Source organism: Lissotriton vulgaris, chromosome 11, assembly GCF_964263255.1.
Source record: "Lissotriton vulgaris chromosome 11, aLisVul1.2, whole genome shotgun sequence".
Taxonomy (NCBI): Eukaryota; Metazoa; Chordata; class Amphibia; order Caudata; family Salamandridae; genus Lissotriton; species Lissotriton vulgaris.
The window spans coordinates 641145964-641218052 of NC_141699.1; positions in this window are offsets into that span (position 1 = coordinate 641145964).

Here is a 72089-nt window from a genome sequence, read left to right on the forward strand (position 1 = left end):
GGAGAGTACCTGAAAGCAGAGGAGTGACAAGGGGATCGGTAGACGAATTCCCACTGATGTCGGAGGCTTCAGGTGCAAATAAGGGGTTCTTGACTCTACAGCCACAGGGACCCGGAGATGTCAAGGACAACCAGGAGTCGGATACGAGCTGTCCCACAAAGGATGTCGAGTGCTGAGGAGTCGGTGTCCGGCTGGAGCACCAACAAGACTTGGCAGCTGCCTCCCACAAAGATGATCAAGATGATCAAAAAAGGTTACGGTTCGGACCAGCAAGGTCCAGGAGACTCATAAAACACAGGGAAGTCAGGGCAACCCTGGAGCGACCAGGGGAGCCCAGGAAAAGCAGTGTTGGCCATCAAGGGAACCAACCGGCCGGAGGCACCGGAGTCGTGAGGGGACCTCAAGCAGTTTCATAAAGCAGCAGCCCACTGAGCACTTGGTGCGAGGAGGCTGGAGTTCTTTAATGGAAATCATGCAAGAGGTTGCGGCGCTTTGAAAACCAGAGCACTTCTTATGTAAATGCCAACAAGCATATGCACTTGCAAAAGTATGCAGTGCGTATTGCAGCCCCCACTAGGGATTCTGACCTTAAACTTGGTAGGAGGGCTCGGACCTTGAGGGACTTGGAAACCCACCTCCTGTGTTGCTGGGGCCTTCGGAGTCCGTAGGAGGCGCGGAGCAGCAGACTGGTCAATTGGGATGTGGTGCCTGTGGTTGCAGGGGAGTGACTCCTTCACTCCAAGGGAGATATCTTCAGTTGTCCTTGATGCTCCACAGGTCCTTGATGGATCCTGTATGGTGCATGGGCACAGACGATGCTTCAGACTGAGAGGACTACAAAGTCGGGCCCAAACGAAGTCCAGCGAAGTCTAGAGTGTCCAGACGGTCGAAGTTCAGTGGTTTCAGGTTCAGAATCTTGTCCACGGCGAATCTAGAGTCCTACAGCCAGGAAAGGCCTTTTTTACCCACGGGAGAAGGGTAGACAGATTCAGGGAACCCTCCCAGGGGAAGGTCTGGACCGTGAGGAGGTTACTCTCATGTCCATTGTCCAGTTTCACACCAGAGCGGGAGCCAATGGCTCCCAGGACTGGTTTGGACTATCTATGCACAGGGACATCAAATATGCCCCTCATGCAGACTTTTGGGCGCTGGCAAGTACACTCACCCAGGCCTAATACACTAAATTCTATCTGGGAGGTGGTCATACCCCTCTGTGACAGAATGCCTATTGTTCTGCCTTCCCCTGCTCGAGCTCGGCTCAGCAGCAGGAGGGCAGAAATGTGTCTCTGCCCGGCTGCAACCCTTTTGGGCTGCCTGGGACTAGAAGGCTGGTACTGGGAACACCAGGGATATCACAAAGCTTGTTTCTGAGGGGTGAAATCATACCCTCCTACCGGTTACTGGTGCGTGGGTATGAATCCACAATGTTTTATACCAAACATGATAGGGTTACTTTCAGCTGTTTTAGAATTGGTCATTACGCAGTCGTATATATCCACTCTATATGTCAATAATGGCTGATGCACTAGCAACCCGGGAGAATGGACTCTGTAGGCTGCAGGGTCCTGCTCATGCAGAGGCTGCCTCTCACTTAGAACCAAGCACCCTGTCTTCAGGATTGTTAAGGCCTGCTATGGGGTGACCTATAGGTTTTAAGTGCAGCGATCCTTAGATATATGAAATCTATATCTAAAGTAACAGGTGCATACGTCATCTTACACAGGCTGCAATGGCAGGCCTGTAGTTTCATTTTTCATGACCGCTCATGGGTGGCATAATATATTATTGTTAGACTTGGCATCTTTTGGCTAGTTTCCCCTGACTTTTTCTTGCTTTCTGACCTCCCGGTTTTGACTCTGTTTTTGCTGGTGTAACGTTTCTGCCCACTTTTCGCACTGCTGATCAGTGGTAAAGTGTAGGTGCTCTGTGTAAATTGTGCTATGGATTGGTGTTTCCATGATTGGATATTTGATTTACTTGTTAGTCGCAAGTAAAGTGCACTGAGTGTGCCAGGGCCTGTGAATCAAATTTTACTCGTGGGCCTGCAGCACTGAATATGCCACCCACGTGAGCAGCCCTGAAAAGGTACCTCAACCTGCCATTGCAGAATCTGCGCGCAGTTTGTAACTGCCATGTTGACTTGGCCAGTGCACACACTTGCCAATCCCCAACCTTCCCTTTTCTTACATGTCAGGCACCCCTAAGGTAGGCCCAAGGTACCCTTGTGGGCAGGGTGCAGTGTATGTGAAAGGTAGGACATGCCCTGGAGTGTGTGGCATGTCCTTATAGTGAATTACAACCAATTTCGTTTTTCACTATTGCAAGGCTACCAGATCCCCATAGGACAGAATGGGAAGTTTGTTTATAACATCTTATACACATAACTGGCCCAGGGAATTCGGTAAGAAAATAAAATTTAGTATGCCTGAACTCAGAATCTAAAGATGCATCTTTTAGGGAAGGTGATTTTTACATTCTGCGTTTGAAAATACCACTTTTATAAAGTGGGTATTTTCTTGCTCAGTCATCCTGTGTGCCTCTGATGGAATGTGGATTGCCTGTCTGGGTTTTAGATGACAGAAGGCTAGGGTACCAGAGGGGCTCCAGATAGTCTAGGTAGGTCAGGAAAGGGCTGGATAGACCTGGGCTACGATGGGGGAAGGGGGAGGAGATTTCCTTGCACCTCAAAGGACCTGGTCTACCTCTGACAAATGCTGTCTCCACCTCCTGTCAGGAATTCACACCAGAGAAGGCCCAACTGGTTCTGGCCGGGCATAGACACCCTCTGACCGAAGGATCAAAGGATTTTTGGACATAAATACTGGGTTCCAGACCCCTGAACTTTAGAACTCATCTGGATCAAGAAGACTGCCAAGAAGAAGAGCCGGAGAAGCTTTGAAAAGGAACAACTGCTTCGCTGGGTGCTTTGCTGGGCTGACCTGCAGTAGCTGCTTCTGTCTTGGGCAGTAAAAGGCCTGGACTGGACTTTCTACAACCTAACTTGTGAGTCTCTCCAAGGGCTTGAGGTAGAGCTTGTCCCCTGTTCACAAAGTCTCAGGAACAGCAAAGACTTCAAGTTCTTTGACCCACAGCACTGGGGACTGTGCGTTTTGTGCTGCAACCCAAAGAACACCAACTCGACAACATCTATGATGCCACTGTCGACTCCTTGTCCTGAAGGCTCTGCACAAGGCACCGCCGCAGCGCCGTACCGCAACCCTGGTCTTACCGACGAAGCCTGTTGATGCCGCCACCGAGCCGCTGCTTGCACCGTGAGCTCTGGGCACCACACTCCGCACCGCCTCTCTTCACGCCGAAGCTTTGTCACCGCAGAGGGCACTGCCATAACTCCGCACCGCGACACTGGTCTCACCAACAACGCCTGTTGATGCCGCCAGTGAGCCGCTGCTCACAACGCGACCTGTGGGCACGGCACTCCGCACGGCCTCGCTTCATTCCGAAGCTTTGGCACCACAGAGGGCACTGCCGCACTGTGATCCTGGTCTCACCGACAACGCCTGTTGACGTTTCCACCAAGCCGCAGGCTCACACCGCGACCTGTGGGCACCGCACTCCGCACTGCTTTTCTTCACGTGGACGCCCAGGCCAGCATGATTCCGCTTCTTCCTGCCAAAATCGATGCCGCTGCTTGCACCCTGGTTCGAGGTCCCCACTCATCACATGATGCACCGCCCTCATCCCGCACCGCAGCCTTGGCCTACCGACGCCGATGTCATCGACTCCAGTTCATCAGCCGACGATAGTGCTCAAGCAACAACGACGCCACTTCTTGCACCCTGACCTGCTAGCACTGTGACGAGCACTGCCTTCCTTTCGCACCGCGACCCTGGTCTCACCGACAATGTCATCTGACGCAACCACCAAGCCGCTGCTTGCACCGCGACCTTGGGGCACCGTATGCCGCACCGTTGCACTTCACACTGCTGCACTCAACGCCAGCCAGTCCCAGCGCTCCTGATTCCACCAGAGAGGAGCTCGACCCATGACACGAGTTACTTCACAGGCCTCCACGATCTGCATTTCTCACAGGTACTGGTTTGAGGGTCTTCACGACACCGTAGCTGGCCCGCGACCCAGTGATCAGCCTGAACTGTTGGATTTTGTTGTTCACTACGGCGTGGTAGCCCAGACGGTATATCCCCACAAGGAACCAATTTTAATCAGCATATTTTTGGAACTGTGAACTTTTAAATATAGTATTGTGGATTTTTATTGTTTTTGGTCTTGTCTTAATTATATAAAAATATTGGATATTTTTCTAAACTGGTGTGGTGTCCTTTTGTAGTACGTCCACTGTGTGAGTGTTGGATATGCGCAAATGCTTTACACACTGCCTCTGAGATAAGCCTGGCTGCTCCTGCCAAGCTACAAAGTGGTGAGCAGGGGTTATTTTAGAAGTGTAACTCATTTATCCTGACTAGAGTGGTGGTTTTTGCCAGGCTTTGGCCCACGCCCTAGCCTAGCAAAATTCCCATTTCTAACAATTATTCAGCCTATGGGAGGCCTCTGGGATACCGATGCCCTGGGTACATGAGTACCATATACTAGGGACTGACAAGGGTACCCCAGTATCCAATCTGGAGTGTACCTAAGTACACGAAAACGACATGCCCAGATGGGCAGAGGTCTTGGTATTTACTTTTCAGTCAATGTATAACATGAATAACACACAATATACAAGACAGGGCACAAGCCTGTACCCAGTAAATCACACAAGAAATATCAGGCCACGGAACAATTAAAGGAAACAAACAAAAGGGCTTAGGCAAGAGCTTAACATTCTGTAAACTTGTTAATTGCACAGTTTTTATTATAAAACAGAACAATATTGACACCTTCACACATTTAAAGGGCAAATAAAACATTCCATTTGTGCAAGGTGCTCATAGTTGCCAACGGCGTTTTGATCCATTTAACACATTCTACGGATCTCATCAGGACATTTAATGTATGCCTAATAGTAGAGCAGCCGCATTTGCCAAGAGGGAAGCCAAGGGGTTCAAGGCTTATTGTGTAATTATAATCAAAACTGTGCGATTAACAAGTTTACAGAACGTTAAGCTCTTGCCTAAGCCCTTTTGTTTGTTCCCTTTAATTGTTCCCTGTCCTGATATTTCTTGTGTGATTGACTGGGTACAGACTTGTGCCCTGTCTTGTATATTGTGTGTTATTCATGTTATACATTGACTAAAAAGTAAATACCTAGACCTCTGACCCCGGCTGGGCATGTCGTTTTCAGATATAGCAACAACTTTGTCTATATTTATTGATTAAGCATTATTATTTGTAAGGGACCACTGTTGCCTTAATATTATTGACTCCCAAGGTCCCTTGCCGACTTCTTTGGGTTCCCTTGTTGCTTTCAAAAAGTACCTAAGTACACGGCATAACAGTTTAGGGAGAAAGCAGATAGACTGGGGTCCTGAGTAGCAGGATCCCAGTCAGACTAGTATTACGTGAAACAAAAAGTGGGGGTAACCATAAGAATCAGATCCCACTTTCCTACACAACCCCCTCCCAAAAGTGAGGAGATGAAATTAACCTTGCCTAGTTGAGTCCATCTGCATTGGCATGGTTACTCCCAGGTCCATGTTTCACTGGGTAGTCCATCCCCTTCAGGTAGATGGACCACCTCAAATGTTTGGGGTTTTCACCCTTCATCTGTTGTAGCCACAAAAGGGGCTTAGGTTCTGTCTGAACAATGAAGTAAGTGTCAAACAAGTATGGCCTCAGCTTCTTCAGGGCCCAGACCACAGCAAAGGCTTCCCTCTCTATAGTTGACTAACGTTTCTCTCTGGGGGTCAACCTTCTGCTGATAAAAGCTACTGGTTGATGATGCCGCGTTGCATTAAGTTGTAATAACACAGCCCCCAACCCCAAATCAGATGCATCTGTTAGGACATAAATTGCTTGGAGTAGTCTGGACTCTGCAGAATGGGAGCCTTGTACATGGCCTGCTTGAGACCATCAAATGCCTTCGGACAGCTAACTGTCCACTGAACCTTCTTGGGCGTTCTCTTTAATGTGAGATCATTTAAGGGAGTCACTATAGACCCATATCCTTTAACACATCTCTTGTAATACCCAGCCAGACCTAAGAAAGCTCTGACCTGAGTCTGGGTAGTTGGAGCAACCCAGTCCATGATGGATGTATGATGTTACCACGCGATCAAAATTATCGTGGTACATCACAACGCAGCTTTTACAACGCAAGTCGTTACCACGACTTGCTCTGTAGGATGCTGGACTTAGGAATAGTATAATTTTCTATTCCAACTCCAGCCTACGTATAGTAGGGAAGGTGTTGGAATAATAAATCTACTATTCCTCAGTCTAGAGCGCCCTCTAGTGCAAGTCGTGGTAACGACTCGCGCTGTAAAAGCTGCATTGTGAATGTATTGCGGTGTTTTGACCGTGTTGTAAAGGTTGTTTACCGTCTATGATGGTCTGGATTCTGCTCTGTATTGGTTGAACTTGGCCTCCACCCACAAGGTGGCCCAAGTACACAACCTTGCTTCGCCTTATCTGGCACTTAGTAGCTTTGATAGTGAGGCTTGCTCTCTGCAAAGCCTCTAAAACATTCTTAAGGTGGACCAGGTGCTCCTCCCAGGGTGAACTAAAGACATTTATATCATCATGATATGTTGCTCTATAGGCTTCCATGCCTGTAAGTACTTTGTTCACCTGCCTTTGGAATGCGGCTGGTGCATTCGTTAAACCAAATGGCATTGCAATAAATTGATTATGCCCACGAGGGGTTTGGCATCTTAGGTCAAATGTACTTAGATAGTTGACTGAGGCCAGAGTGTCAATAAGTTCATCTACCCTAGGAATACAGTGAGCATCAGTCCTAGTGACTGCATTAAGTCCTCTGTAGTCCACACAAAACCTCATCTCTCTCTTACCACCCTGGTTGTGAGGTTTAGGTACCAGGACTACAGGACTAGCTCAAGGGCTATCTGAGGGCTCAATTACTAAGTATGGGTGAATTTTGCGAATTCGCGATTCCCGAATTTGCGGATTTGCGAATTTGCGATTCGAGAATTTGTGCGAATTTGCGTATTGTTTTTGCATGTTTGCGGGGCGTTTTGCGTGTTTGCGGGGTGCTTTGCGTGTTTGTGGGTTTTTTTTTGAGCGAGACCGCTCGTTTTTGTGCCATTCTGCCCTCTACCCCACTAGTTTTTGTGCCATTCTGCCCTCTGCCCCAGTCATTGTTGTGCCCTTCTGCCCTCTGCCCCACTCGTTTTTGTGCCATTCTGCCCTCTGCCCCACTCGAATTTCCTGTGGGAAACGTTGAAACGTAATAATTTCGGCCCCAAATTTATTAAATCTATTAAGTCAATGTACCTTCAGCCCAAAGCAAAAATACTAGCGGCAGGACTTTTATCTGAAAATATTAATATTGCAAGGGGTACTAGGCAGGGTTGTCCTTGTTCACCCCTGCTTTTTGCTTTATACATTAACCCCCTTATTTTGAATTTATTAGAAAACAATATTATTAAACCGGTCATTAGCTGTCAATTCGAAACTAAAGTATTGGCCTACGCCGATGACATCGCGGTTATTACAACAGACCCGATTGAGGCTATACGTGAAATAGAAAAGCTGACTACTGAATTTGGACGCTGTTCGGGCTATTCTCTTAACAAAGGAAAAATGATTATTTTGTGTACAGATAATAGCATCTGCACGGATCAACGAAGAGCCAGAAAGGCTACGTATCTAGGAGTTGTTATGTGCGCAGATACTAAATCACTATCTAAAGTTAATTTTGATCCATTACTGGCTAAGATTAAGAATGATTTTGAAAGAGTCAATAGTCTACATCTGTCTATCATAGGCAGAGCCAACTATGTTAAAATGAATACACTGCCTAGATGCTTGTATCTCTTTCGGGCTATTCCTTTAGCTATCGATCAGGAAACGTTAGAGGTGATTAATTAACTTATTTCCAAATTTATGTGGCAGAATGGTAAGATTCGGAGATCCTTGGCGCTACTATCATTGTCCTTTGATAGAGGTGGCCTGGAAATTCCCGATATTGCTTTGTATTATTGGGCAGCATTTTTAAAACAACTCACACCTATGATTAATGGCTTTAGTCCAGAAGAAGTTGAAAATATTCCCTCAATTTATGAACTTCTTATAGGTCAGGAGGCTAATGGCTTACTTCTATGGAAAACTGAGGCAAGAAATTATAAGTCTTTAAAGGGAGGGGTTAAAAATAGCGCATGGAGGATTTGGAAGAAAGTGACTAAATATTTGCATATTTCCAAGATTAATCAATATACGCCTCTTTGGCGTTCAAATGCCATTGGGGGCAAGGAACTTAATGTTGTCCTAAAGAAATGGGAAAAGGTTGGAATAAGAACAATCAGTGACTTTTCAGTAAATAATTTTGACTCCACCTTTTTTGATTTAAAAGTCAAATTTAAGTTAACTAATGGAGACTTTTTGAGTTCCGCACAGATATTTGCTAAATTAAAGGCCAAAGAGTCCTTAATCTCCCTATCATATAAATTTTGGATGCAATTCCCAGAACAAACACCAGGATTGGAACCCTTTATAACATTCTTCTGACTCAAAAACATGATGATCTTGACAAAATTGAAAATAAATGGAACACAAAATTAAACAATCCTAATGTCGACATTGATAGAGTCTTGGAGATGAGCCAGAAGTTACTTATGACTAGCAACCTCAAAGCGCAACTCTATAAAACTGTATTTGACCTGTATTTTACTCCTGCCAAATTGTTTTCATGGGGGAAGCGGGAGAATGATTTTTGTCCTAGATGTAATCAAGGACCTGCTATGCTAACCCATATGTTTTATAATTGTCCTGATTTGATGGTAATCAAAAATATGATATCAGCTTTCTGGGAAGAGGTATTCAGTCATAAAATACCAGAATCAGAAACTGTATTCTTACTAGGACATGATTATTCTCTAAATTTAACTAAATCTGAAGAAAGATTAATTTTCATAGGTACGGCAGTACTAAGACTTATCTTATCAACCCGCTGGAAAGAAAGAGATCCTCCTAGCTTTCAGATGTGGCTAGCACGCTTCATAGCAGTTTATAGATTTGAAACAGCTATTTTTGAAACAAGAGGAGCGAAATCAAGGGCTCGTGGGGAGGCACTTTGGCGTCCAATAACTAGATGGAAGGCAGGCATTATACCTAGCGGCATTGGTTGAGTCAAAAATTAATGTTTATATTCTACTTGTCTTAAACATTTATTGCTGTACTTATGCTGACTTTGTTTAATATATTGTTTCCTCTTGTGTTTGATTAATGGTCCAATTTGTAGTACCTGCTGTATAGTTAACACTCTATTCTTTTCTGTCATGTTATGTTTTCATTTTTGTTCCTTCAGTAAAATTGCTCCTGTTTTTTCCTGGTTATAAATAAAAATAAAAAAATAAAAATTAGATGAGACAGGGCCTGTACCCTGCCTCACCGGGTGCAAAGTTTACCCTCCTGAGACTGACTTATCAAGGAAATGTACCTTTTCCATCCATGAGAGGATAACAGACTAAAGCACAGGCACGGGCATGCAGGCAGTAACGGGGAAACCCAATTCATACCTGATGATGGAAGGTTGTGCATCTAAAAGGTATTTGGAAGTGTTGCCGAAGAGGCAGAGAAGAACAGAGGAACAGAAGCGGAGAGCAAAGTACAGTGAAGGCATGGGAAGAGGAGTGGATGGTGGAGAGAAGTATAGCAGATCATAGGAAAGGAAGATGGAGGGGAGCATAGAAGAGCAGTGTACAGCGAGCAGGAGGAGGAGCAGACCGCGCAGAGTGTGGAAGAATCATCAAGAGGAGACTGGAGAACTAACAAGCTCTTTAGATCCAGCAGCGACCAGGAGAAAAAAAATCTCCTTTTATCATTTAGACCAATAAACCACTATCCTTTGCCCTACGTAAGTGTTTTTTTTCCTACTTCACCCACCACTCCGCTCTTCTTAAAGTTGCCATAACCAAGGAATTAACCGGCTGAGATTTACCAGTGCAACACTAGGCTCTTAGAGGATTCCTCCAACATTGGATATTTACATACTGATAAATCAAAAATATACAAAACATTTACAGTTCTTACCTTTACGCCTGTTGTCATGTCCGCTGTGCACAGAACTTCTCCAATGATAAGGCTTTTATTGATAAAGTTCTTTTTTCTGTCCAACGGAAAGATGACATTTGTTTAGGAGGTTGCACTAAAGAAATGTACAATACAATGCACCTGTATAGTAACAAAGTCTGCAAAAGCCATCACAACAGTTTAAGTGAAATAAACAAAAACCATCCAAAGGATTCTGGCAAAAAACAACCCACTTCATCCCACATATCTACACGACTCGGGGGCTCTGGTTCAGTGACATCTCTCCATCTGATGTAGTAACAGCCGGTAGAGGTTTGATGGGACAAAAAAAAAAAAAAAAAAAACAATTGCCGCCAGCGGGGAGACATAAAGATTAAACAAGGTTGGGCTCAGGCACGAGCCCCGTGGCATGCCCTGGCCCAAACTGATCTCCCTGGAGTAACAGTCTCCCAGACGGACTTGAAAACATCTGTTTGCCAGGAAGGACTGGATCCATCCAAGCGCAGCTCCTGATACCCCTCCTTCGTTCAGACACTGTAGCAAGATGGAGTGTGCTACAGTGTCGAATGCTGCGCTTAGGTCCAGAAGGATCAGGGCCATAGTCTGGCCCTCATCCACACCCTGTCGTAAAGCCTCTACTGCCATGAGGAGTGCTGACTCCGTCGAATAGTGAGGGCGGAAGCCAAACTGAGAATCGTGGAGCAGAGAAGCCTCCTCCACAAAATTCATCAGTTAAAGGTTCGCTATTTTCTCTGCGACCTTCGCCATATATGGCAGGAGAGAGATGGGACGGAGATTTTCAAGTTTTTCAAAACTGATGTTGGGCTTTTTCTGCAAGGGGAGTACCACCGCCCGTTTCCAGGCAATAGGTACCGTCTGGGTCTCAAAAGAGGAGTCCAGTAGATGGCGGATGTAAGGCTCCAGTACTGGCAGACTGCCCATCAGCCGTTTGGGTGTGGTGGGGTCCCTAGGAGATCCCGACTTTATGGATCAATAGATTTGGATAAGTGCCTCAGTTGGCGGAGTGATAAATGTGGTCAGCCATTGATCCCCCCTCACCTTGGTTGTCACCTTGAGTTCAGGGCTTTCGCTAGCTTGATTGGGGAAGGCAGAATATATCTTTGCTACCTTATTGGCGAAAAACTCTGCTATGCGATTGCAGTTATCCACCGAGCAAAGTTCTGCAGGGACTGACATGGGCTTCCCTGCCGAGAGTGATTTATAAATTAAGAACAATTCCTTTGTGGAATTTTCTGCCTCTTTAATCCTGACATCAAAATATGTTGTTTTAGCCTTCCTAATCAATCTATGATAGATGCGTCTGCTAGCTGCATACTCTGCTTTGGCTTGAGTGGTGAAGGCTATCCTCCACTGTCTCTCTGCGCGTTTACATACGACCTTAGCCGCTCGCACCTCCTCACTATACCATGGCGCCGTTCTCTGAACACGGCCCCCGTTTTCGCCAAGCCAAGCGGGGCAACACGGTTCAAGGCCTCCGTGATATTGTGCCACCCTTAGAGGTCCTGTACTAATACACTCTCACACTGCCTTGCAGCCTTCTTGATTTGGTGCTGAGCAAAGTGAAGAGTCGACATGGCACACATCTCTGTGTGCCATGCCTATAACCCATTGCCCTGGCATACGTCAGACACCCTTCTAGCTGGGTGCACTATACCAGTGGTGTGGGTACAGGTTCATGAGCCCTGTACCCCTACAGTGTCTAAGTCCATTCTTAGACATTGTAAGTTCAGTGCTGCCATTAAGAGTATATGGTGCTGGGAGTTTGTCATTACGAACTCCACAACACCATAATGGCTATATTGAAAACTGAGAAGTTTGGTATCAAACTTCTCAGCACATTAAACCGACACCGATGCCAGTGTGGGATTTAACAAAAAATGCCCACAGAGGGTATCTTAGAGATGCACCCTGAAAACAAACCTACCCCTAGTGTCCACCAGAGATGTTTCTAGACCCCTGGGTCGAGTGCCTGCTGCTCACTGGGGCATGAAACAATGCACATCCGGGGACAAGGTTCCAAGCCTCCTACCCCAGGATAGGAAGGGGAAGCTTCAAAGGCTTTACTCCTTTGAGAGCTTCCCTCAGCCACTTGCTGCTCTCAGCAACTGGCCCCCACTGGTTCTGACCCCCACTTTGGACGGGAGAACCAGCGGGAAAAACAAGTGAGGAAGAGAGGTGTGCCACCTCTGCCAACTACACCCCTTAGACGGAGGAGGCGAGGTGAAGCACAACTCTCAGTCCATGCCATCTTGCAGATGGAGGGACTCAGCCAACTAGTGACAGGCTCATGCCCCCCTCCCACTGGGGGGTGGCATGATAGGAGTATACCCACCTGAGGGAAGAGACCCGTGGGTCCCAGCCTTTTAGCTACCTGTAACGCCCCTAAATCTAGTATTTAGGGGCACCTCTGAACCTTGTTTCCTCAGACAAGAAGAAACTCCAAGAAGAAGAAGAAGATGGAGGACCGCAGAGCCATGCAGAAGCTAATAAGAGGCAGATGCCCACTGACTTTGTCCAAGCCCTACCGGCCTGTCTCCACCTCGAACCTGCTCCTGAGGAAGATGCCCACTGACTTTGCCCAAGCCCTTCCGGCCTGTCTCCACCTCGAACCTGCTCCTGTGAAATTGTGGAGTGTCCTGCAGCCAGCAACCTTGAAAACCCTGGAGGACCTGGCTGCCTTCAACTACAAAGACTCTGTCTCCCGTGAACACCGGATTTGTTTATCTGCAACCTCTGACCTTGGCCAGAAACCGCGAAACCGCACCCGCCACCCAAGGCCCGCGCATGAGTGGGTAAACACCAACAGGGGGTCTTCCCGGCGATCCTGACCAGAGATCCGGCAACCACTGACCTGCCTTAAGCCTCCAGCCGACGTCTGCGGTCTAAATCCAGAAGGCCCCCCCTTAAACACGACCAGGAGCTGGCAACAAGATCTGACCTCAAAAGGCACTCCTGCACCCAAGGCTCCACATCCTTGGGTGCCCAAACCGACGGTGCCTAACTAACCCCTAACTTCCCAACTTACCTCTCGAAGTGGTGGATGCACCCAGAAGACCTTTGTCCCCAAGCCTGCAGTGTCTTTGCAAACTGAAGGATCCCCATTGAAAGCAACAGGTCGCCCAACGTCAAAACAGCAACCTGCACCCGGCCACCCTAGTGCTGCTGAGGGTACACTTTTGTTGCTACTTTGTTTCCCCCTTTGCCCTGAGCTAAAGTCTAGAAGCTTTGCTCCCACACCCAAGTGGCCTGCTTGGCAGCCAATGTCAAAACAGCAACCTGCACCCGGCTGCCCACGTGTATCCTGGACCCTGGGGGACCCCTGAGTCTACCACCAGAACCTCAACTCCCACTACCAAATACTTCTCTCAAAACCGATAACACTATTTTCCTCCATAGGATAACATTGACTGTGTTCTGTGAAAAATTTCTAAGTGTGGAGTTTAAGAAACTAAAGGAAGTTATTTACCTGCTATTTTACTAAAAAGCCTATTCTAGTCTATGTACTGCATTTAATAAGTTTTGCATTTCTCTGCATCCATACTGTAAATCAAACCAAAGTGCATATACAATTATCATTCCAACTGTATTTCAATTGCATTACTACTGTAAAGTACTTATTGCTTACCTGTACCAGGCTTCCTTGGTTCTAGAAAATAAAATAACTAAAAGAATATTTTTATACAAAAACAATTGGTCTGCAGTTCAATCGTTGAGTGTATAAATTCATTTGCTGACTGAGTGTGTACAACAAATGCTTAACACTGTCCTCTGATACTGAATTACTGCTTGACCACACTACCACAAATAGAGAGTAAGGTTCTATCTAACTTTACCTCTGCCTACCTTTGGGGTTCCATTGGACTCTGTTCACACTATAGCTTACTTTGGTATAGCATATACAGAGCCAGCTTCCTACACTGAGATAACCACAACTTTCTTAGGGCCAGTTACCCCTCCCTAGCTGAAAATACCAACTGGCACTGAATGATCAGTACTGACATTGTTAGCATTGGTCACTTGGTACATCTCTCCAAATATGAGTTTGTCAGGGCCCACAAGATTCTCTGTCACCATAGTGGCACTTGCACCAGTGTCCCTGTATGACATGGCCTCCTTACCATTAATCAAAGGCTGTTGTCTGTATTTGCCCAGGTTACTGGGACTGACAAATAAGGTGGAATGATCCATCCCACCATCACAGACTGGCGCATCCTCAGCTGGGGTTCTGACTAGGCCAGAACCCATCTCAGAGCTCAATGGTAACCCTATTAACCCTTGTTCCCTGTATCACCACCTGTACCTGTGCTAGGGGACGACGTTACCTTAGGGGTAGTGGTGGTAGGAGGATTTTCTTTGGCTTTTAGACAATCAGCATCCCTTGTCCAATGTGTCTTCTGTTTACAGAGATAACACCAAGGTTTATTTGTGCCTTTACCTATGTTGGATTGTGACTCCCCCAGATGCATGTTTTTGGGGCCCTGATGAAGATTTCTGATCTTTACCTTTGTCCCCCCCCCTTTATCTGGAGTTTTAGAATCTTGTTTCTTTTGGTCACCACCAGTGTTATGGGTTTTCGGCTTCACTATGGTTCTGACCCACTTATCTGCCTTCATTCCCATTTCTTGGGGAGAAGTCAGATCAGAGTCAGCCAAGTACTGATGCAATAACTGATTTTGGCAATTATTAAGGATCTACTCACTCATAATCGAATTGTACAATCCCTTGAAATCATTCACTTTGCTGCCAAGCAACTAGCCTTCCAGAGCCTTAATGGTACTATCCACAAAGTCTACCCAATCCTGATTTTGTGTCTTCTGGGTGTCTCTGAACTTAATCCTGTACTATTCAGTGGTTAAGCCAAACCCTTCAATGAGAGCACACTTCAGGATTGAATAGTTGTCAGCATCCTCTTCTCTAACAGTGAGGAGCTTATATCTACCTTTGTCAGCAAAGGAGAGCAACAAGATAGCTGCCCACTGCTCTTGAGGGACCCTCTGAACTTTACAGACCCTCTCTAAAGCAGTTATCCATTTATGGATGTCATCCCCAACATAGTAGGGAGAGACAATCTTGCTCAGGTTCCTATTATCAAAGGAATGTTCCTAATTATAGGGACGCTGTTGCCGCCAAATTTGATTTAGCTCTCTGGACTTCTAGGGACTCTTTATCAAGGGCCAATTGCTCTTGCCTGAGTCTAAGTCCAGCTTCCTCAAGTTCATGCAATTGGTATTCCCTATCATAAGAGTGGCCACTCTTGCTAGATACAGAGGTCCCTACAAGCTGTCCTGAGTGAATTGACTCAGCAGAGGGCGATCTAGATCTCCTTGTTAAACTGCACTATTCCAGGAGAGGTGAAGAGGGTGCCATCTTGCCCATCTCCACTGACTCCATCTTGCCCATCTCCACTGACTCCTGGGAGATATGATCTATCCAGGTGGGAACCGTCTTGGTCCCGCTGGTCAGGGTTAGAGTCTAGGTCATAAAAGGTATCACCTCGTGACCTGTCTTCATTCCCTGTCCTACCCGCTCTGTCCTGTTCATCTGACCCAGGGGTCTTCCTAAGGTCATCTAACAGTAACATCACAATCAACCGTTGAGTGTTGGCACTTCTCCCTGTTTTCAGCTTTCTAGAGTCACACAGGGCTTTCAATTCTTGGAAGGAAAGCTCACGTTATCGAGAGGGCAGAGAGCCACTGGCATCTCCTTTAGTAGACATATTAAGTATGTTGAGGTGTTGCACCTACCTAGCCTAGTGGAAAATACACTCTCTGAGGTTGGAGAAGGGTGTGCTAAACCCTTGACTTACCCAACCCAATGTTCAGTAGAACTTACTTATTCTAAGCTAGTAGTATATGTACCTAGTACTTAGTGTTTTTCAGTTAATCAGTATGAAGATTTATCTGGTAAAACGATGCAGGCTTGAATCCCAACCGCTGCACACCAATGTGAGAAGTTGGCCTGGAATATTCTGTCCACTAATTAAAGTGGCCACCTTTTACCAGTCCAAACAACCCTTATGGTAATTTAAGAAGTCAGAGATAACCTTAGAAAGCTATCCAAGAGGTAGGTGTGGAGAGGAGCCTTCAGGCGTATTCTTGAATGAATGTTAAGCAGCTTGTTTTACCAGAATGTAACCATATTGTATTGGTTAAATGAAAGGAGAACCACACAGTAGTTATAAAAATATGTATTTATTTTATAACACACTTAAAATACTTCACAGTATCGCTACGCGCAGATAAACACAAAGCGCACAATACTGTAGCACAGAAACAATCGTAAGTAGCACTAATACACAGTGGGCTCCAGGGGGAGACCAAACCATATACTACAATAGTGGTATATGAACCATGACTCGAGACAAGACAGTGTCTAGGAACTGCTCAAGGTGAATAAGTAGGGACGCCACGGAGGACGGGTGCAGTCTGGAAACATAACAGTGTGTTCCGTGTAATTCTATGGGAGAGTGGCGGTTGCAGTTTTAAAGTTTAAGGACCCTTCTGAGTGGACTTCGAAGAAACCCCGTGGAACTTAGGAGGATGGAGAGACACCTCACTCATGGATACCGTAGTACCAGAGTTACCTATCCCAGGGAAGCCGGGTGTATAGGGTCGAAGGGGTGTCGCAAACCACTATCGCACTCAATGGAGGACTTCGAAGAAGAGCCACTGCAGGGAAGTGTCAGTTGGAATCCAAAGGTGGATTCTTCATGTAGAGTACCTGAAAGCAGAGGGGACAGAGTCTGGTCTTCTCAGCTCAGGAGTGGCCATGGGCTCTGTAGATGAATACCCACCAATGTCGGGTGCTTCAGGTGCGACGAGACGCCGAGGACAACTAAGAGCCGGATACGAGCTGTCCCACAAAGGATGTCGAGTACTGAGGGGTCGGTGTCCAGCTGGAGCACCAACAAGACTTGGCGTCGACAACCTACAAAGAAGATCAAGAAAGGCTACGGTTCGAAGAAGTTGGGCCCAAACAAAGTCCATCAAAGTTCAGAGTGTCCAGATAGTCAAAGTTCAGTGGTTTCTGCGTCAGAATCTTGCCCATGCTGAATCTAGGGTCCAACAGCCAGGTAAGCCCTTTTGTCCCCACAGGAGAGGGTTGGACAGATTCAGGGTACTCTCCCAGGGGAGGATTTGGACAGTGGATAGGTTACTCCCATGTCCTTTGTCCAGTTTCACACCAGGGCAGGAGTCAACGGCTCCCACAACTGGTTTGAACTGGACTATGCACAGGGACACCAAATGTGCCCATCATGCAGACTTTTGATGTCTGGCAAGCGCACCCATCCAGGCCTAATACACTAAATCCTGTCTCGGAGGTGGTCTCACCTCCCTGTGACAGGATGCCTATTGTTCTGCCTTCTACTGCTCGAGGTTGGCTCAGCAGCAGGAGGGCTGAAATGTGTCTCTGGTCAGCAGCAACCCTTTTGGGCTGCCAGAGACAAGAAGACTGGTACCGGGAACACCGGGGACCTCACAAAGCTTGTTTCTGAGGCGTTTGATACCAAACACGATAGGGTTACTTTCAGTTGTTTTAGAGGCGGTCACATAATGCCACTCTATATGTCGTAAATGGCTATGCACTGACAACCCGGAAGACTGGACTCCGTAGGCTGCAGGGGTGTCCTGCTCATGCAGGGACACCCTCTCACTTAGAACCAAGCACCATGCCTTCAAGATTGTTAAGGCCCGCTATAGGGCTGACTTATAGGTTTTAAGTAAAGTGGCCCTTAGATATAGGAAACCGAGATCTAAAGTAAGAGGTGCATGCACCATCTTACACAGGCTGCAATGGCAGGCCTGTAGTTCCATTTTGCATGACCTCTCATGGGTGGCATAATACATGCTTCAGCCCATGGGAGGCCTCTGGGGTTCCTATGCCCTGGGTACATGGGTACCATATACTAGGGACTGACAAGGGTAGCCCAGTATCCAATCTGGAGTGTACCTAAGTACATGGCATAACAGTGTGGGGAGAAAGCAGATAGACTGGGGTCCTGATAAGCAGGATCCCAGTCAAACTAGTTAAAACAGTATCACATGAAGGAAAAAGTGGGAGTAACCATAAGAAGCAGATCCTACTTTCCTTCAACATAGTGTTTATTTTTGGCAATGCATGCAAATAGTATATGTGCATGACTGTTTGCATGCAATAGCACCTACCTCAAGTCTGTGCATTCTTCCAATGCAGGTCGTTACTAGACATCCCTCTTGAGTCAGGAACAAGTCCTTGAATATTCTCTATATATTTAATATTCACCTGAAACTGTTAGTACATGTCTCGGCTGAGTTAAGTACAAGTGCTTAGTCTTTCAAAAAGGTAGTGTTGTAAAACATTTTTGGGAAGCCTCTCTTGAGTCAAACACACTTCTTTCCAGAACTAGGCTTTCTTGCCATAGGATGTTACAAGAGGTTTCAGAGGCATCTACCACTGCCCCATCAGTCTCAGTGTACCAGACAATTTTTAACAAAGCAAACACACTTTTGCTTCTGTTTTGAGCACAACAGATCATACAGAGACCGTGGCTTCAAGTGTATATTTGCATGTTCACTTTTTCTAGTATATTTTCAGGTTTTTTTTGTGGATGAAAACTATTTGCCCGTGCCAGGCATTAACAGCAATAGTTATTGTCATGGTTCTGACTGCATTTACTGTATGTTCTCAAAGAAACAGGTACTGACACCCCATGATTTTTACAGGTACCTACTGGTCACTGGTACTTGAAAGTTCTTTTACTGCATACATTCAAAAAATGTTTTAAACGCATTAGGCTTTTTTGTCTAGATGTTTGTTCAACAAGGTGTGGGCCCACATGCAATCAAAAGTAATAGGCTCAAATCATATGAGGTGAAATCAACAACATTAAGACAATGCTTAGAGATGACATGAATATATGTAAGTTGTACTCAGAGTAAAGGTGTAGGTCATTGAAGGTGGTTTAACACAGCTGTAGCACCTCAAGCTGTTACAAGATGTTTCTGTTGAGATTGTCAGCATGTTTGAAGAACCTTTCACAGAAGTGCAGTAATGCAAGCCATGCATCATGCCCCTCTTGAGCCAGAAGCAAGTGATTTAAAAATTGTTTTTAAGGTAGAACAGCACAAGTATATAAAGTGGAATGAGATATTATGGGCCATATTTTTGACCCGGTTTGTGGCACTCTTGCACTACACAACATGGTGCAAGAGCAAAGCAAACCTTAAGCTGGATTTTTTAAGCCATGCAAAGCAGCTTTTCATGGCTTTGAGAGCAGCGCAAATCACTGTGTTGTCTTACTCTGCCCTGGGTAGGCATTCCATGGGTGTTATGTGAGTGTTCCCACACAACCCCAATTGTTTTTTACGCATTCCCCGATTTACAAGCCCTTGTAAACTTGGGAATGCACAAAAATGATATGCCTCCCCACGAGAGGTGTAACAAGGAAATATAATTTCTCCTTGTTACATCCTCGTTCCATGTGTGCTGCATTCTGCAGCACACATGGAAAGAGGAAAATGCCTCTGAGAATTATTTTTGTACAGGAAGGTACACCTTCCTGCACAAAAGCAATCCTACATGCAACACAAGCACCCCAAGGTGCAAGGGGGCTTGCCTTGGTGCTAGGTAGCCCGTTGAGTGCCAGCACAGGAGTAACAGTCAGGAATGTGCCAGATGCTTTAAATACGGTGCATTCCTGTCCTTTCCCAGTGACACAGTGCAGTGCAACAAAATAGTGAACTCCACCAACTCCATGACAGCATAAATATCTTCAAAGAACGCAGCCATGCAGTTAAGAACAGGAAATCTATACTTATAAATATATATTTAGCTTCACGATAAACTGATAGGGCCCGATTCACAGAATGAATTTAAGACTCAATCCTAAACTTACTACTGTTTTGGTATTCACAGATTGGACTTACTACTTTTGGTATTCACAGAATGAACTTACTCATTTCGGTATTCACAGAAGTTAGGACTCCTAACTTTAGGACTCCTAAATGCCTTCTGTGAATACCGAAAGTCCTAAAATTAGGATTTTTCTCAATTTAGTAGTAGTAAAGTTAGGACTACTAACTTTAGGACGCCTAAATGCCTTCTGTGAATACCAAAAGTCCTAAAATTACGATTTTTCTTAATTTAGTAGTAGTAAAGTTAGGACTACTAACTTTAGGACTCCTAAATGCCTTCTGTGAATACCGAAAGTCTTAAAATTAGGATTTTTCTGCATTTAGTAGTAGTAAAGTTAGGGCTCCTAACTTTAGGACTCCTAAATGCCTTATGTGAATACTGAAAGTTCTAAAATTACGATTTTTCTTAATTTAGTAGTAGTAAAGTTAGGACTACTAACTTTAGGACTCGTAAATGCCTTCTGTGAATACCGAAGGTCTTAAAATTAGGATTTTTCTCCATTTAGTAGTAGTAAAGTTAGGGCTCCTAACTTTAGGACTCCTAAATGCCTTCTGTGAATACCGAAAGTCCTAAAATTACGATTTTTCTCAATTTAGTAGTAGTAAAGTTAGGACTACTAACTTTACTACTACTAAATTGAGAAAAATCCTAATTTTAAGACTTTCGGTATTCACAGAAGGCATTTAGGCGTCCTAAAGTTAGTAGTCCTAACTTTACTACTACTAAATTGAGAAAAATCCTAATTTTAGGACTTTCGGTATTTACAGAAGCATTTAGGAGTCCTAAAGTTAGGAGTCCTAACTTCTGTGAATACCGAAATGAGTAAGTTCATTCTGTGAATACCAAAAGTAGTAAGTGCATTCTGTGAATGCCAAAAGTAGTAAATTCATTCTGTGAATACCAAAAGTAGTAAGTGCAAGCTGTGAATACCAAAACAGTAGTAAGTTTAGGATTGAGTCTTAAGTTCATTCTGTGAATCGGGCCCATAGTACTTACTTTGGCACTGACATTTTGGCAGGTCACATTTTTTTTCATCAATCTTCCCGCATAAAGCTCCACATCAAACATTTTTAGGGAAAAAGTCTATTTATTTGTTTTGTTTAGATACTGTCTTTTACCGGGCAACAGAGCTACTTTTTGAGGCCGTTAGTTTCAGGTTGGTGCCTTCTAGTGGCAAACTTTTCTGGCATCATTCAACACTGGCCTTTATGTTTTCCCGACCTTGGAAAATCCTCTAGGTAAAAGATTTTATAAACAACTGACAATGCTGAACACCTTTCTGCATTATAAACAGCATTTAATAACCTGAATTGACATCATCCAACTATTAGTTCTCTCTTAACAGTTTGCTACAGTAACGTACACCCTGAATAGATCGCTGAAGCCACATTGGGTGGTATAAGGGCCTTACATAAACTATACATTGAGCCTAGATTCACCAAGGAGAGCGTAGGCCATTGATCTGCTCAATTTTGTACTGCACACATGCAATTTTCTTATGGTAAGTAAATGTGAGTTTGTGAAGGTGATCATTTTTATGGCGCAGACCCAACGCAAAATCCTTTTTGCCATTTACTAAGCCACACACACGCAGTTTTGATGGCTTTGCGTACTTTGATAAATACAAACTAACCCAACTAACCTTGTGTTACTTTGCATCGGGTAAGCATTAGATTGGTGGAGCATGGTCATTCCCATGCATCCACCCATGTATTTTGATGGAAACCCAGATTTACAAAGACTTATAAACCTGAGTTTATGCAAAAATGGTACACCTACCTGACCGAGATGTAACAAGGAGAAATATCTTTTTCCCTCCTTACTTCCTCTTTCCATGTGTGCTACATTCTGCAGCACACATAAAAAGAGGAATATGCCCATTACTGCACAAATAAATTCCTGACTGCAATGCAAGCACTCTTACATCCAGCGTAAGGAGAGGGAAGAAATGCTCCATATCTTTGTGAATATGAGGGCATATTTATGAACGTTTTGCGTTGCCCTTGTGCCAGGCAAGGGTGCGCAATGGCGCCGCAAATCCTTAGCCAGATTTATCAAGCCATGCAAGACCACCGTGCGTGGTCCTGAATGGCTTGATAAATCCAGAGTAACACAACTGACAACACAGGCACCCTTTCACCTTGGCACAAGGGCTCCTACATTGGTGCTTGGAAGCAAATGTGTGCCAGCACTGGGAAATTAAAGGAAAGCATCGAATACTGGTAAGTACGGCACATTCCTTCCCTATCACACAGCACAGCAAGGAGATTTGTGATATATGCCCCACACAGCATTGCTGCTGTCTACCTTACATGCAAAGCAAAGTGAAACAATAGTACATTTACCTAGCAATGCCATGCGCGGCTTTGCTTCATGTGAGTACCCATGCAGAACCTTAGTAAATGTCCTATTACTTACCGGTAATCTTCATTACTCCTGGTCCCGATGTCTTCATACCATTCCTAAACATAGTGGAGATGACTTCTTTGCGACAGGAAAAAAGAACAGGAGCATGCTGGAATACCTAACCCACTTCCTCCCACTGGGAGTACATAAGCGGTACCAGTCCAGCATGCAGTCTGAAAATACCAAGCCAACAACCGGAAGGCCGGCTGCCCGGGAGGGAGGGGCGTAAAGAATGGGATGAGGACAACGGGACCAGGAGTAATGAAGATTACCGGTAAGTAATAGGACATTACCCCTAGGTTCCTCCTGTCCTCGTCCCATTCCTAAACATAGTGGAGAATACCAAAACAAACAACCCAGCCTTCCAGACACCCACCAATGCCAGGAGCACCAGACCGAAAAAACTGACACCCAACCGAAGCAGTAGGGAGCCACAAGAAAACACAGGCAGGAGAACACAACCAGCCATGCCCCCAACCAAGCCAACAGGGCTGAGACCACAAAACAAGCGGGGGACGACCAAGAAAGGACCGAAAAGGAGCACAGGACCAACCAGGCAAGCCCGCACCCAGACCCAAACCCCAAATGAAACACCCGGAAGGGCAAAAACAAAGACCGCCCCCCCCGGAGGCAAACCCTGGAGAAGCGGAAGCGCCCTAACGGAGCAACCCAGCCAGGAAGGGCAACCAACCAGGAAGAAAAAACGCCAAGGGAGAAGCCCACAGCACCAGGCACCACTAAGCAGCCACCCCACCAGGGACAAAACAGGCAAACATGGCCCAACGCCCGAGAGTGTACAAGAGCAGGCCGCACAGGGTGACGCAGCCGAAGGCCCAGGAAGGAACACAGAAGGGGCAGGACAGAGAGCAAACCCCCATAGCAGGGAAGAAGGCGACCCACAGCCGGACCGACCCAAAAACAACCACACCAAAAGGCAAGGGGAAGGAAGACGAGACCGAAGAGGCATGCCAAAGCAAGAGAACAAGGAACAATACAACCAACCACAGGACCAACCCCAACACACCAGGGGAAGCCACCAGCAGAGCCGCAAAGACCCGAAGAGGGAGGAACCAGACAAGAAAACAGGCAACGACCCAGCGCAACAACCAGGAATAAAGGACCAAGGAATACAAGCAAGACCCCCCGACCAATAGCCGATAACAGTGGCAACAGGGAACCGGAGGCACAGAAACCGCACAGAAGTCCCAGGCCAAAAGGCAGGAAGACAAGCTGCCAACCCCAGCAGAGATACCGGACATCAGCAGCAAAGGCTGCCACACCGGAAGACGAACCTAGGGCACAAGAACCCATCAAACGGCTAGGTCCTAGGCAAACTCCCAAAAGCAGGAGACACAGGCACACAAATCCAGAAACCCACTCAATCAAGGCCACGGAGAGCAACAAAGCGCAAACCAAAGCAGACCCCACACAATACCAGGGCACAACCAAGAGAGAACAACCGAGGGCCCAACACGGAACCAGGGAAACCAAACCTCAGAACCGGGAAGGAGAAACCACCATCAACCAAGAGCCGACTCAACGGCAGGGAGGACATCAAGGAACCACCCAAGATGAACCCCAAGAAGGGCAAAATAGGTAGGACCAGCAAGAAGGCCAATAGCCTAACAATGCAGGTGTCCCTGAAACACCCAAGAAGCTATCCTTACAACCTACAGGACAGCCAGCCCGGAGGTTCCCAACATGGCACCACCAGAACCCGGAATGACAGGTAAAGTCCCAACTGACCCAACCCCAATAAAAACCCAACCAAGAAGGGGCAAGGGGAAAGGCACCAGAGCCAGTCACGCCACCAAGAGAGGAGATGCAGCAGGAAGACATGGCGGGAGACCGGCAATCCACAACTGCCAACCAACCCAAAGGCCCCAGCGCACTATCCAAGTGCAAAGGAGCGGCACAGGAAAGGATACAGGACCAACCCAGCACCCCGACCACCAGGGCCAGACCACCGGCCATCAAGAGGCTGAAAAAGAGGCCAAAAAGCCCCAGAGAATGAGCAGCCAGGAAAGGGCCCAGGCAGAGACCCAAAGGGGACCCCCGAAGCAACCAGGGGCCCTGTAGCCAAAACAAACCCGACACGCCCAAGGTGGGAAGGCACCAGCGACCCACAAGCAAATGGAAGTCCAACCACAGGGACCACAAGGGCAAAACCCAATAGAGGCATAGCCCAGCCCCATACAGCACCCCAGAACACCCCAGGCATTACCTCACCAAAGGAGAGGAGCCTGGAGAAACCAAAGGCACACAACCCACCAGGGGGTGCGGTAACAGACCCAAAAAGGGAAGAACGAAACCCACAGAGCCAGCAAAGAGCAACAGCCAGAGACACGACAGGCCGAAAACATCGCGCACAAAAGCGGGAAAAAAACGCACAAGCCCAAGGACAGGCCCACAAGGGGAAGGCCACATCCCAGAGACGAGGTAAAGCCAATAGCAAGCACAAGGCCGACAAAGAGGAGCGGGGAAGCAGCAATGTGGCCCAAACCAGGGGAGGCTGACATCAGACCCACAACCGGCAGCCCCACCAACAAACCCACCGGCCAAGACCAAGAGCAGGCACAGCGAGGAGAACACCGAGACCGGCACCCACAAAGCAGGGAAAAGGGCACAGGTGAGCCCGAACCCGCAGACAGGCCAGGGCACAGGAGCAGCGCACTCAAGAAACCAAGGAGCCACCCAGGCAGAAGCCAAGGAAACACATGAGGGGAGAAGGAAACCACAACAGGAAACCAAACCCCACCAGCCAACCAAGTGCAACACAACCCAGCACCAGGCAAGAGGCAAGCAGCAACACCAGCCAGAAAGCCCACCAGGGGCACCATCAGCACAGCCATGGAGCCAACAGCCAACCAAGGCCAATGCCACACCAGGACAGAGGGAGGGACCACCACCACCCCAGAAAACAACAGAACCCAGGAAACAGGGAGGTCAGAAACCCTAAGGGCCCCGACGCAGGATGCAAGAAGCGACCCAGCCATAGCCGAGCAGGGGGCAAGCAAACACCCCTGGACAACCCAAGGAGTGCACAGCAACCGGAAGCCCCAGGCAGGTAGCCAGCAGACACGACCAGGTGCCAGCAGGGAGGAAAGGCCACAGGCCATGAAAACTTATAGAGCCCAGAGCACCGGACAGGCACAGGGGGGCAGGAAGAAACAAGGCACCCTGAGCACGGGCCAAGCAAACACCCCGGGAAGGACGCACGGAGCGCCCAGCACTGGGCCCCACAGGCAGGCACCCAGACAGGCACGCACCAGGCCCGAACCCACAAGAACGGGCAGGAACCAATAGGGCGGACAGGCAGCGGGCAGCCAAAGGAAGAGAAAGGCCGAGCAACAGGCAAACCAAGGCGGACATCCAACCAGGCACCAACCAGACCCGACCAGGGAGAACAGAAGCAAGCGGGGCAGGGCGGCTGAAGGCCCAGAGGCCAGAGGGACCTCCAGGCCGGACCCAGCTCAAAAAAGAAAAGTCCACGAGAGCGGATGTGTGCACAAGGGTACAGGCGGAAGGCCATAGCACCCGTCCAGCCCCGGTACACTCCCAGCAGGGGAAAACAGTGAGCCAAGGCCGCAGGCCAGCACAGCAGCAGAGCATAGCACAGGGAAGAAAGAAACCGCTATGTGATACTTACCAGGGGGACAGGCCAGCACAACCACACAGAGACCGTCCCTCAAACCCCAGCCCAGATGCCAAACAGCAACAAGCACCCAGCAAGTGGAAAGCCCGGAGGCCGAAGAACCCACAACCTGTGGAGAAAGCCCCGAAAAATCCCCCTTCTCCCAGCACCGGGAAACAAGGCAGAGACACAGCGCAGAATGCCACGCAAAGCCCCAACCCAGCACGCAGAGACAGGGACCTCCAGAATCCAGCACAGGAAGGCCCCAACAGGAATCAACCCGCACACGGAGAGACCCGAGGACGCTGGGTCCCAGAGCACCAGCAACAAACCCAAGGAAACAACGAGGCAAGAAAAGTGGAACCGCTACGTGGTACTCACCACAGGGGCAGGAATAGTGCACTACAAGCACCCTTCCCCATGGACCAGCCCAGGCACCCTCCAGGACACCTGTACTGGGTGGAGGAGAGGACTGCATCAACCGGCCACCGAGGCCCGATCAAGGCCCGCCCCTGCACCGACACCCCATACAGCAGGGGCGACAGGGAGGAAAGAAGTCCAGCAGGACTCCAAATGCCAGGCAGGGAGCCCAGTAGTACCACCAAGTGCAGCCCCTGGACCCACCAAACAGCCGCATCTGCGCACCTTCCAGTCCCGGCCAAGCCAAAGGAAGACGCACGCTGTAATCCGGAAGAAATCGGGAGGAACGGCGCCCCAGCCGCAAAGGCCGGGCACCCATCAACACGACTCCCAGCAAGCCTGGCAGGCCAGGAAAACGCAGAACAGGACGTCGAGGACAGCCAGCAGACCGCCGAGACATCCAGGGAAGAAACCATCAGGTAAGTCAGCAAGCATGTCCCATCCTGTCGGAAGACTGAAAAAAAGAACAGGCTGCATGCTGGGTTGGTACCGCTTATGTACTCCCAGTGGGAGGGAGTGGCGTCGACAACCTACAAAGAAGATCAAGAAAGGCTACGGTTCGAAGAAGTTGGGCCCAAACAAAGTCCATCAAAGTTCAGAGTGTCCAGATAGTCAAAGTTCAGTGGTTTATGCGTCAGAATCTTGCCCATGCTGAATCTAGGGTCCAACAGCCAGGTAAGCCCTTTTGTCCCCACAGGAGAGGGTTGGACAGATTCAGGGTACTCTCCCAGGGGAGGATTTGGACAGTGGATAGGTTACTCCCATGTCCTTTGTCCACTTTCACACCAGGGCAGGAGTCAACGGCTCCCACAACTGGTTTGAACTGGACTATGCACAGGGACACCAAATGTGCCCATCATGCAGACTTTTGATGTCTGGCAAGCGCACCCATCCAGGCCTAATACACTAAATCCTGTCTCGGAGGTGGTCTCACCTCCCTGTGACAGGATGCCTATTGTTCTGCCTTCTACTGCTCGAGGTTGGCTCAGCAGCAGGAGGGCTGAAATGTGTCTCTGGTCAGCAGCAACCCTTTTGGGCTGCCAGAGACAAGAAGACTGGTACCGGGAACACCGGGGACCTCACAAAGCTTGTTTCTGAGGCGTTTGATACCAAACACGATAGGGTTACTTTCAGTTGTTTTAGAGGCGGTCACATAATGCCACTCTATATGTCGTAAATGGCTATGCACTGACAACCCGGAAGACTGGACTCCGTAGGCTGCAGGGGTGTCCTGCTCATGCAGGGACACCCTCTCACTTAGAACCAAGCACCATGCCTTCAAGATTGTTAAGGCCCGCTATAGGGCTGACTTATAGGTTTTAAGTAAAGTGGCCCTTAGATATAGGAAACCGAGATCTAAAGTAAGAGGTGCATGCTCCATCTTACACAGGCTGCAATGGCAGGCCTGTAGTTCCATTTTGCATGACCTCTCATGGGTGGCATAATACATGCTTCAGCCCATGGGAGGCCTCTGGGGTTCCTATGCCCTGGGTACATGGGTACCATATACTAGGGACTGACAAGGGTAGCCCAGTATCCAATCTGGAGTGTACCTAAGTACATGGCATAACAGTGTGGGGAGAAAGCAGATAGACTGGGGTCCTGATAAGCAGGATCCCAGTCAAACTAGTTAAAACAGTATCACATGAAGGAAAAAGTGGGAGTAACCATAAGAAGCAGATCCTACTTTCCTTCAACATAGTGTTTATTTTTGGCAATGCATGCAAATAGTATATGTGCATGACTGTTTGCATGCAATAGCACCTACCTCAAGTCTGTGCATTCTTCCAATGCAGGTCGTTACTAGACATCCCTCTTGAGTCAGGAACAAGTCCTTGAATATTCTCTATATATTTAATATTCACCTGAAACTGTTAGTACATGTCTCGGCTGAGTTAAGTACAAGTGCTTAGTCTTTCAAAAAGGCAGTGTTGTAAAACATTTTTGGGAAGCCTCTCTTGAGTCAAACACACTTCTTTCCAGAACTAGGCTTTCTTGCCATAGGATGTTACAAGAGGTTTCAGAGGCATCTACCACTGCCCCATCAGTCTCAGTGTACCAGACAATTTTTAACAAAGCAAACACACTTTTGCTTCTGTTTTGAGCACAACAGATCATACAGAGACCGTGGCTTCAAGTGTATATTTGCATGTTCACTTTTTCTAGTATATTTTCAGGTTTTTTTTGTGGATGAAAACTATTTGCCTGTGCCAGGCATTAACAGCAATAGTTATTGTCATGGTTCTGACTGCATTTAATGTATGTTCTCAAAGAAACAGGTACTGACACCCCATGATTTTTACAGGTACCTACTGGTCACTGGTACTTGAAAGTTCTTTTACTGCATACATTCAAAAAATGTTTTTAAACGCATTAGGCTTTTTTGTCTAGATGTTTGTTCAACAAGGTGTGGGCCCACATGCAATGAAAAGTAATAGGCTCAAATCATATGAGGTGAAATCAACAACATTAAGACAATGCTTAGAGATGACATGAATATATGTAAGTTGTACTCAGAGTAAAGGTGTAGGTCATTGAAGGTGGTTTAACACAGCTGTAGCACCTCAAGCTGTTACAAGATGTTTCTGTTGAGATTGTCAGCATGTTTGAAGAACCTTTCACAGAAGTGCAGTAATGCAAGCCATGTATCATGCCCCTCTTGAGCCAGAAGCAAGTGATTTAAAAATTGTTTTTAAGGTAGAACAGCACAAGTATATAAAGTGGAATGAGATATTATGGGCCATATTTTTGACCCGGTTTGTGGCACTCTTGCACTACACAACATGGTGCAAGAGCAAAGCAAACCGTAAGCTGGATTTTTTAAGCCATGCAAAGCAGCTTTTCAAGGCTTTGAGAGCAGCGCAAATCACTGTGTTGTCTTACTCTGCCCTGGGTAGGCGTTCCATGGGTGTTATGTGAGTGTTCCCACACAACCCCAATTGTTTTTTACGCATTCCCCGATTTACAAGCCCTTGTAAACTTGGGAATGCACAAAAATGATATGCCTCCCCACGAGAGGTGTAACGAGGAAATATAATTTCTCCTTGTTACATCCTCGTTCCATGTGTGCTGCATTCTGCAGCACACATGGAAAGAGGAAAATGCCTCTGAGAATTATTTTTGTACAGGAAGGTACACCTTCCTGCACAAAAGCAATCCTACATGCAACACAAGCACCCCAAGGTGCAAGGGGGCTTGCCTTGGTGCTAGGTAGCCCGTTGAGTGCCAGCACAGGAGTAACAGTCAGGAATGTGCCAGATGCTTTAAATACGGTGCATTCCTGTCCTTTCCCAGTGACACAGTGCAGTGCAACAAAATAGTGAACTCCACCAACTCCATGACAGCATAAATATCTTCAAAGAACGCAGCCATGCAGTTAAGAACAGGAAATCTATACTTATAAATATATATTTAGCTTCACGATAAACTGATAGGGCCCGATTCACAGAATGAATTTAAGACTCAATCCTAAACTTACTACTGTTTTGGTATTCACAGATTGGACTTACTACTTTTGGTATTCACAGAATGAACTTACTCATTTCGGTATTCACAGAAGTTAGGACTCCTAACTTTAGGACTCCTAAATGCCTTCTGTGAATACCGAAAGTCCTAAAATTAGGATTTTTCTCAATTTAGTAGTAGTAAAGTTAGGACTACTAACTTTAGGACGCCTAAATGCCTTCTGTGAATACCAAAAGTCCTAAAATTACGATTTTTCTTAATTTAGTAGTAGTAAAGTTAGGACTACTAACTTTAGGACTCCTAAATGCCTTCTGTGAATACCGAAAGTCTTAAAATTAGGATTTTTCTGCATTTAGTAGTAGTAAAGTTAGGGCTCCTAACTTTAGGACTCCTAAATGCCTTATGTGAATACTGAAAGTTCTAAAATTACGATTTTTCTTAATTTAGTAGTAGTAAAGTTAGGACTACTAACTTTAGGACTCGTAAATGCCTTCTGTGAATACCGAAGGTCTTAAAATTAGGATTTTTCTCCATTTAGTAGTAGTAAAGTTAGGGCTCCTAACTTTAGGACTCCTAAATGCCTTCTGTGAATACCGAAAGTCCTAAAATTACGATTTTTCTCAATTTAGTAGTAGTAAAGTTAGGACTACTAACTTTACTACTACTAAATTGAGAAAAATCCTAATTTTAAGACTTTCGGTATTCACAGAAGGCATTTAGGCGTCCTAAAGTTAGTAGTCCTAACTTTACTACTACTAAATTGAGAAAAATCCTAATTTTAGGACTTTCGGTATTTACAGAAGCATTTAGGAGTCCTAAAGTTAGGAGTCCTAACTTCTGTGAATACCGAAATGAGTAAGTTCATTCTGTGAATACCAAAAGTAGTAAGTGCATTCTGTGAATGCCAAAAGTAGTAAATTCATTCTGTGAATACCAAAAGTAGTAAGTGCAAGCTGTGAATACCAAAACAGTAGTAAGTTTAGGATTGAGTCTTAAGTTCATTCTGTGAATCGGGCCCATAGTACTTACTTTGGCACTGACATTTTGGCAGGTCACATTTTTTTTCATCAATCTTCCCGCATAAAGCTCCACATCAAACATTTTTAGGGAAAAAGTCTATTTATTTGTTTTGTTTAGATACTGTCTTTTACCGGGCAACAGAGCTACTTTTTGAGGCCGTTAGTTTCAGGTTGGTGCCTTCTAGTGGCAAACTTTTCTGGCATCATTCAACACTGGCCTTTATGTTTTCCCGACCTTGGAAAATCCTCTAGGTAAAAGATTTTATAAACAACTGACAATGCTGAACACCTTTCTGCATTATAAACAGCATTTAATAACCTGAATTGACATCATCCAACTATTAGTTCTCTCTTAACAGTTTGCTACAGTAACGTACACCCTGAATAGATCGCTGAAGCCACATTGGGTGGTATAAGGGCCTTACATAAACTATACATTGAGCCTAGATTCACCAAGGAGAGCGTAGGCCATTGATCTGCTCAATTTTGTACTGCACACATGCAATTTTCTTATGGTAAGTAAATGTGAGTTTGTGAAGGTGATCATTTTTATGGCGCAGACCCAACGCAAAATCCTTTTTGCCATTTACTAAGCCACACACACGCAGTTTTGATGGCTTTGCGTACTTTGATAAATACAAACTAACCCAACTAACCTTGTGTTACTTTGCATCGGGTAAGCATTAGATTGGTGGAGCATGGTCATTCCCATGCATCCACCCATGTATTTTGATGGAAACCCAGATTTACAAAGACTTATAAACCTGAGTTTATGCAAAAATGGTACACCTACCTGACCGAGATGTAACAAGGAGAAATATCTTTTTCCCTCCTTACTTCCTCTTTCCATGTGTGCTACATTCTGCAGCACACATAAAAAGAGGAATATGCCCATTACTGCACAAATAAATTCCTGACTGCAATGCAAGCACTCTTACATCCAGCGTAAGGAGAGGGAAGAAATGCTCCATATCTTTGTGAATATGAGGGCATATTTATGAACGTTTTGCGTTGCCCTTGTGCCAGGCAAGGGTGCGCAATGGCGCCGCAAATCCTTAGCCAGATTTATCAAGCCATGCAAGACCACCGTGCGTGGTCCTGAATGGCTTGATAAATCCAGAGTAACACAACTGACAACACAGGCACCCTTTCACCTTGGCACAAGGGCTCCTACATTGGTGCTTGGAAGCAAATGTGTGCCAGCACTGGGAAATTAAAGGAAAGCATCGAATACTGGTAAGTACGGCACATTCCTTCCCTATCACACAGCACAGCAAGGAGATTTGTGATATATGCCCCACACAGCATTGCTGCTGTCTACCTTACATGCAAAGCAAAGTGAAACAATAGTACATTTACCTAGCAATGCCATGCGCGGCTTTGCTTCATGTGAGTACCCATGCAGAACCTTAGTAAATGTCCTATTACTTACCGGTAATCTTCATTACTCCTGGTCCCGATGTCTTCATACCATTCCTAAACATAGTGGAGATGACTTCTTTGCGACAGGAAAAAAGAACAGGAGCATGCTGGAATACCTAACCCACTTCCTCCCACTGGGAGTACATAAGCGGTACCAGTCCAGCATGCAGTCTGAAAATACCAAGCCAACAACCGGAAGGCCGGCTGCCCGGGAGGGAGGGGCGTAAAGAATGGGATGAGGACAACGGGACCAGGAGTAATGAAGATTACCGGTAAGTAATAGGACATTACCCCTAGGTTCCTCCTGTCCTCGTCCCATTCCTAAACATAGTGGAGAATACCAAAACAAACAACCCAGCCTTCCAGACACCCACCAATGCCAGGAGCACCAGACCGAAAAAACTGACACCCAACCGAAGCAGTAGGGAGCCACAAGAAAACACAGGCAGGAGAACACAACCAGCCATGCCCCCAACCAAGCCAACAGGGCTGAGACCACAAAACAAGCGGGGGACGACCAAGAAAGGACCGAAAAGGAGCACAGGACCAACCAGGCAAGCCCGCACCCAGACCCAAACCCCAAATGAAACACCCGGAAGGGCAAAAACAAAGACCGCCCCCCCCGGAGGCAAACCCTGGAGAAGCGGAAGCGCCCTAACGGAGCAACCCAGCCAGGAAGGGCAACCAACCAGGAAGAAAAAACGCCAAGGGAGAAGCCCACAGCACCAGGCACCACTAAGCAGCCACCCCACCAGGGACAAAACAGGCAAACATGGCCCAACGCCCGAGAGTGTACAAGAGCAGGCCGCACAGGGTGACGCAGCCGAAGGCCCAGGAAGGAACACAGAAGGGGCAGGACAGAGAGCAAACCCCCATAGCAGGGAAGAAGGCGACCCACAGCCGGACCGACCCAAAAACAACCACACCAAAAGGCAAGGGGAAGGAAGACGAGACCGAAGAGGCATGCCAAAGCAAGAGAACAAGGAACAATACAACCAACCACAGGACCAACCCCAACACACCAGGGGAAGCCACCAGCAGAGCCGCAAAGACCCGAAGAGGGAGGAACCAGACAAGAAAACAGGCAACGACCCAGCGCAACAACCAGGAATAAAGGACCAAGGAATACAAGCAAGACCCCCCGACCAATAGCCGATAACAGTGGCAACAGGGAACCGGAGGCACAGAAACCGCACAGAAGTCCCAGGCCAAAAGGCAGGAAGACAAGCTGCCAACCCCAGCAGAGATACCGGACATCAGCAGCAAAGGCTGCCACACCGGAAGACGAACCTAGGGCACAAGAACCCATCAAACGGCTAGGTCCTAGGCAAACTCCCAAAAGCAGGAGACACAGGCACACAAATCCAGAAACCCACTCAATCAAGGCCACGGAGAGCAACAAAGCGCAAACCAAAGCAGACCCCACACAATACCAGGGCACAACCAAGAGAGAACAACCGAGGGCCCAACACGGAACCAGGGAAACCAAACCTCAGAACCGGGAAGGAGAAACCACCATCAACCAAGAGCCGACTCAACGGCAGGGAGGACATCAAGGAACCACCCAAGATGAACCCCAAGAAGGGCAAAATAGGTAGGACCAGCAAGAAGGCCAATAGCCTAACAATGCAGGTGTCCCTGAAACACCCAAGAAGCTATCCTTACAACCTACAGGACAGCCAGCCCGGAGGTTCCCAACATGGCACCACCAGAACCCGGAATGACAGGTAAAGTCCCAACTGACCCAACCCCAATAAAAACCCAACCAAGAAGGGGCAAGGGGAAAGGCACCAGAGCCAGTCACGCCACCAAGAGAGGAGATGCAGCAGGAAGACATGGCGGGAGACCGGCAATCCACAACTGCCAACCAACCCAAAGGCCCCAGCGCACTATCCAAGTGCAAAGGAGCGGCACAGGAAAGGATACAGGACCAACCCAGCACCCCGACCACCAGGGCCAGACCACCGGCCATCAAGAGGCTGAAAAAGAGGCCAAAAAGCCCCAGAGAATGAGCAGCCAGGAAAGGGCCCAGGCAGAGACCCAAAGGGGACCCCCGAAGCAACCAGGGGCCCTGTAGCCAAAACAAACCCGACACGCCCAAGGTGGGAAGGCACCAGCGACCCACAAGCAAATGGAAGTCCAACCACAGGGACCACAAGGGCAAAACCCAATAGAGGCATAGCCCAGCCCCATACAGCACCCCAGAACACCCCAGGCATTACCTCACCAAAGGAGAGGAGCCTGGAGAAACCAAAGGCACACAACCCACCAGGGGGTGCGGTAACAGACCCAAAAAGGGAAGAACGAAACCCACAGAGCCAGCAAAGAGCAACAGCCAGAGACACGACAGGCCGAAAACATCGCGCACAAAAGCGGGAAAAAAACGCACAAGCCCAAGGACAGGCCCACAAGGGGAAGGCCACATCCCAGAGACGAGGTAAAGCCAATAGCAAGCACAAGGCCGACAAAGAGGAGCGGGGAAGCAGCAATGTGGCCCAAACCAGGGGAGGCTGACATCAGACCCACAACCGGCAGCCCCACCAACAAACCCACCGGCCAAGACCAAGAGCAGGCACAGCGAGGAGAACACCGAGACCGGCACCCACAAAGCAGGGAAAAGGGCACAGGTGAGCCCGAACCCGCAGACAGGCCAGGGCACAGGAGCAGCGCACTCAAGAAACCAAGGAGCCACCCAGGCAGAAGCCAAGGAAACACATGAGGGGAGAAGGAAACCACAACAGGAAACCAAACCCCACCAGCCAACCAAGTGCAACACAACCCAGCACCAGGCAAGAGGCAAGCAGCAACACCAGCCAGAAAGCCCACCAGGGGCACCATCAGCACAGCCATGGAGCCAACAGCCAACCAAGGCCAATGCCACACCAGGACAGAGGGAGGGACCACCACCACCCCAGAAAACAACAGAACCCAGGAAACAGGGAGGTCAGAAACCCTAAGGGCCCCGACGCAGGATGCAAGAAGCGACCCAGCCATAGCCGAGCAGGGGGCAAGCAAACACCCCTGGACAACCCAAGGAGTGCACAGCAACCGGAAGCCCCAGGCAGGTAGCCAGCAGACACGACCAGGTGCCAGCAGGGAGGAAAGGCCACAGGCCATGAAAACTTATAGAGCCCAGAGCACCGGACAGGCACAGGGGGGCAGGAAGAAACAAGGCACCCTGAGCACGGGCCAAGCAAACACCCCGGGAAGGACGCACGGAGCGCCCAGCACTGGGCCCCACAGGCAGGCACCCAGACAGGCACGCACCAGGCCCGAACCCACAAGAACGGGCAGGAACCAATAGGGCGGACAGGCAGCGGGCAGCCAAAGGAAGAGAAAGGCCGAGCAACAGGCAAACCAAGGCGGACATCCAACCAGGCACCAACCAGACCCGACCAGGGAGAACAGAAGCAAGCGGGGCAGGGCGGCTGAAGGCCCAGAGGCCAGAGGGACCTCCAGGCCGGACCCAGCTCAAAAAAGAAAAGTCCACGAGAGCGGATGTGTGCACAAGGGTACAGGCGGAAGGCCATAGCACCCGTCCAGCCCCGGTACACTCCCAGCAGGGGAAAACAGTGAGCCAAGGCCGCAGGCCAGCACAGCAGCAGAGCATAGCACAGGGAAGAAAGAAACCGCTATGTGATACTTACCAGGGGGACAGGCCAGCACAACCACACAGAGACCGTCCCTCAAACCCCAGCCCAGATGCCAAACAGCAACAAGCACCCAGCAAGTGGAAAGCCCGGAGGCCGAAGAACCCACAACCTGTGGAGAAAGCCCCGAAAAATCCCCCTTCTCCCAGCACCGGGAAACAAGGCAGAGACACAGCGCAGAATGCCACGCAAAGCCCCAACCCAGCACGCAGAGACAGGGACCTCCAGAATCCAGCACAGGAAGGCCCCAACAGGAATCAACCCGCACACGGAGAGACCCGAGGACGCTGGGTCCCAGAGCACCAGCAACAAACCCAAGGAAACAACGAGGCAAGAAAAGTGGAACCGCTACGTGGTACTCACCACAGGGGCAGGAATAGTGCACTACAAGCACCCTTCCCCATGGACCAGCCCAGGCACCCTCCAGGACACCTGTACTGGGTGGAGGAGAGGACTGCATCAACCGGCCACCGAGGCCCGATCAAGGCCCGCCCCTGCACCGACACCCCATACAGCAGGGGCGACAGGGAGGAAAGAAGTCCAGCAGGACTCCAAATGCCAGGCAGGGAGCCCAGTAGTACCACCAAGTGCAGCCCCTGGACCCACCAAACAGCCGCATCTGCGCACCTTCCAGTCCCGGCCAAGCCAAAGGAAGACGCACGCTGTAATCCGGAAGAAATCGGGAGGAACGGCGCCCCAGCCGCAAAGGCCGGGCACCCATCAACACGACTCCCAGCAAGCCTGGCAGGCCAGGAAAACGCAGAACAGGACGTCGAGGACAGCCAGCAGACCGCCGAGACATCCAGGGAAGAAACCATCAGGTAAGTCAGCAAGCATGTCCCATCCTGTCGGAAGACTGAAAAAAAGAACAGGCTGCATGCTGGGTTGGTACCGCTTATGTACTCCCAGTGGGAGGGAGTGGCGTCGACAACCTACAAAGAAGATCAAGAAAGGCTACGGTTCGAAGAAGTTGGGCCCAAACAAAGTCCATCAAAGTTCAGAGTGTCCAGATAGTCAAAGTTCAGTGGTTTATGCGTCAGAATCTTGCCCATGCTGAATCTAGGGTCCAACAGCCAGGTAAGCCCTTTTGTCCCCACAGGAGAGGGTTGGACAGATTCAGGGTACTCTCCCAGGGGAGGATTTGGACAGTGGATAGGTTACTCCCATGTCCTTTGTCCACTTTCACACCAGGGCAGGAGTCAACGGCTCCCACAACTGGTTTGAACTGGACTATGCACAGGGACACCAAATGTGCCCATCATGCAGACTTTTGATGTCTGGCAAGCGCACCCATCCAGGCCTAATACACTAAATCCTGTCTCGGAGGTGGTCTCACCTCCCTGTGACAGGATGCCTATTGTTCTGCCTTCTACTGCTCGAGGTTGGCTCAGCAGCAGGAGGGCTGAAATGTGTCTCTGGTCAGCAGCAACCCTTTTGGGCTGCCAGAGACAAGAAGACTGGTACCGGGAACACCGGGGACCTCACAAAGCTTGTTTCTGAGGCGTTTGATACCAAACACGATAGGGTTACTTTCAGTTGTTTTAGAGGCGGTCACATAATGCCACTCTATATGTCGTAAATGGCTATGCACTGACAACCCGGAAGACTGGACTCCGTAGGCTGCAGGGGTGTCCTGCTCATGCAGGGACACCCTCTCACTTAGAACCAAGCACCATGCCTTCAAGATTGTTAAGGCCCGCTATAGGGCTGACTTATAGGTTTTAAGTAAAGTGGCCCTTAGATATAGGAAACCGAGATCTAAAGTAAGAGGTGCATGCTCCATCTTACACAGGCTGCAATGGCAGGCCTGTAGTTCCATTTTGCATGACCTCTCATGGGTGGCATAATACATGCTTCAGCCCATGGGAGGCCTCTGGGGTTCCTATGCCCTGGGTACATGGGTACCATATACTAGGGACTGACAAGGGTAGCCCAGTATCCAATCTGGAGTGTACCTAAGTACATGGCATAACAGTGTGGGGAGAAAGCAGATAGACTGGGGTCCTGATAAGCAGGATCCCAGTCAAACTAGTTAAAACAGTATCACATGAAGGAAAAAGTGGGAGTAACCATAAGAAGCAGATCCTACTTTCCTTCAACATAGTGTTTATTTTTGGCAATGCATGCAAATAGTATATGTGCATGACTGTTTGCATGCAATAGCACCTACCTCAAGTCTGTGCATTCTTCCAATGCAGGTCGTTACTAGACATCCCTCTTGAGTCAGGAACAAGTCCTTGAATATTCTCTATATATTTAATATTCACCTGAAACTGTTAGTACATGTCTCGGCTGAGTTAAGTACAAGTGCTTAGTCTTTCAAAAAGGCAGTGTTGTAAAACATTTTTGGGAAGCCTCTCTTGAGTCAAACACACTTCTTTCCAGAACTAGGCTTTCTTGCCATAGGATGTTACAAGAGGTTTCAGAGGCATCTACCACTGCCCCATCAGTCTCAGTGTACCAGACAATTTTTAACAAAGCAAACACACTTTTGCTTCTGTTTTGAGCACAACAGATCATACAGAGACCGTGGCTTCAAGTGTATATTTGCATGTTCACTTTTTCTAGTATATTTTCAGGTTTTTTTTGTGGATGAAAACTATTTGCCTGTGCCAGGCATTAACAGCAATAGTTATTGTCATGGTTCTGACTGCATTTAATGTATGTTCTCAAAGAAACAGGTACTGACACCCCATGATTTTTACAGGTACCTACTGGTCACTGGTACTTGAAAGTTCTTTTACTGCATACATTCAAAAAATGTTTTTAAACGCATTAGGCTTTTTTGTCTAGATGTTTGTTCAACAAGGTGTGGGCCCACATGCAATGAAAAGTAATAGGCTCAAATCATATGAGGTGAAATCAACAACATTAAGACAATGCTTAGAGATGACATGAATATATGTAAGTTGTACTCAGAGTAAAGGTGTAGGTCATTGAAGGTGGTTTAACACAGCTGTAGCACCTCAAGCTGTTACAAGATGTTTCTGTTGAGATTGTCAGCATGTTTGAAGAACCTTTCACAGAAGTGCAGTAATGCAAGCCATGTATCATGCCCCTCTTGAGCCAGAAGCAAGTGATTTAAAAATTGTTTTTAAGGTAGAACAGCACAAGTATATAAAGTGGAATGAGATATTATGGGCCATATTTTTGACCCGGTTTGTGGCACTCTTGCACTACACAACATGGTGCAAGAGCAAAGCAAACCGTAAGCTGGATTTTTTAAGCCATGCAAAGCAGCTTTTCAAGGCTTTGAGAGCAGCGCAAATCACTGTGTTGTCTTACTCTGCCCTGGGTAGGCGTTCCATGGGTGTTATGTGAGTGTTCCCACACAACCCCAATTGTTTTTTACGCATTCCCCGATTTACAAGCCCTTGTAAACTTGGGAATGCACAAAAATGATATGCCTCCCCACGAGAGGTGTAACGAGGAAATATAATTTCTCCTTGTTACATCCTCGTTCCATGTGTGCTGCATTCTGCAGCACACATGGAAAGAGGAAAATGCCTCTGAGAATTATTTTTGTACAGGAAGGTACACCTTCCTGCACAAAAGCAATCCTACATGCAACACAAGCACCCCAAGGTGCAAGGGGGCTTGCCTTGGTGCTAGGTAGCCCGTTGAGTGCCAGCACAGGAGTAACAGTCAGGAATGTGCCAGATGCTTTAAATACGGTGCATTCCTGTCCTTTCCCAGTGACACAGTGCAGTGCAACAAAATAGTGAACTCCACCAACTCCATGACAGCATAAATATCTTCAAAGAACGCAGCCATGCAGTTAAGAACAGGAAATCTATACTTATAAATATATATTTAGCTTCACGATAAACTGATAGGGCCCGATTCACAGAATGAATTTAAGACTCAATCCTAAACTTACTACTGTTTTGGTATTCACAGATTGGACTTACTACTTTTGGTATTCACAGAATGAATTTACTCATTTCGGTATTCACAGAAGTTAGGACTCCTAACTTTAGGACTCCTAAATGCCTTCTGTGAATACTGAGAGTCCTAAAATTAGGATTTTTCTCAATTTAGTAGTAGTAAAGTTAGGACTACTAACTTTAGGACGCCTAAATGCCTTCTGTGAAACCGAAAGTCCTAAAATTACGATTTTTCTTAATTTAGTAGTAGTAAAGTTAGGACTACTAACTTTAGGACTCCTAAATGCCTTCTGTGAATACCGAAAGTCTTAAAATTAGGATTTTTCTGCATTTAGTAGTAGTAAAGTTAGGGCTCCTAACTTTAGGACTCCTAAATGCCTTATGTGAATACTGAAAGTTCTAAAATTACGATTTTTCTTAATTTAGTAGTAGTAAAGTTAGGACTACTAACTTTAGGACTCCTAAATGCCTTCTGTGAATACCGAAGGTCTTAAAATTAGGATTTTTCTCCATTTAGTAGTAGTAAAGTTAGGGCTCCTAACTTTAGGACTCCTAAATGCCTTCTGTGAATACCGAAAGTCCTAAAATTACGATTTTTCTCAATTTAGTAGTAGTAAAGTTAGGACTACTAACTTTACTACTACTAAATTGAGAAAAATCCTAATTTTAGGACTTTCGGTATTTACAGAAGCATTTAGGAGTCCTAAAGTTAGGAGTCCTAACTTCTGTGAATACCGAAATGAGTAAGTTCATTCTGTGAATACCAAAAGTAGTAAGTGCATTCTGTGAATGCCAAAAGTAGTAAATTCATTCTGTGAATACCAAAAGTAGTAAGTGCAAGCTGTGAATACCAAAACAGTAGTAAGTTTAGGATTGAGTCTTAAGTTCATTCTGTGAATCGGGCCCATAGTACTTACTTTGGCAATGACATTTTGGCAGGTCACATTTTTTTTCATCAATCTTCCCGCATAAAGCTCCACATCAAACATTTTCAGGGAAAAAGTCTATTTATTTGTTTTGTTTAGATACTGTCTTTTACCGGGCAACAGAGCTACTTTTTGAGGCCGTTAGTTTCAGGTTGGTGCCTTCTAGTGGCAAACTTTTCTGGCATCATTCAACACTGGCCTTTATGTTTTCCCGACCTTGGAAAATCCTCTAGGTAAAAGATTTTATAAACAACTGACAATGCTGAACACCTTTCTGCATTATAAACAGCATTTAATAACCTGAATTGACATCATCCAACTATTAGTTCTCTCTTAACAGTTTGCTACAGTAACGTACACCCTGAATAGATCGCTGAAGCCACATTGGGTGGTATAAGGGCCTTACATAAACTATACATTGAGCCTAGATTCACCAAGGAGAGCGTAGGCCATTGATCTGCTCAATTTTGTACTGCACACATGCAATTTTCTTATGGTAAGTAAATGTGAGTTTGTGAAGGTGATCATTTTTATGGCGCAGACCCAACGCAAAATCCTTTTTGCCATTTACTAAGCCACACACACGCAGTTTTGATGGCTTTGCGTACTTTGATAAATACAAACTAACCCAACTAACCTTGTGTTACTTTGCATCGGGTAAGCATTAGATTGGTGGAGCATGGTCATTCCCATGCATCCACCCATGTATTTTGATGGAAACCCAGATTTACAAAGACTTATAAACCTGAGTTTATGCAAAAATGGTACACCTACCTGACCGAGATGTAACAAGGAGAAATATCTTTTTCCCTCCTTACTTCCTCTTTCCATGTGTGCTACATTCTGCAGCACACATAAAAAGAGGAATATGCCCATTACTGCACAAATAAATTCCTGACTGCAATGCAAGCACTCTTACATCCAGCGTAAGGAGAGGGAAGAAATGCTCCATATCTTTGTGAATATGAGGGCATATTTATGAACGTTTTGCGTTGCCCTTGTGCCAGGCAAGGGTGCGCAATGGCGCCGCAAATCCTTAGCCAGATTTATCAAGCCATGCAAGACCACCGTGCGTGGTCCTGAATGGCTTGATAAATCCAGAGTAACACAACTGACAACACAGGCACCCTTTCACCATGGCACAAGGGCTCCTACATTGGTGCTTGGAAGCAAATGTGTGCCAGCACTGGGAAATTAAAGGAAAGCATCGAATACTGGTAAGTACGGCACATTCCTTCCCTATCACACAGCACAGCAAGGAGATTTGTGATATATGCCCCACACAGCATTGCTGCTGTCTACCTTACATGCAAAGCAAAGTGAAACAATAGTACATTTACCTAGCAATGCCATGCGCGGCTTTGCTTCATGTGAGTACCCATGCAGAACCTTAGTAAATGTCCTATTACTTACCGGTAATCTTCATTACTCCTGGTCCCGATGTCTTCATACCATTCCTAAACATAGTGGAGATGACTTCTTTGCGACAGGAAAAAAGAACAGGAGCATGCTGGAATACCTAACCCACTTCCTCCCACTGGGAGTACATAAGCGGTACCAGTCCAGCATGCAGTCTGAAAATACCAAGCCAACAACCGGAAGGCCGGCTGCCCGGGAGGGAGGGGCGTAAAGAATGGGATGAGGACAACGGGACCAGGAGTAATGAAGATTACCGGTAAGTAATAGGACATTACCCCTAGGTTCCTCCTGTCCTCGTCCCATTCCTAAACATAGTGGAGAATACCAAAACAAACAACCCAGCCTTCCAGACACCCACCAATGCCAGGAGCACCAGACCGAAAAAAACCGACACCCAACCGAAGCAGTAGGGAGCCACAAGAAAACACAGGCAGGAGAACACAACCAGCCATGCCCCCAACCAAGCCAACAGGGCTGAGACCCCAAAACAAGCGGGGGACGACCAAGAAAGGACCGAAAAGGAGCACAGGACCAACCAGGCAAGCCCGCACCCAGACCCAAACCCCAAATGAAACACCCGGAAGGGCAAAAACAAAGACCGCCCCCCCGGGAGGCAAACCCTGGAGAAGCGGAAGCGCCCTAACGGAGCAACCCAGCCAGGAAGGGCAACCAACCAGGAAGAAAAACCGCCAAGGGAGAAGCCCACAGCACCAGGCACCACTAAGCAGCCACCCCACCAGGGACAAAACAGGCAAACATGGCCCAACGCCCGAGAGTGTACAAGAGCAGGCCGCACAGGGTGACGCAGCCGAAGGCCCAGGAAGGAACACAGAAGGGGCAGGACAGAGAGCAAACCCCCATAGCAGGGAAGAAGGTGACCCACAGACGGACCGACCCACAAACAACCACACCAAAAGGCGAGGGGAAGGAAGACGAGACCGAAGAGGCATGCCAAAGCAAGAGAACAAGGAACAATACAACCAACCACAGGACCAACCCCAACACACCAGGGGAAGCCACCAGCAGAGCCGCAAAGACCGAAGAGGGAGGAACCAGACAAGAAAACAGGCAACGACCCAGCGCAACAACCAGGAATAAAGGACCAAGGAATACAAGCAAGACCCCCCGACCAATAGCCGATAACAGTGGCAACAGGGAACCGGAGGCACAGAAACCGCACAGAAGTCCCAGGCCAAAAGGCAGGAAGACAAGCTGCCAACCCCAGCAGAGATACCGGACATCAGCAGCAAAGGCTGCCACACCGGAAGACGAACCTAGGGCACAAGAACCCATCAAACGGCTAGGTCCTAGGCAAACTCCCAAAAGCAGGAGACACAGGCACACAAATCCAGAAACCCACTCAATCAAGGCCACGGAGAGCAACAAAGCGCAAACCAAAGCAGACCCCACACAATACCAGGGCACAACCAAGAGAGAACAACCGAGGGCCCAACACGGAACCAGGGAAACCAAACCTCAGAACCGGGAAGGAGAAACCACCATCAACCAAGAGCCGACTCAACGGCAGGGAGGACATCAAGGAACCACCCAAGATGAACCCCAAGAAGGGCAAAATAGGTAGGACCAGCAAGAAGGCCAATAGCCTAACAATGCAGGTGTCCCTGAAACACCCAAGAAGCTATCCTTACAACCTACAGGACAGCCAGCCCGGAGGTTCCCAACATGGCACCACCAGAACCCGGAATGACAGGTAAAGTCCCAACTGACCCAACCCCAATAAAAACTCAACCAAGAAGGGGCAAGGGGAAAGGCACCAGAGCCAGTCACGCCACCAAGAGAGGAGATGCAGCAGGAAGACATGGCGGGAGACCGGCAATCCACAACTGCCAACCAACCCAAAGGCCCCAGCGCACTATCCAAGTGCAAAGGAGCGGCACAGGAAAGGATACAGGACCAACCCAGCACCCCGACCACCAGGGCCAGACCACCGGCCATCAAGAGGCTGAAAAAGAGGCCAAAAAGCCCCAGAGAATGAGCAGCCAGGAAAGGGCCCAGGCAGAGACCCAAAGGGGACCCCCGAAGCAACCAGGGGCCCCGTAGCCAAAACAAACCCGACACGCCCAAGGTGGGAAGGCACCAGCGACCCACAAGCAAATGGAAGTCCAATCACAGGGACCACAAGGGCAAAACCCAATAGAGGCATAGCCCAGCCCCCAACAGCACCCCAGAACACCCCAGGCATTACCTCACCAAAGGAGAGGAGCCTGGAGAAACCAAAGGCACACAACCCACCAGGGGGTGCGGTAACAGACCCAAAAAGGGAAGAACGAAACCCACAGAGCCAGCAAAGAGCAACAGCCAGAGACACGACAGGCCGAAAGCATCGCGCACAAAAGCGGGAAAAAAACGCACAAGCCCAAGGACAGGCCCACAAGGGGAAGGCCACATCCCAGAGACGAGGTAAAGCCAATAGCAAGCACAAGGCCGACAAAGAGGAGCGGGGAAGCAGCAATGTGGCCCAAACCAGGGGAGGCTGACATCAGACCCACAACCGGCAGCCCCACCAACAAACCCACCGGCCAAGACCAAGAGCAGGCACAGCGAGGAGAACACCGAGACCGGCACCCACAAAGCAGGGAAAAGGGCACAGGTGAGCCCAAACCCGCAGACAGGCCAGGGCACAGGAGCAGCGCACTCAAGAAACCAAGGAGCCACCCAGGCAGAAGCCAAGGAAACACATGAGGGGAGAAGGAAACCACAACAGGAAACCAAACCCCACCAGCCAACCAAGTGCAACACAACCCAGCACCAGGCAAGAGGCAAGCAGCAACACCAGCCAGAAAGCCCACCAGGGGCACCATCAGCACAGCCATGGAGCCAACAGCCAACCAAGGCCAATGCCACACCAGGACAGAGGGAGGGACCACCACCACCCCAGAAAACAACAGAACCCAGGAAACAGGGAGGTCAGAAACCCTAAGGGCCCCGACGCAGGATGCAAGAAGCGACCCAGCCATAGACGAGCAGGGGGCAAGCAAACACCCCTGGACAACCCAAGGAGTGCACAGCAACCGGAAGCCCCAGGCAGGTAGCCAGCAGACACGACCAGGTGCCAGCAGGGAGGAAAGGCCACAGGCCATGAAAACTTATAGAGCCCAGAGCACCGGACAGGCACAGGGGGGCAGGAAGAAACAAGGCACCCTGAGCACGGGCCAAGCAAACACCCCGGGAAGGACGCACGGAGCGCCCAGCACTGGGCCCCACAGGCAGGCACCCAGACAGGCACGCACCAGGCCCGAACCCACAAGAACGGGCAGGAACCAATAGGGCGGACAGGCAGCGGGCAGCCAAAGGAAGAGAAAGGCCGAGCAACAGGCAAACCAAGGCGGACACCCAACCAGGCACCAACCAGACCCGACCAGGGAGAACAGAAGCAAGCGGGGCAGGGCGGCTGAAGGCCCAGAGGCCAGAGGGACCTCCAGGCCGGACCCAGCGCAAAAAGAAAAGTCCACGAGAGCGGATGTGTGCACAAGGGTACAGGCGGAAGGCCATAGCACCCGTCCAGCCCCGGTACACTCCCAGCAGGGGAAAACAGTGAGCCAAGGCCGCAGGCCAGCACAGCAGCAGAGCATAGCACAGGGAAGAAAGAAACCGCTATGTGATACTTACCAGGGGGACAGGCCAGCACAACCACACAGAGACCGTCCCTCAAACCCCAGCCCAGATGCCAAACAGCAACAAGCACCCAGCAAGTGGAAAGCCCGGAGGCCGAAGAACCCACAACCTGTGGAGAAAGCCCCGAAAAATCCCCCTTCTCCCAGCACCGGGAAACAAGGCAGAGACACAGCGCAGAATGCCACGCAAAGCCCCAACCCAGCACGCAGAGACAGGGACCTCCAGAATCCAGCACAGGAAGGCCCCAACAGGAATCAACCCGCACACGGAGAGACCCGAGGACGCTGGGTCCCAGAGCACCAGCAACAAACCCAAGGAAACAACGAGGCAAGAAAAGTGGAACCGCTACGTGGTACTCACCACAGGGGCAGGAATAGTGCACTACAAGCACCCTTCCCCATGGACCAGCCCAGGCACCCTCCAGGACACCTGTACTGGGTGGAGGAGAGGACTGCATCAACCGGCCACCGAGGCCCGATCAAGGCCCGCCCCTGCACCGACACCCCATACAGCAGGGGCGACAGGGAGGAAAGAAGTCCAGCAGGACTCCAAATGCCAGGCAGGGAGCCCAGGAGTACCACCAAGTGCAGCCCCTGGACCCACCAAACAGCCGCATCTGCGCACCTTCCAGTCCCGGCCAAGCCAAAGGAAGACGCACGCTGTAATCCGGAAGAAATCGGGAGGAACGGCGCCCCAGCCGCAAAGGCCGGGCACCCATCAACACGACTCCCAGCAAGCCTGGCAGGCCAGGAGAACGCAGAACAGGACGTCGAGGACAGCCAGCAGACCGCCGAGACATCCAGGGAAGAAACCATCAGGTAAGTCAGCAAGCATGTCCCATCCTGTCGGAAGACTGAAAAAAAGAACAGGCTGCATGCTGGGTTGGTACTGCTTATGTACTCCCAGTGGGAGGGAGTGGTTTCGGTATCCCAGCATGCTCCTTTTCTTTTTTGGTCATCTCCACTATGTTTAGGAATGGGACAAGGACAGGAAGGACCTGGGGGTAAAAAAAAACTATTTCTTAGTCATCAATAAGAGCGAAAGCGTTCGTGTTACCCAAGTACTAGACAGATACATACACACAGGAAGTCCGTTGGGGAACCAAGCAAACCCATTTTACCACACAGCAGCCTCTGCAGGTTTGCACGAATTACAAACGTTGTGTATCATTTACAGATTACCCTTTAGTTTCTTGGATATAATAATTAATCAACTAAAGATTGTTTAAGCAACATACCCTTTCCCAGAGGTTCTTTTCAGTTAAATTAATTTATTCTTACAAGTAATACAATTAAAATCCTTTTAGTTTTAAGTAAATATTTTATTTGCAATCACTTTCCTTGTATTGCTTGGTAGTGTTTTGGAGGGAGAGACATTTGTTTTACAGTCATCACACGTCCATGTCTGGATTCTCTGGTTAAAAAATACGCCAAGTTTCTGCCACACAAAAAGGATATTATTATCCGACTGACAACCCCGTGCAGCATATTACCTGCCTGGGCTAAATTACGGCTGCCTTCAAAACGCCAAAGCACAATTTTCTTATTTTCTTGAGTGGAAACATTTATGGTGCCTTTAAATAAACAAAGGATCTCGTGTCTACAAGGAAGTTGTATGTTTATTTCAGTGCTGCCAACAGATCGAAAATTACCAACTGCTTGTTATTTGAGCCACCAGCTCATTGGCATTTTGAAACCGGAGTTTGGTTCTGAAAACATACCTCAAACAGTGAAGAGGTAATGGCCCTGCCAACAGTCCTAGTGCACCATTTATTGGCAGGGTTAGGCTTGTGATTCTACAAGGTACGAATAGCAACACCTAGATTCTACCACTGAACATGGAGGATATGAATATCGTATTGCAAGAATATTGTCGTCAAAATATCGAAGACCAATATATCGGAAGGTAATTGCATATAGAAAAAGTGTAGATTTATTATTCCGAACTCCAAATCTTTGTACCTTGAACAAACATATATTTTCTCACCCTACATAAATCTGTACTTCTCTTCTTATACAACAATACTCTAGCTTCGATATTCAGAGAACACATCTTAAAGATATATACACTGCCCATGATAATATTTAGTGCATTATGCAGCAAACGTGGGAACATATTTACAAGCCCCCATTGCCACAGGGATGCCACTTTTTTGACGCTCCAGCGGCTCCATTTAGAAGGAGACGCTGAGCCACTTAGCATGGGCTAACACCACCTTGTAAATATGCCCCTTTCCATCGCAGCCCTCTGCAGCAAAGGGGCGTGCAATGGGTGTTGATGTGAGTGTTCCAACACTCACTGCCCCAGATGTATAAGGATAAGTCAGCGCCAACAACTAACGCCATAGAATACCAGCCATTAGAATTTCGATGCAAGGAGAAATTATTAATTTCTCGCATTTTTTTACTCTTTCCATGTGCAGCACACATGGAAAGAGAAAAAACACATTATTGATTATTTATGTGCCGGAAGGTGTCCCTTCCTGCACATAAGCAATCGTCCCTACAGAGCAGGCACCCTTGTAACATGGAGGCAGGGTGTCTGCGCTGGAGATAGGCAGCTTTTTTTGCAGCAGTGCCTGGGGAAAACAGGGTGCACTGTACTCTTGTGAATACAGCGCATCCCTGCATTTTAAAAATGTCAGTGCGTTTGTATTGCTAAATTTGGCGCAGTTCCATGCTCCAACGATTTTTTGTAACTATGCCCCTTGCAGACATCAGAAACCCTTGTCACACAGCTGCACTCCTAAATCAAGGGATTAGCAGAGGGGAAATGCAAATTCTGAATTAAAGCTAAGAATAGAATAATAACTGATGACTGCTGATTTAGGGGGCCATTAGGATGGCGGGCGGGCTTTGCCCGCCCGCCACCCTATCGGGAAACGGGACCGCCCGCCTCGAGGGCGGGTGTCCCGAAATGTGCATTAGGATGTGCCCGCCACAGTGGCGGGCGCAATCCTCATTTTATCATTGTGGCGGGCGGTGCTCACTGCACCGCCCGCCGCAATCTGCAATGCAAATGCACACATTTGCATACACGAATCGGCAGGCACCCTGCGGTGCCTGCTGCTTGGTGTATGCAAATGCGGGGGGTACCATAGGTACCCCCCCATTGCACCGTACACCTCGGCCATCAGCAGGGGGGCCCGCAGTGGGCCCCCAAACCTAGGACCGCCTGCCTTTCCGTGGCGGCATTGCCACCACGGAAAGGCTCCACAGAATGCCAATTGTAATATGGCTGGCGGTGTCTCACAGACACCGCCACCATATTGAACATATTCCGCCCCGGCCGCAAGGTGACCGGGGCGGAAAACAGCCGGGCGGTGTTTTTTACCGCAGCGGTCTCCCCCGCCATCCTAATATGGCAGGGGGGAATTTGGCAATGGATGTCGGGCGGATTGCCTCCGCCAGGCCGGCGGTGGCTACCGCCAGCCTGGCGGAGGCAATCCGCCCGACATCATAATGGACCCCTTAGTGTTTGGTGGATGGGTACTCTGTCACAAATGTGACGGATATCATGTTTGCCTAATATTAGGATATAATGCATTTGTAAAAGGGCTTAGGGGATACCCAGGCACCCTGCAAATGGGACGCCTGCTGCACTCATCATTTGACTGTTCTTAGATTTTACTCAGAATTTACATTTCTGCCCTATGTCTGCTAAGGTCTTCATTCAGGTGTGTAGTCGTGAATCAAGGTATCTGCTATCTTCAAGGTCGCTCTGTAATGCACCAAAGACTATATTCTGATGCAACTGTAATGAGACACACTGGATATCTGTCACATTTGTGATGGAGTATACTTCTGCCAAACTCTAAATTTGCCCTTAAGTATATTATTTCGTTACATATCTTTTAGCACATATAACCAGATTTAGTAATGTTCATGCAATAGAGCATTGCATGAAAAATTGTAGTGTTGCGTAGCCGAAAGGGCTTAAAAACACACATCACTAGGTTTAGCAAGACTTCTTACTAGGGTAATCATTGGGAGCTCTTGTGCAAAAAATGTCTGTTCTGTGTGACTCTCAGTCTGCACTAAGGCACAGAGGTGAGCCAGGAGTCTCAAGCGTAAGATTTGTACTTGAGGCACAACCTTCAGTACAAATTCCTAACATAGACAGTATGATACTAGATCATCATTGCCTAAATATTGTCAAAAATTAATATTGAGTAATAAATACTATTTATAAAAAGAAAATCCCAGCAGGAGTTATAAAAAGTAATCCTATGACCAATGGAGCAACATTTCAGTTTACAATATTTATTTTACATTATTTTTGTCAGAAAATATTTAGGTAAAAATTATATTCTGATATGCAACTGCGCAGATAATACAACATGAGTCAGATGTGTAGCATATTCTTTTGTGTAATGCGCACAGTTAACATTTGGGAATACCAGGCAAAATGGCACTTGACCCCTTACCAAACCCATTTTCCCTTGGTGTTAGGATTTGGTGTAAAACCAGATTATGCTACTTTAGTAGATCTAGTTTTGCAGCTAAACCTTTTGACACAAAGAGGCTGAGTGCGATGGAGGCTTTCAGACCGACATAGTCATGTTTCAATTCCGACCGGCTGATTACAGCCAGTTGGAATTTAAACCAGCCGGTCGTTCCAGCTGGATTCCAACGGGCTCAAGGAGCCCATCGGCCAGTCAGAAGCGGCCCCCTATTCCATATAGATGGCGGTTCATGCTGTCCGGACTATGATGCGCAGTTTCCGACAGGCTAGTGTCCCCTTGTTGTCCCTGCACCTTGTGGCATGCTCCATGAGGGGCCTCAGTTATGGAGATGGGATGCACTCCTTTCTTCATCTAATTCTCAAAAATTGTCCTGATTCTCCTTGGATTGCGTGCAGACTGGTAAGGTGCCAGCCCTTACGACACCCCGACTCAATCATTAACTTTTAGGGAGGGGCGACATCTCGCCCCCACCAATCGCACAGCTCAATATCGCCTTGTTGGCATTTTAATACTCCTTAATAATCATCAATCATCTCCATGTATTCCATCAACTTTTCTTGTTTTACTATCTTTAACTTTTTTGTCCACACATGGAATTGTATTGCCATTTTCCAAATTTCGAATGATCAAGATGTGTCACTCCCGACCTCTATCCATGAACACGACTGAAGCAAATTCATCAAAAGGCAGTTTTTATTCAAACAAAAACCCAATGCATTTCGGGCTGAAAAGCGCCCATGTTTCATGATTGTACATTATAACATTACATTCTCCCAAGTTAGTGTGCAATTAATCACAATACCACTTAACATTTCATTTTGCTCATCTACCCCCTCATTCAAAACCTTCTTTTGCTAAAAAAAAATTGTATCATCTATGTAAATCATGATGTAAATGATCGCCCTTCCTTCACTAAACGGACTGATATTTACCTTATCCTTTACCATGTAAATCCCATTTTGTAAGCCCTGACGAATGATTTGCCCTACTTACCGTAAATATTTCTGCTTGTGATATTAACCTATTCATTCCTACCCCATTTTACCCAAACCTGCTGTCTCCCACACTCTGTCTCCAAACAAACACCCCTCCCTTCTTCCAGACAGTAATCTTGAGGGGCCTGCCACAGGGTGCAGGGATTAACACAATCTCTCATTTCTCTATGAGGGCTTGTGTTTTGGCTGGTTTACGGTCATAACACAAGGGAAATGTGAGTATGCGACCGTACCATGCACATTGTAATTAGTCAGGACCACCAATTAGACGTTGGTCGGTCCTAACTCTGTGACAGAGACAGTCAGAGGCAACTCCGACAGACATCATAATGAGACCCAAAGTGTTTTTGAGCTGCACAAGGGTCAAGGATCTTTAAAAAAAAAATGCTAACAGAAAGTTGATTATCATGGTTTATTTGCACACTTTGGTGCTATTTCACATGGTGCGAGTGCTCTCACAAAGTTTTAATAAATTAGAACGGAAACTCTCTTTGTTTTGGCTTCGCAAATACCTCAAGATTATGGGGGCAAAGCTTCAACTTGTCCAGAGTGCCATGGCTCACCTAATTGTGGGCCTTCTACATCAGAACTCTGTTTCTGGTTATCTATTTCATTTTCATTTGTTACTCATAGCCAATCAAATTACTTTTGAATGTGGGGCCTCTGATTTAAAGGAGTTGCTACATAATTACTTGTAACATCAAAAAGACGCAATTGCATCGGGATGTGGATGGGAAAAATATGGTTTTGTTAACCCGGGAAATAATCGCATACATAGCGTGGCCTATATTACATGCTGCAATGTATTACTTATGACCTAAATATTGCGCTAAACTGAAAAAGTGATTATCAGCATGAATAAAAGGCCCAGGGTTGGACTTTACATGGATTCTCAGACATTTAAATTTTGGAATTTCCTGTGACGTAATACAAAGGGCCGAATAGTCGGGCCTCCGATCCAAACAATGCAGCATATAATGATTTATACTTGGGAAAGGCACCACTAGGTCATGAAGTGGACGAAAAAAACAAGTTTTAATAACCCGTAATGTAAATCTATGCACGGGGCGGCCTGTAATAAATGTTGCAAGTTAGTGTGTATGGCCGAAATATTGCGGCAAATTGGTGAAACAACCATAGGCATGTACAAATGACATAAGGCTTGATTTTATACGGGTTCGATTTTAAATCTGTGTATTAAAACAAGGGCCAATATTTTGCCAATTGATTATCAACTACCGGGATAAGGGCAATGTATGGCCTCTGTTCATGCGCCTGCAAAGTAAGACTGGACAACTTAAATATTAAGTAGGAGACATTGGCATACGGGGTATATCAGGTATAAATATCCGAGGATACCAAATACATTGCTCTTTATTACTTTATTACAGGCACAGTAGCGGACTATAATGAAGCTATCAAGCAACTGCGGACATTTTTGGGATGTGATTATTGGACACCGATAACGGTAAGAAATGACCCTATAGAGAATAAATGGGGCTGCGTCAGACTAATGAAGTCAGTAGTAGGCCCCATGTGGATGCACACAAGGCCTATTATAATCTAATTAGCGCTATATCTTAATTGAGCAAAAACTACTTTATGGGGGTTCTACACTTCTCCCAAAGTATGGATAATTTCTTACTGGAATTAGGGCTCTTAACCTGTGGAGCAACACAAATTGTTAAAGCCAAGTGGTTGGTCCAAAATTGACTTTTGTCCATTTTTGTTTTGGCTGGTAAATTTATGTATGAAAATGCATTGTGAGAATAGAAGAATGTGTTATCTAGGGAGTCTGCTGTATAATTTGAGATCAAATTGATACCTGGTTGGGGATTTTGAAAATGGAGAGTCTGACAGAATGCATCTATGTGGGATTAAAAATCAGAAAAAACAATATGTTTGGGTTGGCTAAAAGTTACCATCTTGTAATCAATGTATAATGGTGCAATTGCGCAAACGGAAAGAGTTTTGTAATAAAAACATGACAAGGGTAGGTGCGGATGCTTCAATCTTAGATTGGGGTATCTGTACCTACCAAGTTGTGTGTCGAAATAGAATGTATAATGGTGTTCAAAGATTCTTCCTGTCTTGGTGTAGTAGATGCTTATGTTGTTTGGTAAATGTTTTTTATATATTGTTATATATATGTTTTTAAATGTTTTTACAGCCCTGACGAAGTTCTTTGTAAGAACGAAACGCGTTGGCTGCCCGATGAAATTTATATGAATAAAGAAGCTTAAAAGAAAACTTTAAAATCATATTAACATTGGATGGACATTTCTTAATCCATTTGTACTTTGGTTACTTATGTGAGGTGGTGCAATCCACAGTGGGTAGAGGATTTGATTTTGATCATTGAGATCGCCCCATGGGGACAACAGGAGCAATGGAAGTGCACACCACGGGAGCTAGGAGCTCATAGTTCAAGTCTTATTTTGGGAGGGCGGGCGTGTTGCCATATGAGAGGTGCGTCACACACAACTTGGTTGTGTGTAGTGTTGTGTTGTTCCATTGTTGGGTTGCTTACTTTTGAATGTTTGTCTTTGTCATTATGCCCTTCCTGACTCAGGATCCCTTTTTCTGCAGCAATGCCTCAAGTTGTTTGTACCGTAATGCACTGTGTGTTCCATCTCTGTTAAACTGTTAGTTCGACCTCCTATTTTCCCGGGAAAACAGGGTGAAAGGGCGTTTTTTTGGAAGGCTTAATGCAGGACTAACCATCAAGTTGCTCACTGAGACAATGTTTCTTGTCTGCTGTAAGTGTCTGAAAACTTGGCTATTCACCTCTGCCCTTTAAGAAGTGCTGTAGTTAACAATTGTTTTACCACTAGCGGCAAGACACTACCTGGGCTGTCCATTATATTTTACAAATACAATTTAATTCATTATATTATTCAAAATAGTCTTTGAAAGAAAAAAATAATTATTAAGACCTTTTTGTGAACATCTTCCATGAATGATTTGCAGGGAAGAAATTTATTTTTACATGACATTTGCATATAATTTGCATTATGTTAACATTTTGCACACTTAGCCAACTTCACTTCTTTGCAAATGTTTGAGGTTTGTTAACTTTGCATTCGTTTGGTGGAGAAATGTCCCTTATCATAATCTCTAACATAAACTGATCTTTGTGAGAAATGTATAGAAGTAACACGGTCCTCAAACCACTTATTTTAAAATCTGGCCATGGGAACAGGAAGTTAAGTAAAAAAAGAACTGTAATTCAAATTACATTTTTTGTTAAATAAAAAAAGATACTTCCTAGTCTGTGTAGTCTGTGCCTGTTTATTATTCCATGACTATCAAACTCCATGCTTTATTTTTCTTCAATTTTATCTTATTGGATTTAAATGATGAACATCCTGAACTTGGAAAACGTCGAATCAAAGAAAACAGTCTATAACCCAAAATATGGAAAATTGAATTGAGACGGCCTTGAAACAAACTGAAACAAACTTATCATCTTTTCCTTCAGAAGAAAATTTGATTAGGACTTCTTTAATCAATAAAACAAGAATTGAGCTAGCTGCTGCCTGTTTTTCAAAATAAAAGTAAGAACAGTGAATACGTTCTTTTCCTCATACATATAATCCAACAGGTGAATGTTTAAGTGCATTTATGAATACATACAGAGTAAGCACCCGGGCTAACGTATTCTAATTTCATGCACTTTAGCATCACTAGCTACGGCGCCCTGTTACGGGGAAATAAGGAATTGGTCTACCTGTGTAGCGCTCATACAGGCTCGGTTTATACTCGTCCTCTAGCTTGATATATGCATGCTCTCTATTCTATTTCTTTTCTTTAAGTCAAACTCCCTTTTGAACCTTGTTCAATATGTTTCCTCATTGTATCCTCGCTGATTACATACAGATAGTTGGTCCTGACAAAGGGCTTGGATAGCCTGAAATGCATTGGGACTCTAATATTGCGGATGCATAATTGAATTGAATCAAGGATGTATATGAATAATTGAATATCAACAACGATCTATGTTCATTAAAACACAATGTTTTCACCATTTTAGTGCAATTTACTTTGACCAGGAATTGGGTACATCTTTTTTACCCAGATTCACGTGGGCCATAGCTGTGCTCAGGGGGACCTCCCCTATACAGGTGGCGATTGTTCACACATACAGAACAAAGCACTCAAACTGAATATTCATGCATCCTATCTTCAGATTAAAGATGTAGCATCATGGACTTCATTATAAATAATAAAAGTTTAGGGCCTATTTATCAGCAATTAATGCACGGCAAAGCATTTAACAAATCAGGGACAATAGTTAAGCTAATCATGCACTTTTGCTTTTAGTTAATTATCTGATAGATCAGCAGAGAAATTTAAAGGTAATCATTTTTGTGAATTTACCTACTGCAGAGGCGCATAAATTAAGGGTCTTCCTAGTCCACGCTGTGCTAATTTCCAGTACAGGTTGAGGTGGTTGTCTATTTGTGAAGGGTCTTACAAACAAATGCTACTGCACATTTATCAAATTTCACACTTATCACAGACCTCTCACACCATCTCTTCTTCCACCAATATAACTTGTAATTTAGAACTCGCTCTTTTTTCTTTGAATCAAACAATAGCTGACATCAGTGTATACAGCTATGTGTCTGCTTCTCACCCTGATCCTATTGGATGTTCCTAAAGCTTTCTAACATTGCTAACCACAAAAAGATCTTCCTTAGGACACTACAGCAAGTAGCCTTCCACTGGTGTCTGGTGTTGGTGAGGCCGACTTGGGCAAAGTAAAATTGAAAGAGGATAATTAACCTACATCCCAAACTTCCGTTTCCTCAGCCTTTTGAAAAACTGCTTTAACATTTGTTACAGTTAAAAATGAAGTCCCTGCATATTTACAGTGATATCAACATGCACACCGACTGATGACCTGCTCATGATGTCTTCTCTTCTGCTTCTATTCTGTGTAGTTGGCATGCTGCATCTTGATGCTACTTGTTTCAAATTTGATGTACATGCATAAGGACACTGATTTTGTGAAATTTCGATTTGCGAAGTGGAGAAACTTTAATTTCACAAAAGTTTGCATGCTGGAGCCGTATTACATAAAGTGCGTTGGCGGTGCAACCGGTGCTTGTGCCCACTTTGGGTGCCTGGGGCACTTTGGTATAACGGAAGGGGGCGCAGACACTTGTCGGCCCCTTCTGTAATACCGATAGCGCTGGACAACGTGAACCGCCTGTGCTATCTTCAAGGGGGCGTTCCATCTTCTGCATGGGGGCGTTCCTGTGAAATAAGGGAATCCCTTTGCCTCTGCACCCGTGCCGTATTAAAGCGGCAGGCACCTGAGACAAAGAAGCTGTCAGGAGGCGCACAGACAGTGCGCCACCGAGGTGGTGCACTGTCAGTTTGCCTCCTGAGAGAAGCCCTCTGAAGGGGGTGAAGGGGTGCCATGGATCCCCCCTACATCCCCTTGCAGGTGGGTGCAGTCACTGACCGCACCTGCCTGCGAGGGGATCACTAATCCCCTTTAAAAGTGCAGGCGGGTTGCCTGTATTAAGGTGCGCCAGGGCGCAATCAGGGAAAGTGTGCCCTATACATAATAGGCTACAGGGGAGAATTCCTTCAAAATAATTATTTGCAGTGCACTATTCCTGCAAAAATATTTGTGAGATAATTCTGGTAATGAATGTAGGGATTTGCAGAGATTATTTGCTGCAAAGTGTACTCCTGAAGGGTTTTTACTACCGTTATTTTGAACATTGCAAACTTGTAAACTTCATGAAGACAGTCTAGTGTGCAAACAATTAACTACGTTTTCAGAAGAAATCTTGTGCACACTTGCACATCGCTAATTTTCAACTTTTTCTATTACTGTTCAGCAAAACACGTTTTCATCTAGAGATGTAACAAGTACATTTTTATTTTTTGGTTTCATTGTAGAGAATCCCCCCAATTTGTAAACTGAAGTGTGAGAAATTACCTACTTTCATTCTGAAAAATCAGTGTGCCAATTTTATGAAATTATAGGAAAGTTACACACAAAAGCATACCATTAGTGCTAAAGTCTTGTGAGATACCGACACAAGAGTGGATCAAGTAGAACATGTCTCTAATTTGTACCTTTACGGTTCTCGTATGATCTTATATTTGCGAATCAGAATTTTGACGGGTGTAATTATGCAAAACTGAGTTTTAAAAAAGTTCACAAATTTCAAGGTAGCACCAAATTAGTGAATTTTATGCTGCTGCCATAATTAAAATCGCGCACAGCTCTAATCCAAATCATAATTTCAGTTCCTTCTCTAAAGGTTCCTGTCAACATGAATATCCTCTTAAATAGATTTAAACAAGTTCTTTAAAGAATAAATTAAATCGACTGAAATTGAAATAAGGGGCATATTTACAAGCGAATGGTAGAGAGTGGCGTAAAGCACAAAATGCTAAAACCACGCTCCGCCATTCAAAAAAATGCAGCGATGTGACGTATTTACAAAGATAAGGGGCAACCCTGCGTTTTTCCTAGTGCTGGAGCTAAATTAAGCCACCTAGCGCCAATGCAGGCACCCTTGCACCATAGTGCAAGTGTGCTTTTGTTGAGGGAGTGATTGTTTATGTGTAGGAATAGGGGTCCCGTCCGCCACATAAACAATCACAAATCATGATTTGTAACTTCTATATGTGCTGCGTTGTGCAGCACACATGAAAGTTGCAAATCGTAATTTTTTTCAATGATTGTTTATGTGCAGGAAAATACACCTTTCTATAAACACCCTTCACTGTGTTTTGCTGTTTCTGTGTGTGCTGCACAGTGCAGAACACTAGAAACAGCAAACATGAGGAGAAGTTAAGCACTTCTTGTTTCACCCCGTTAAGAGCAGGTTTAACGTGATCTTAATTTTGGCACAGCCACCTATTTACGCCAATCTTGTAATTAGGGGTCAGTGTGAATCAATGGATGCTGTGGTGGAACACCCACCATAGCACACACTGCCCACCCATTTCACTCTAAGTGTAGCGTGAAAAAGGGGCCTTATTTACAAGGCGGGTTTAAGCCACTTAAAGTGGATTAGTGTCGCCTTGTAAATAAGAAGAGTTTATCACCACACGAACGTCAGAAAAAGTGACGTTACTGTGGTGATAGGGGCTTATAAATATGCCCCTAAATATGTTCATAGAAAATCGAAAGGTTATTTTACCTGAAAATCAGAGCAATGTCGAAAATAAATCCATCACAATTTTCACTGCTCGTGGTAAATGCTCGTGTCTCATTTTGGAATGTTAATCCTAGAGAATAACTACATTTTCGATTTCCCACTCTGCATTATCTGATGAATAATGAAACTGATTTGTGGGTATGTTTGTATGTTGCAAAAGCTTTATGAAATGCCTGCCTTACCCCTTCTTTGTTTCTCCCAACTTATCTGATATCTATATTTTGATGTACAAAGTAATTCGACCCTATCCTGGTCCAACTTACTCATGATATGCTCCATTGTAAATGTCTACAGAAAACCATAATAAAGAGAGGTAGGCAATAGGTCACCAATGACAAACAATCAACTTGCTCAGTACAAACGGTAACCATACATAATTACTAAAATGTGTTTACCTTTTGGGCGGAATTACATGCACTGCACCGCTGTCCGAGCAATATTGCTGGAGCACTCACTGAGAGTTCCTAGTGCAAAATATACTTTTCAATCAGTGCAAATGACATTTATGTTTTGATAGATATGTGCAAAGTTCATTTTAACAGAAATGCTGTTTCAGAACTCAGCCACTTGTCTAATGCATGTAACCTTCCGATGGTCGATTGTCATGCAGAGCTTTGATAAAAGACTGCTTTCTTCCATAGTTCTCTACTCATTGGCCTCCTATTATAACAACTAATATGACTCCATTCACGGAGTTAAAATTGCAAGATGAAATCTAATTCCTAAATTCTATAAAATCCAAATATTGACATAAAGGCAAATACAAGTAACACCCTTGCTTATTGTTGTGGAAGCATTATCAATAAATGTAGTCAGAATATTTCGATTGCCTTTTGACTACAAAAAACTTTCCAAGCTATTACATTTCTATATGCTAGATTTAAATCATCTTAACAAAATAATTGTATTGTATAACTTATGACTCAGAGCTTACGTGACCTTCAGAATAATACTCATCACATTATGGGGCATATTACCAAGCAATAGCGATAATTATCGCTATTGCTTGGTTAGAGACAAACATTTACTGCAGAGCTGCGGCGATTTTTACCGCAAATAAACCTTGGTATTACCAAGGTTTATCGCAAATGCGATAAAAATCGCCGCAATGCATGAATATCGCTGAAAAGTCAGCGATATTCATGCATTACCGAGCTAATGCTCTTAGCCATGTTATCCACCTCCCATTGGATAGCATGGCTGAGAACTGCTCATGGCAGGTGTTAGCTTTTGGAGATATTCGCGCTTAGCGCGAATATCTCCAAAAGTTGGTAATAGGAGATAGCGATGTTAGAGACTGTTTTCAGTCGCTAACATCTTGGCACGCCCACTTTGCATGTCATTAGTGATAAATATCACTGACATGCAAAGTGGGGCCCAAGATGGTCGCTATCTCCTACTAGCTGTCGCTAACTGGTGTTAGCGACAGTTAGGTAATAGGGAGATAATTTTATCTCCGCTTTCTTGGCTTTTAAAGCCAAAAAAGCGGAGATAAACCCCCTTGATAATATGCCCCTTTGTTCTTATCATAACTTAGCTAGCCTAAACTAGTTTTGCCTGGTCCTGATTCTAGCAAGCCATTGGTGACAAAATCAACAATAAGTAAGGCTACAGCACACGATTGTGGCAAGGATACAAATACGTGCTTTCTCACTGATTGTATAAGCGAAAACTTCTTTTGATATTGCGAGACTTTACTGCTAGACACCAACCGATGGTAAAGAAGCAGCACAATATTGCTCAAAGAAAAGAAAGGTTTTCCATTTTTACCCTGCCTGTCTGGTTTTTTTAGCGTGTTCTCTAACTCCTGACAATGCCGTGCACACGTGGTGGCACTATTATTTCTCGAGCAATGTAAACCTCCCTATTTCGTTGGTAGAAGATGGCATGCATAGTAAAGGCTACATACTCAAGGAGTGCACACTCTGCTGGGGGCAAATGCTGCACTGGCATCGATCGCACCATCTCGCACCCAAGGGGTAGATTATGCACTGCTTGCAGACATAATTGCCTAAGAGCAAGACCTCCTCAACTTGCTCGGAGGAGAATATTTCTATACATTCCAAATTTACCTCTTTCTGCTCGTTCCTGACCTTTATTTTCCCTCTCTCTGCTCATTTCTGACCTTTAATCTGCCTCTTCCTGCTCGTTTCTGAACTTTATTCTGCCTCTTTCTGCTCATTTCTCATTTTTATCTTGCCTCATTCTGCTATATGCTGTCCTTTAGTCTGCATCTTTCTGCTTGTTTCTGACCATTATTTTCCCTCTTTCTCCTCTTCCTCCAGGACGGCAGGGGAAGCCTCAAGGCCCCCACTGTACCAGCCGGCTCCCGAGTCCTGCATTTTTTCTATCTTAGCCTCGTGGACATGGTGTCCCCAGGGCTACTATAAGCCCAAGGAGGGGGCCCCATGTGCCCCCTTTCTTTTAACAGCCCCAAGGTCCTGGCCCACCCGCGGGCAAAGTAAAGGTACTGCACTGGAGACTGGCCCATTTAAATTTTTTAAAATCTTTTTTTGTGGGATTCATCTCAAGTCGAGTCCCAAGATGGCTACCAACATTTCCTTGTTTAAGTGTCAGCCAATCAGATTTCAGCAAGCGGTCTATCGAATCCGCTGAGAATTTCCATAGCTATATATGTATACTTTTTACCTTCAGTATCTCTAAAGATACTAAACGGATTCACAGAAAATCACACAAAGCGTGAACTGTATAACCCAATCTACATTTCTCCTAAATGTGAAGTTTGGTGTAATTCTGTCGAGCAGTTCGGGCTGTAGGCGTGTTCAAGGGTCCTATGAGTAGTAACATGAGCAAAATGGGTTTTGGGACTCCTCTTTTTCTTAGACCCCTAATCTTTCAATACAGTAGCTGAACCAACTAAGGTATTCGTGAAGATTTTCAAGTGCTACATAAGAAACAAAAATTATCCACTCCAGAAAGATTTGTGTTTGTGTTCTCCCAAACTATGTGTGTCTCCTACAATGTTGGAAAACACACAGTTTTATTCAAATATCCCTCACACACCAAAAGGGCCCTTGCTGTCATGCTTCATCATGGGGGTCTTGCCGCCCCGCTGCAGGATGGGCGTGCTACAGCCTATGACTACGTGGGAGCACTGTTGGTTGGACAAAACTATGTGTTGTGTAGGTAGGTGAGTGGAAGGGACAGGAGTGAGTGGAGGAGTGAATATATGAAAAAATACCTGGCTCTGTGGAAGAAAAATGTTAATGTTCCGTCGGGCTGTTATTGTTAAAAAAGGGGAAGAGAGACGGAGGGACAGAGCTATAATGAGCTGAAACAGTCCATTGTAACTTCAACTTGTACTGTGTGTAGCCTCTGTCCTGAATCTATAGTTCATTTTATTGAATCTGTAGTTCATTTTATGTTTCTCTTCCCCGCATAGGTAAAGACCAGACAAAGGTGGATAGTCTAGGCATGTTGGCTGCTGTCCATCACATGAACCACAGAAGCAATGCGAGTGCTAAGATCTGATACTACAGAATGGCTAGGGTTCTCCATAGAAATATACCTGCTCTGTGCCTGGCATACTAGGATTAAGATCTTAGCCATCCATTAGCAATTATTTTGCATTTTTTTGCATTACCGTCAAGCAGTTTGGAACTAATGTGATGTCCCTTACAGCAGTTTTTTAACAATAGTGTAGTATGATATATTTTATATGGTTGGATTTAATATTAATGTGGTATAATGCTATTTTTAGGAAGGAATTTTTGAATATGTTTTTTATTTTGTAGGATCAATAATTGGTTGAATTAGGATTAAGACTTTAGTCATCCATTAGAACATATTATTATGGCTATTAAGCTTTTTTGGAATAAATGTGATTGTTTATTATAGTTGTTCTTATATCATGATGAAGTAAGATATGCTCTCATTTTCATTACATGGTTGTTCATACTATTGTATAACGTTTTTAAAGAAATGTATTTTCTCAAGTATGTTTTATTTTGTAAATGATCATTAATTGGTCGGATAAATCACTACAATATATATCTATATATACACACACACACACACACACACACACACACACACATATATATTCACTGAAAAAACACTCACTAATCCATGCAGGCATTTACACACACCCTCACCCACCCACACAGATACTCATACATGCATATAGGTACTCAGACAACCAACCAGTCACCTATACAGCCATTCACGTACCCACTTACCAACCCATACAGCAACTTAGACACCAACTGACAGACTAATACAGACATTCACACTCACTCATACATTCACCGAGACACTTACTCACTCACTTATACAGTCAGTACCACACCCACTGAATCATCCATACAGGCATTCATATACCCACTGATTCACCAATACATCTTGTTATATATATATATATATATATATATATATATATATATATATATATATATATATATATATATATATATATACAAGAAAGCAACGCTTCTTCTGAAGTGCTGGGACCCATGAAAGTTGGCGCAGATACCGGCGAAGCAGTCCGGTTATTATTACATCCAAGGAAAACAAAGTTCGTCTTGCGCTCTCAGGCAATCAGGCAAAGGAATCCAAAATGTAAGATAAGCAGTTTATTTACACAACGCGTTTCATCTCAACACCCTTGTTCACGTGTAAACCAACACGAGTGACTCCGGTATTTAAATAAAGTTCAGCGTTGTCAATCACAATCAACATAAACATAGGACTAGTAAGCAAGTAAATGGCAGACATATTGGAATGGTAAAATAACGTCAACATCATTTTCGAATTTTGACCGGTGTAAAATGGCATGTTGTTATTTGCACAACAAGATATATACAGATAAATCCGTGAAAAAATTAGTGTATAATACATAAAGTCAGTCGACCTGTACAGACAAATTAATTTCAATGATCTGTTGCGTTTAACGTGGTCTCGATATAACAAGAGTTTGTTACTCATATGGAAATTGATCTTCCAGTTTCCCACTTGTTCAGACATGCAATAGATGTAAAATACATGAGTCTGACAGAGATCCGCATCTCATATACAAAGCCAATGTAAAATACATGGTCATGAAGATAGACACAGATCCATACTGCGGACCAACTGTTACATTCTATAGAAAGGTAGTCCAGACTACAGAAAACATGAGTTGTAAATTATAAGACAATATCAAGATAAGGTGCTTCACCTGGTGCAAGGTTATTGTCGGTAGATAATATCCACAATTCATGAGAGGAGATAGTAACCTCTTCTACCCAGGTTCAGACTCATCTTACACTATGGAATGAAGATCAAGCTAGTCAGACATAATGATTAGAAGACGTTACCCAGTCCTGGAAATTATATATTCCTTTCTTATTAGTGATGACATTCATCTAGTGTTGACGCCGATTAACCGGAAAGTGATTTAGCAGAAAATAGTGATTCCCCAAGTGCAAACAGTGATTCCTGGAGTGCAAAGGATAGGTACGCCTGTGAAAGTGAGTCCGGTGGTAGGCCCCTCCTTTCCTCCTGTGGACCAAAAGACATAACAAATATATTTAAAAATCTATTATTACATAGATGTCATATCATTGTCAGAAGAAGAGTCTCAGCATGAGTAACAGTATATAGCTGGAAGTAAAAGTAAGAAACAAAAAACAAATAACAAAATAGTGAGCCATTGATAGTCTACCTATTCTCTCAGATGACTAGCAAGTTCCTCATCCATGTTGAGCCCCCCCGGGAATTTGGTTTGGAACTCAATTATGAGCCTGGATTCGCGTTGTCTCAGGCTCAGTACCCTGTCTCCGCCCCTGGGATGCTTGGGGACATGTTCCAATATAAAGAAGTTGAGATCAGCAATACTGGAAAAGTGTTGTTGTTCGAAGTGGCGTGCAACCGGGTATTTGGGGTCATGGTTGGAAATGGCTCTGAGATGTTCGAGAATTCTTTTTTTGGCAGCACAGCTGGTGCTGCCAATATACCAGAGTTTGCAAGTGCACTCGATGGCATAGATCACAAAAGTTGTACTACATGTGATGAATTGAGTCATTTTTTTGGTGATACCACCATACTCCACAGATCCCAATTATTTGCTGTGTTTACAGGCCTTACAGTGGCCACAGGGGTAAAAGCCTTCTAAGCCATGTTGAGAAATCTTAGGATATAGAGTGATGTCATTTCTGACCACTAGATCTCGTATATTCCTATTCCTCTTGTAAGTAATGGTAGGTCGATCTGGTATACTATTGCCTAGAATGGAGTCAGTTTTGAGAATCCCCCAGTTCTTGGTGAGGATCTTTTTGACTTTATCTGTTTCAGAGTTGAAGGTCAGTATCAGTCTAGTGGGCTCATCGTTCTCACTGGAATCAGTGATTGGATGTTCCTCAAGGGTTTGCGATCTATCAATGCCATTCGCTCTCTCTTTAGCTTTCTTTAGAACCCAGCTAGGATAGCCTCTGCTTTCAAATCTACTCATTATGATATTCAGTTTCATATTTAGTTTTAGTTTACGCACAAATTTGAAAATCTCTATTCTGGTGTCTGTGAAGTTAAAATCAGTAGTGGGGCAAAAAGAGAGACCTAAGCACAGAAAACTTCATCACCAAGTTAAATTGCAACAAGTACAATATTCTCTTGTCAGGCAACATCAGTAACATCCAAACTGAATTCTTAGATGTGAAATTAGAGATAAAAGACCTCAAGATCTGTACCTCCCTGTACCGCAAGGCTACCGCAGGCAACAGTGTTCTCCATGCCCTCAGCAGCCATCCTGAAGCACTCAAATGGAGCATCCCCTACGGGGAGCTGCTGAGGGCTAAGAGAAACTGTAATACCACTGATTCATACTTGAGAGAGCAGAATATCATAATGAGTAGATTCGAAAGCAGAGGCTATCCTAGCTGGGTTCTAAAGAAAGCTAAAGAGAGAGCGAATGGCATTGATAGATCGCAAACCCTTGAGGAACATCCAATCACTGATTCCAGTGAGAACGATGAGCCCACTAGACTGATACTGACCTTCAACTCTGAAACAGATAAAGTCAAAAAGATCCTCACCAAGAACTGGGGGATTCTGAAAACTGACTCCATTCTAGGCAATAGTATACCAGATCGACCTACCATTACTTACAAGAGGAATAGGAATATACGAGATCTAGTGGTCAGAAATGACATCACTCTATATCCTAAGATTTCTTAACATGGCTTAGAAGGCTTTTACCCCTGTGGCCACTGTAAGGCCTGTAAACACAGCAAATACAGGGGATCTGTGGAGTATGGTGGTATCACCAAAAAATGGACTCAATTCCTCACATGTAGTACATCTTTTGTGATCTATGCCATCGAGTGCACTTGCAAACTCTGGTATATTGGCAGCACCAGCTGTCCTGCCAAAAAAAGAATTCTCGAACATCTCAGAGCCATTTCCAACCATGACCCCAAATACCCGGTTGCACGCCACTTCGAACAACAACACTTTTCCAATATTGCTGATCTCAACTTCTTTATATTGGAACATGTCCCCAAGCATCCCAGGGGCGGAGACAGGGTACTGAGCCTGAGAAAACGCGAATCCAGGCTCATAATTGAGTTCCAAACCAAATTCCCGGGGGGGCTCAACATGGATGAGGAACTTGCTAGTCATCTGAGAGAATAGGTAGACTATCAATGGCTCACTATTTTGTTATTTGTTTTTTGTTTCTTACTTTTACTTCCAGCTATATACTGTTACTCATGCTGAGACTCTTCTTCTGACAATGATATGACATCTATGTAATAATAGATTTTTAAATATATTTGTTATGTCTTTTGGTCCACAGGAGGAAAGGAGGGGCCTACCACCGGACTCACTTTCACAGGCGTACCTATCCTTTGCACTCCAGGAATCACTGTTTGCACTTGGGGAATCACTATTTTCTGCTTAGTCACTTTCCGGTTAATCGGCGTCAACACTAGATGAATGTCATCACTAATAAGAAAGGAATATATAATTTCCAGGACTGTGTAACGTCTTCTAATCATTATGTCTGACTAGCTTGATCTTCATTCCATAGTGTAAGATGAGTCTGAACCTGGGTAGAAGAGGTTACTATCTCCTCTCATGAATTGTGGATATTATCTACCGACAATAACCTTGCACCAGGTGAAGCACCTTATCTTGATATTGTCTTATAATTTACAACTCATGTTTTCTGAAGTCTGGACTACCTTTCTATAGAATGTAACAGTTGGTCTGCAGTATGGATCTGTGTCTATCTTCATGACCATGTATTTTACATTGGCTTTGTATATGAGATGCGGATCTCTGTCAGACTCATGTATTTTACATCTATTGCATGTCTGAACAAGTGGGAAACTGGAAGATCAATTTCCATATGAGTAACAAACTCTTGTTATATCGAGACCACGTTAAACGCAACAGATCATTAAAATTAAGTTGTCTGTACAGGTCGACTGACTTTATGTATTATACACTAATTTTTTCACGGATTTATCTGTATATATCTTGTTGTGCAAATAACAACATGCCATTTTACACCGGTCAAAATTCGAAAATGATGTTGACGTTATTTTACCATTCCAATATGTCTGCCATTTACTTGCTTACTAGTCCTATGTTTATGTTGATTGTGATTGACAACGCTGAACTTTATTTAAATACCGGAGTCACTCATGTTGGTTTACACGTGAACAAGGCTGTTGAGCTGAAACGCGTTGTGTAAATAAACTGCTTATCTTACATTTTGGATTCCTTTGCCTGATTGCCTGAGAGCGCAAGACGAACTTTGTTTTCCTTGGATATATATATATATATATATATATACATATATATATATATATATATATATATATTACCTACTGGCGGTCGCCAGTAGGTATATATATTTAGGATTTTTTACCTATGGGATTTCTGAAAATTCTATGTCTAATAACTTTGGCGTTTGTGGACGGAATTGGCTGAAATTTTCTGGAAAATGGCACATTTTGTTTCTGAGCAGCTCCTGGAAATTTAGGGGGTGTTCGGCAAGGGGGGGCTGAGATAAAAGGGGGGTCCCAAAACGCGTTTTTCCCATGTTAATTTCCATAGGGCGGTTGGCCTCACTTTTAGCCCGAACGGCTGAATGGATTTCCACCAAACTTGGCAAAATTGTAGGGACTGTTAGCCTGATGTGCCTTTGCTAGGTCTCAATATATGTGCTTCAGTGGATTTTGAGAAATTAACGTTTAAAACAAGATATATATCTGTAACAGCGCTCCGGGCTGCGCTCCGGTTCGCGAACTTTTCGCGTATCGGAACTTTGCGAAGCGAAGCTGATCGGCTCTCCGGTGTCTGTCAACATTCTAAACAGTCCGGAGCGGCCGCCATCTTGTCTCTCGGTAGGATCGAGAGACAAGAGGAGGCCAAAACAAAGGGGGAAATTACCATAAGGGGGCATAGTAGATCCTCGTTGACCCCCTAGGTTTTATGTGGAGGTTTTAAAAGGGCCCAGGAGGGTCAAAAAAAAAAAAATTTTTTTTTTTGCGTGGTAAGCGCCAAGTTCGCGAACCGGAAAGCGTTCTGGGCAGCGTACTATAAGGATAAAAGAATGATAGACTTTTCTAATACTGTATGTTAATTATTTGTTGTTTTTGTTAGTTTTTTTTGTTTTCTTTATTTGAATTTTTTTTTTTTTTTGATTGTGTGTCATAATTCATTAAACTTTTAACATTCAATAAACATATAAAAATAAATAATGTGTCAAACAATTTTTGAATTAAGAAATTTTGTTTTTCAAAATTTAAAAGAAAATCTAAAAAATCGTGATCATTTTTTTCTTCATTTTTTAGTAGAAAATCTACTGCATCTACGCATTGCACAAGTTCATTATTTATTGTGTCGTCGTAGAAATCCATGTCATCTTGTGTCTCAATTTTTTCTTCTGTTTCAGTTTTCATGTTGTTTTGTTGTTCTTCCGTTTTCAATTCTGAAAAATGAATTTTTAAAAAATATATCAGTACAGAAAGGGCATTGTTGGGTTTCAGTACAGATTGGCAGTTTGGTTATTTATATAGTGTTTTTTTCACAAAGAAAGGTGTCGCCTGCACTTAAGGTCTATTGCAGGGGGCCCCCTCCTTGGGCCTCCCATGGATGGTGTCAGGAGGTATAGGGGAGGGAGAAGGAGACGCTCCCTCAATTGCAAGGAGACCATTCACAGGCACTAAGGGGGCCCATTGTCCAGCATTTTTGCGCCCCCACAGTTTTAACTTTTAGACCACAATCAATTCTCACACCTATGAAGGTGTGAGATATGCGTGTGGATTTAAAGTTAAAACTGTGGGGGCGTCAAAATGCTGGCCAATGGGGCCCCCTCAGTGCCTGTGAATGGTCTCCTTGCAAGGGGCCACTTATGTAAATTGGAGGGGGCTTCGCGCACGTTCCTTTTTAGCCTATGGTCTTGCAAATTCTTGGAATGGCTCTGCCATAACTAAAACAGAGTAGTCTATTTTTTTCTATAAGTATTACAGAGTGATAGAATATAATTCTCAGAAAATGTTTTTCTAATTAGGTTTCAGTACAGAACATACTTAAGTTTTATAAATAATATCTTACCTTTTAAATATAAGTTGAAGTTATCAGTTGATTTTTTGTTGTGCACTTCATGAAGTAGCAGTCAAAATGGCTGTGTTTCCTTCTCTTCCTTTATATATATTCAGGTATATAACCAATCAAATGTCAGGTAATAAAAGTAGAATATGAAAGTAACATTTTCATTGGTTGTCAATTACAACACTTCAGATGTGTTTTGTGAAGTAATTTACCTCACGGTACTTAGAGAGGTCTACAGGCTAAATGGCTAAATGAAATTTCAATCAAATTTGTGAAAATGAAAGGGATTGTTATGTAGTATGAGCTAATCTATATTTGGTGAGAGTGTCTCTAGTCTTTTTTCTGTAAATTACTTTCCCACCTTTTTTTAGGACCGCTTCCCGGAAAGCGGCTCGGTTAGCGAACCTTAAGCGTCACGGGAGTCCACCATTTTGTGTTTCGGTCGCATTAAGATACAAGATGGAGGGCAAATAATGTTTAGAATGGGTAGAAGGGGTCATGGTAGACTTATCTTGACCCCCTAGGTTTTCTGAGGGTGGCTGAGGAGGCTTATATGTGCGGAAAAAAAACATTTAAAAAAAAATTCCGCGAGGTTAGCTTTCGGTTAGCGAACCGGGTAGCGCCCCGGGGAGCGTATTTTGTGGAAAATTAGTGAAAAAAGTTAGAAAAAAATAATAATTGTGAGTGATCAGATGAAGGGTAGCTCTGAGAAGAGCTTTTGGGTTTATGGTACATTTAGGTACTTATAAGTAGGTACCAATGCACAGTCTTAAATTCAGAATGAAAATTCTGTTGCCCTCATCTGAGAAGTGAACTCCATCTCCTCTGTAGATATCTTGCATGTAGTAACGCAAGTTATTGTTGTACAAGGAGCCCATTCCATGGTCTCTCATGAAAGCTGAAACAGATTTGTTTACATGCTTCCTCGCTTTCTCAATTTATGGACAAAATTGGTTGGACCACCTCCATTTCTGTCTTTGGCATATATTGGAATATACCAAGGCAGTTTGAGGAAAAAGTGCCATTAATTGCTCAAAGGTGTCCTTTAAAAGCATTTCCAGACCTACCCCAGTCAAAGTGCCCAAATCATTACCTCCACAGTGCACAATTAACAGGTCAGGTTTTGGCAAATGCATAAAGGTTTTCACCAATGGTATCAATTGGTGACATTTTAATCCTCTTTGGCCCAACCACTTAATTTCCACATCTTGTAAATTGAGGTTAGGTAAATTTCTGTTCTCAGCATACCTTTGAGCCCAGTGGATGTAACTATGTCCAACAATCCAGACATTAAACATGGTGGGAGAAGGTTGTGCTGCAGTCAGATGAAGTGTGGTAATGAAAGGGCGGTTGAAACAGTAGGAGTTTGTAAAGAAAAAAAACTGTGGATTTCCAATGCTAATGATTCATTAGCAGTGATTGGTGCATTTCCATTTCTGAAAACAGAAAGTTAAGGTGCATGGATGTGTTCTTTGAAAGATGTAATTTGAATGGTCAAGGAAGAAACATTTAATGAAAGATTGCACTGGATACGCAGGTGCACTGAGAGTTCAGAGTTCAATTGAAACATTGTTGTGTGAATTTGCAAACATGGAAGGTCTTCCAGGAGGTGGTTGCTATGGAAAAAAGGCAGAGAGGGCAGAGGGGGGAAGGGTTTTGATTTGAAAAAAGTGAGGGAAGAGTTATGATTGGCTAATATGAGAGATATGTGAAATGAATATCTGTATTTCTGTGCTTTCAATAGCTGCAGCCTCTGGAGTGCATCCTTTTTCTTCTGCTGAAGACAATTTGGTGTATTTCTGATACTGTTTTCAAAACTCAAAAAGTATTTGCTAAGGTGAGAAAAGATTTATTTAATTTAGATAGAGAATAGTATGATTTAAGGAGAAAATGATGAAGAAAGCTGTGTTTTTAAAATGTGGCTTTGTCTCTAGTGATATACAAATAGATTTTGTTTCTTTGAGAAATTGTAATTGCATATTCAGTGTAGCATTCTGGCATGCAGTAACACAAGTTATTGTTGTACATGGAGACCATTCCATGGTCTCTTATGTAAGCTGAAACAGATATGTTGTTTTTAAAAACGATTTTTGAAATCAATTACATTTCTGGATATGTACTGCTAGAGCTTCATAGGTTGTTTTGGGTCATATTTATAAGGCATTTGAGTGTCTTTGATGTTATTTTTTCCTTTTTAAATGGAAAGCATTCCTCATGGGGCAAGTGTCTTGTAAATACGCTCCCACCTGTGCTTGGCAAATTTAGATTTTGATTATGGGAGTTACATAGCCATGTTAATAATGTCCAAAAAATGGTGCTAGGGCATTCCAGAAAACGCTTTCATGTGTCTCAAGGACATTTTCAGTCATTTCCTCTTGAATGCAGGTATACAATTGATTTATATGCTGTGTTTAAAAACGATTTTTTGAAATCAATTACATTTCTGGATATGTACTGCTAGAGCTTCATAGGTTGTTTTGGGTCATATTTATAAGACATATGAGTGTCTATGATGTTATTTTTCCTTTTTAAATGTAAAGCGTTCTTCATGGTGCAAGTTTCTTGTAAATACGCTCCCACCTGTGCTTGGCAAATTTAGATTTACTTATGGGATAAGTTTAACTCCCATAATTTCATTATGGGAGTTACATAGGCATGTTAATAATGTCCCAAAAATGGTGTAAGGGCATAATCAAAATCTAAATTTGCCAACCGCACGTGGGAGCGTATTTACAAGAAACTTGCCCCATGAGGTACGCTTTCCATTTAAAAAGGGTAAAATAACATAATAGACACTCAAATGCCTTATAAATATGACCCAAAACAACCTATGAAGCTCTAGCAGTACATATCCAGAAATGTAATTGATTTCAAATAATCGTTTTTAAACACAGCATATAAATCAATTGTATACCTGCATTCAAGAGGAAATGACTGAAAATGTCCTTGAGACAC